This window comes from Heterodontus francisci, chromosome 4 (assembly GCF_036365525.1).
Source record: "Heterodontus francisci isolate sHetFra1 chromosome 4, sHetFra1.hap1, whole genome shotgun sequence".
NCBI classification, from domain to species: domain Eukaryota; kingdom Metazoa; phylum Chordata; class Chondrichthyes; order Heterodontiformes; family Heterodontidae; genus Heterodontus; species Heterodontus francisci.
In genome coordinates this window covers 57,193,655-57,265,743 of record NC_090374.1, presented here as the reverse complement: position 1 = coordinate 57,265,743, position 72,089 = coordinate 57,193,655, and the positions used below count along the sequence as shown (strand labels likewise).

Here is a 72,089-nt window from a genome sequence, read left to right as displayed (position 1 = left end):
TATGTTGTCTGATGCAACTTAAATGAGATGCGTGGATTTCAGTTGGTTGAAGATCTCAAACCTAGTTTATTTGCAGCTAAATTATTATACACAGTACAGAGCTAACTATTTACAGAACCTGCCCCTAGGTGTTACAGTAGCAGAGTGAATCTGGCTTGTCATCACATGCCTACATCCTGGTATTTGGTGCATTAGCATATTAAGATCTTAAAGGGACACCACTCTTAAAGACAATCATACAACAATCGGTAGCACTCTTACTTCTGAGTCAGAGCTTTGTGGGTTCAAGTCCCACTCTAGGACTTGGGCCCAAAGTTTGGACTGACTCTCAATGCAGTACTGAAGGAGTGCTTGGCTGTCTTTTAGGTGAGACACTGAACTGAGCCTCATCTGGTCTTTCAGGTGAATGTAAAAGATCCCATGGTGCTATTCTGAAGAAGAGCAGGGGAGCTATCCCTGATGTCCTGGCCAATATTTATCTGTCAATAAACATCACAGAAACAGATTATCTGGCTATTATCATATTGCTGTTCATGAGAGCTTGCTGTGCACAAATTGGCTGCTGCTTTTCATACAACAGTTCAACAAGTGCTTAATTTGCTGTAAAGTGCTTTGAGACATCCGGTAGTTGTGAAAGGTGCTATATAAATGCAAGTCTTTTTCTTTTATCAGCTTTCCCTTCTTGTGCATGGACAGCCCTACATAGTCATTACTGTCTTCTGAACTCTGTCCAATTGCAGACAATCATAGAATGATACAGCATTGTAGACAACCATTTGGCATATCATGCCTGTTGAAAGAGCTATCCAATTATCCCGCTCTTTGCTCTTTCCTATAGCCCAGCAAATTTTTTTCCTTTTCAAGTATTTATCCAATTCCCTTTTGGAAGTTATTATTGAATCTGCTTCCACCACCCTTTCAAGCAGTGCATTCCAGATCATAACAACACGCTGTGCAAAAAGACATTTCCTCAAGTAGTCTGGTTCTTTTGCCAATTTCTTTACATCTGCCACTGGAAACAATTTCTCCTTATTTACTTTGTCAGAACCATTCATGATTTTGAAGACCTCTATCAAATATCCCCTTCCCTGCTCTATGGAGAACAACCCCAGTTTTCTACTCTCTTCATGTAACAGAAGTCCCTGTTACCATTCAAGTAAATCTTCTTTGTGAACTCTCTAAGGCCTTGAGCTCCTTGCTAAAGTGTGGTTTCCAGAATTGGACACAATACTCCAGCTAGAGACAAATCAGTGTTTTATAAAGGTTTAGCAGAACTCCCTTGCTTTTGTACGCTATGCCTTTATTTATATAGCCAAGGATCCCATCTGTCTTTTTAACAGTCTTCTCAACTTCTCCTGCCATCTTCAAAGACTTATGTACACCCCCAGGTCTCTCTGTTCCTTTCAAATTGTAGCATTTAGTTTACATTGCCTCTGCTTATTCTTCTGAACGAAATGAATCACTTCACACTTTTCTGCGTTAAATCTGCTCTGTGTTTGCCCATTTCACCAGTCTGTCTGGTGACACCCAGCTGGGTGAGACTGCACTCACTTGGTTCCATTCTTATCTATCTAATTGTAGCCAGAGAAACACCTGCAATGGCTTCTCTTCCTGCTCTCACACATTACCTTTGCAAGGATCCATCCTTGGCCCTCTCCTATTTCTCATCTACATGCTGTCCCTTAATGGCATCATCTGAAAACACAGTGTCAGTTTTCACATGACAGCCAGCTCTACTAAACCACCATCTCTCTTGACTCCTCCACTCTCTAAATTGTCAGACTGCTTGTCCGACATCCAGTACTGGATGAGCAGAAATTTCCTCCACCTAATACTGTGAAGACCAAAACCTTTGTCTTTGGTCCCTGCTACAAACTCCATTCCCAAGCCACTGACTGCAGCCTTCACCCTGGCAACTGTCTGAGGCTGAACCAGACTGTTCTTAACTTTGGTGCCATATTTGACCCCAAGATGAGCTTCAGACCTCATATCCATGCCATCACTAAGACCGCCTATTTCCACCTCAGTAACATCATCAGACTCCACCCCTGCCTCAGTTCATCTGCTTCTGAAACCCTCATCCATGTCTTTGTTACCTCCAGACTTGACTATTGCAATGCACTCCTGTTTGACCTTCCACATTCTACCCTCTGTAAACTTGAGTTCCTCTGCTGCCCATGTCCTATCTTGCACCAAATCCCGTTCACCCATCACCCCTGTGCTTGCTGACCTACAGTGGCTCCTGGTTAAGTAACGTCCTGATTTCAAAATTCTCAGCCTCACCACTCCCTATCTCTGTAATCTTCTCCAGCCTCGTACCCCTCCAAGGATATCTGTGCATCTCTAATTCCGGCCTCTTGAGCATCTCCGCTTTTAATCTCTCCACTCTTGGTGGTCATGGCTTCAGCTGTCAGGGCCTCAAGCTCTGGAATTTTCTCCCTACACCTCTTCACTTCTCAAGCTCGCTTTCCTCCTTTAAGACAATCCTTAAAACCTGCCTCTTTGACCAAGCTTTTGGTTCTCTTCCCTAATATCTCCTTATGTGACTTGGTGCCAAGTTTTACTTTATAACATTCCTGTGAAGCACCGTGGGACATTTTATTGTGTTAAAGGCGCTATATAAATACAACTTGTTGTTGTTGTCTTTGTCCTCCTGAAGTTAGTTACTATCCTCTTCACTGTTTACTACATTTCCAGGTTTTGTCTCATCTGCAAACTTTGAAATGAAACCCAGTATACTCAGGTCCAAGTCATTAATGTATATCAAAAAGAACAATGGTCCAATACCTATGCCCGAGAGACACCATGAAATGCTTCTCTCTTGTCTGACTGTCATGCAGGCCCCCACCTGCCAAGAATGAGGCACAGTGGTTTTGTCATATGAACATTGATTTTTAGTTGTTAAACAGATCAGCCATGGCTGGAAAAAAACATTTACATACAAACAGACATCGAAGGTAAGGAAGCGCATTCCAGGCGCCTGCTAAGGAGGATACAATCCACAAGGGCCCGGACTAGTTAGACCAGCTGGTCACATGACTAACTGGCTGTTCCAGGGTTTTGTTTTGAACTGGCCACAGAGAGGAAGAATGTGCAGGGTTATGGGGAGAATGCGGGGGAATGGCACTCAGTGAATTGCTCATTCAGAGAACTGGTGCAGACACGATGGGCTGTCTGCACTGTAACAATTCTGTGATCCTGTGAACACGCCTTTATATTCATCTTGGCGATTTAGCAGATCTTTTGATAAATAATGTATCGAAAAAACAAATGAAAAGTGGAGTCTATTCATCTCACTTTAGATGGAGCACAGATCCACTTCACACATAACATTATAGGCTCTGCAAGGACTCAGAGAACAACTCACTTTTATGCATGAAATAAGATATATTTTGTTTTCTTTATTCTTGGCATAATTCTCTTTAAATTGTATACCATACTTATACAGTTACAGGTAAATGATGAGATATGGAAGATAATTGTGAAATGGGTAATGGTCGACGGGTGTTTTTGTGACTGGAAGTCTGTTACCAGTGGGGTTCCACAGGGCTCAATATTCAGCCCCTTGCTTCTTGTAGTTTATGTTAATGATTTCGGCTCAAATGTAGGGGGCATGATAAAGAGGTTTGCAGATGTTACAAAAATTGGCCATGTGGTTGACAATGAGGAGGAAAGCTTTAGACTGCAGGAAAATATAGATGGTTTGCTCAGTTAGGCAGAAAAGTGGAAAATGGAATTCAATGTGGAGAAGTGTGATGTAATGCATTTTGGGAGGTGCAACAAGGCAAGGGAATACACAATAAATGGGAGGATACTGAGTAGTGTGGAGGAACAGAGGGACCTTGGAGTGCATGTTCACAGATCCTTGAAGGTAGCAGGTCAGGACGATAAGACGGTTAAGAAGGCATATGCCGTGCTTTCCTTTCTTAGCTGAGGCATAGAATATAATAGCAGGGAGTAATGCTAGAACTGTACACAACACTAGTTTGACCATAGCTTGGGTACAGCCTACAGTTCTGGTCATCACATTACAGGAAAGATCTGATTGCACTGGAGAGGGTGCAGAGGAGATTTACAAGGAAAGTTTTAGCTATGAGGTAAGAACAGATAGGCTGGATTTGTTTTCCTCGGAACAGAGAAGGTGGAGGGGTGACTTAATTGAGCTGTACAAAATTATGAGGGGCCGAGAAAGAGTTATTACGGATGACCTATTTACCTTAGCAAAGGGGTCAAAAAGCAGGATGAATAGATTTAGAGTAATTGTTGGAAGGATTAGAGAGGAGAAGGTGAAACATTTTTTTGTTGGTAGGAACGTGGAACTCACTGCCTGAAGGGCGGTAGAGGCAGAAACTCTCACCATATCTAATAAGCACTTGCATGTCTACTTGAAGAGCCATAACCTGGAGGGCTATGGAGCTACTGAAGAAAGGTGTGATTAGGTTCAGTAGCTCTTCATCAACTGGCACAACGTGATGGGCCGAATGGCCTCCTTCAATGTTGTAAATTTTCTATGATTTCTAAATTCTGCCTATGAGAGCTTTAAGTGTAGAAGTATAAAACTGGATTTTCACTACTATTGACAGGAGGAACTTCATCCCAAATTAATTTTAGGAAGATGTGGCAGGTGGGCTACGTGCTTCCTGCAACAAGAACTGTTATTTTCTACTAAAGAGCTGGCATAACAGGCTGAAAATGGCTAAGCCATTTTCCTAGAGGTTCCACCAGTACATCAGGGCCTATTGGATACTATTTTTGTCAGCACTACTTTGACGCCATTCATACTGAAGGGCTACTAACTATAGTGCTGCATGAATATTTTCAACAAAAAGTCTCCGATGGCTCACTTAGCTAGTGTGCTACCTGTGCTGAGCTATAAAGACTGGAAAATCTCAGGTTTGATACCTAGACTGTACTGAGTTTGCTGGTCTTAGCTGGGCTGGAATATGACCTACCCTTAATGCATGGCTGACCATAATGTGACCTTACATAATTTGGCTCTGTAAGACCTCCTTGAAGAATGCAGCGAGGGTGCTGAAAGGAAACATAGCTGCAGTTGCCCTCACAGGTTAGTGGGGAAGCTAGAAGCTTCACTGAGTTAAAGATGATTGTACAGGTTATAATTAGATCATCAATGTGTACATGTTCAAAAATACATTTCAAAAATAAGAAATCCAGCAAAGTTATTTAATGTCATAAGTAAATAGCATTTCCCTGGAGTGTAACATCATCTTTCATAACCACTCTTCCACATTTATTTATAGCTCATAAAAAATATAAGTGCCATTATATTGCAACTGGAGAATGACAAGAAGTGGGATAGAGATGGTAACTCTTTCCATTACGCACAGATTTAAGTATCATTTCTTAATCAGGGTTGGTGAAGCATGCATGAGATCACAGGAAATCTTTCCTTGCCTGCTGACACCCAGTATAATTTCTCTAATGATGTGTGAATTTATATAATGCAATATTAATAACAAATACATTAAAAACATTCAATGCAATTTTAATTTTCAAATTCCATTTACAAAAGCTTTAACATGTTTGTTACTGATGTCAGATACCATAGTTTTACCCTTCAAGTCTTTTTATGCACCCAGCCACAACCATCTTGTGATATATCTGTGCAAGATATTTCTGATGACACCTAGTTATTATGGAACATAGGAGCAGGAATAGGCCATTCGGCCCGTCGGGCCTGCCTCGCTATTCAATACGATCATGGCTGTTCATCCACTTCAATGCCTTTTTCCCACACTATCCTCATATCCCCTTATGTCATTGGTATTTAGAAATCGGCCAGTCTCTGCTTTAAACATACTCAATGACTAAGCTTCCACAGCCCTCTGGGATAGAGAATTCCAAAGATTCACAACCCTCTGAGTAAAGAAATTTCTCCTCATCTCTGTCCTAAGTGGCTTCCCCCTTATTTTGCAATTGTGTCCCCTGGTTCTAGACTCCCCAACCAGGGGAAACATCTTAGCTGCATCTACCCTGTCTATTCCTTTAAGTATTTTGTAGGTTTCAATGAGATTACCTCTCATTTTTCGAAACTCTAGAGAATACAGGCCCAGTTTCCCCAATCTCTCTTCATAGGACAGTCCTGCCATCCCGGGAACAAGTCTGGTGAACCTTTGTTGCACTCCCTCTATAGCAATAATATCCTTTCTAAGGTAAAGGAACCAAAACTGCACACAGTACTCCAGGTGCAGTCTAACCAAGGTTCTATACAATTGAAGCAAGATTTCACTACTCCTGTACTCAAATCCTCTTGCGATAAAGGCTAACGTACCATTAGCCTTCCTAATTGTTTGTTGCACCAGCATGTTAGCTTTCAGTGACTTATTGACAAGGACACCCAGGACCCTTTGTACATCTACACTTTGTACAGAAACAGAGAATATGTCATCAATTAATAGCAAATAGCAGATTTTGCATAATGTTGCTCATGGTGAGTTGGAGGATATGCTGTTTTATGAAAATAGCTATAATCAATAAAGTGTGATGGAAAAGTGTTACAGGGAGTAAGTGTAACACAGGAAATATGTGCTGTATTCAAGACTTTTATGATATATAGATTTTGCTGCACAAAACACGGATCATTACATTTGACAACAAATAATCATTTTGGCTTTTTAGATAAGACATTTGCAACAGAAATCGGTGAAGTAAACTAAGTAAAGAAATCTCAAAGCAGAAAGAAACAGTAAAACCAAACAACTTAGGGTCTAATCATTGCTAGCAGAGCTGATTTTTTGGACTCTTCTGGCAATGCCAGCTTCAGATCATGTGACTTTAATACTTTACTTTATTAACATATGATAACCCTCTGTTCACCTCATCCACTGACATGTGACGGGTAAGCAATTTCACCACATTCAGACTACTAATTATCAAGTTTCCATCCTGACTGGTGTATGATTGAGATGTCTTTTTATGCAAAAATGTTGAGTTGTAATTTTCTGCCTGTGTGATCAACATCAAAAGTACACTCGTTTTATTTTCCGTAGCGACAGCTAATGAAAGTAAAAGATTTATGACAAAGTAGCTTAATAATTACTGAGACATTTGCTTGATAAATGGATGGTGATTAAACACTCTGATTGCTTTCTTTGTGGTCTTTGAACATAGAAAGATGCTAGCTTTTTAAATATCAATAAGACTGTGCTGATTACTAACAACTAACAATTAGCAGAACATTTTTAATTATATGACTATCAAGAATAGACAGTTAGCAACTGGATACCATTAACTTCAATTACAGCACCTTCAACAGTTGTTAATTCCTATTCAAAACATTATTATTTAGTCCTACATTTTCTGATTATTAACAAAAAGACTACAAGAGAATATGGTGCACAAATATAGACAAAAATTTTCGCTCCAGTTAGACACCAAGCAAGAGAGCAAGATATGGCAGGTGACCCAGGGTGTGCACACTAGACCAGAGATGGAAGAGAATAGGGTGCATTGGGACACAGGGTTGGAGGAGGTGGCAGAGGTAGTATGGAGCTAAGGTAGGGATGGATTTGCAGAAGACTAGGACTTTGAAACCAATACATGGATACTGATGAGTCAGAGGAGTTAGTAAAGGTAGGGGCTGATAGGTGAATATACATATATAAAGAGCAAGAGGGTAACCAGGGAAAGGGTTGGCCCACTCAAGGACAGAGATGGGAATCTATGCATGGAGCCAGAGGAAATGGGCGAGGTGCTAAATGAGTACACTGCATCAGTATTCACCAAGGAGAAGGACTTGGTGGTTGATGAGCCTAGGGAAGGGAGTGCAGATAGTCTCAGTCATCTCATTATCAAAAAGAAGGAGGTGTTGCTAGATAAGTCCCCAGGGCCTGATGGGATCTACCCCAGAATACTGAGGGAGACAAGGGAAGAAATTGCTGGGGCCTTGACAGAAATCTTTGCATCCTCATTGGCTACAGGTGAGGTCCCAGAGGGCTGGAGAATAGCCAATGTTCCTTTGTTAAGAAGGGTGGCAAGGATAATCCAGGAAATTATAGGCCGGTGAGCCTTACGTCAGTGGTAGGGAAACTATTAGAGAAGATTCTTCGGGACAGGATTTACTCCCATTTGGCAACATGGTTTTGTGAAGGGGAGGTCGTGTCTTACTAATTTGATTGAGTTTTTTGAGGAAGTGACGAAGATGATTGATGAGGGAAGGGCGGTGGATGTTGTCTATATGGACTTGAGTAAAGCCTTTGACAAGGTCCCGCATGGCAGACTGGTACAAAAGGTGAAGTCACCCAGGATCAGAGGTGAGCTGGCAAGATGGATACAGAACTGGCTCAGTCATAGAAGACAGAGGGTCGCAGCGGATGGGTGTTTTTCTGAATGGAGGGATGTGACCAGTGGTGTTCCACAGGGATCAGTGCTGGGACCTTTGCTCTTTGTAGTATATATAAATGATTTGGAGGAAAATGTAGCTGGTCTGATTAGTAAGTTTGCAGACGACACAAAGGTTGGTGGAGTTGCGGATAATGATGAGGATTGTCAGAGGATACAGCAGGATATAGATCGGTTGGAGACTTGGGCGGAGAAATGGCAGATGGAGTTTAATCCGGACAAATGTGAGGTAATGCATTTTGGAAGGTCTAATGCAGGTGGGAGGTATACAGTAAATGGCAGAACCCTTAGGAGTATTGACAGGCAGAGAGATCTGGGCGTACAGGTCCACAGGTCACTGAAAGTGGCATCGCAGGTGGATAAGGTAGTCAAGAAGGCATTTGGCATGCTTGCCTTCATCAGTCGGGGCATAGAGTATAAAAATTGGCAAGTCATGTTGCAGCTGTACAGAACCTTAGTTAGGCCACACTTAGAATATTGCGTGCAATTCTGGTCGCCACACTACCAGAAGGACGTGGAGGCTTTGGAGAGGGTACAGAGGAGGTTTACCAGGATGTTGCCTGGTCTGGAGTGCATTAGCTATGAGGAGAGGTTGGAAAAACTCGGATTGTTTTCACTGGAACGACGGAGGTGGAGGGGCGACATGATAGAGGTTTACAAAGTTATGAGCGGCATGGACAGAGTGGATAGTCAGAAGCTTTTTCCCAGGGTGGAAGAGTCAGTTACTAGGGGACATAGGTCTAAGGTGCGAGGGGCAAAGTTTAGAGGGGATGTGCGAGGCAAGTTTTTTACACAGAGGGTGGTGAGTGCCTGGAACTTGCCAGGGAGGTGGTGGAAGCAGATGCGATAGCGACGTTTAAGAGACATTTTGACAAATATATGAATAGGAAGGGAATACAAAGATACAAAGAACAAAGATAATTACAGCACAGGAACAGGCCCTTCGGCCCTCCAAGCCTGCGCCGATCCAGATCCTCTCTCTAAACATGTCGCCTATTTTCTAAGGTTCTGTATCTCTTTTCTTCCTGCCCATTCATGTATCTGTCTAGATACATCTTAAAAGACGCCATCGTGCCCGCATCTACCACCTCCGCTGGCAACGCGTTCCAGGCACCCACCACCCTCTGCGTAAAGAACTTTCCACGCATATCCCCCCTAAACTTTTCCCCTTTCACTTTGAACTCGTGTCCTCTAGTAATTGAATCCCCCACTCTGGGAAAAAGCCTCTTGCTATCCACCCTGTCTATACCTCTCATGATTTTGTACACCTCAATCAGGTCCCCCCTCAACCTCCGTCTTTCTAATGAAAATAATCCTAATCTACTCAACCTCTCTTCATAGCTAGCGCCCTCCATACCAGGCAACATCCTGGTGAACCTCCTCTGCACCCTCTCCAAAGCATCCACATCCTTTTGGTAATGTGGCGACCAGAACTGTACGCAGTATTCCAAATGTGGCCGAACCAAAGTCCTATACAACTGTAACATGACCTGCCAACTCTTGTACTCAATACCCCGTCCGATGAAGGAAAGCATGCCGTATGCCTTCTTGACCACTCTATTTACCTGCGTTGCCACCTTCAGGGAACAGTGGACCTGAACACCCAAATCTCTCTGGACATCAATTTTCCCCAGGACTTTTCCATTTACTGTATAGAGGGATATGGGCCCCGGAAGTGCAGAAGGTGTTAGTTTCGGCAGGCATCAAGATCGGCGCAGGCTTGGAGGGCCGAATGGCCTGTTTATGTGCTGTACTGTTCTTTGCTCTTTGTTTTGTTGTTCATATGAGATAGGATACAGCCAATGGTGCATTTAATTAAATAAAATTTGCGTAGCATGGAGCTTGGGAAACCAATTAGAAGGGTGTTGAAGAAGTCCAGCCTTGAGGTGTTGAAGGCATAGACAAGAGTTTCAGTGGCAATGAAGATGAAGGCAGGCAATATTACAAAGGTGAGTCTTGGTGATGGATCATTTGTGGGGCCGAATTTCTGGCAGAATTGAATATGATAGCTTTGGTCCCACCAATGTTGCAATGTTGAGCTCAAGGAATTTTTGGTTCACCCAACATTTAATTTTGGATAGATGGCTTAGCAGAGAGGTGAATGAGAGGAGGCATAGATTTAAAGTGATTGGTAGAATAATTAGAGGGGAGATGAGGAAAAGCTTTTTCACCCAGAGGGTGGTGATGGTCTGGAACACACTGCCTGAAAGGGAAGTTGAGGCAGAGACTCTCAATTCATTCAAAGGGAGTCTGGATATGCACCTCAAGTGCTGTAAGCTGCAGGGCTACGGACCAAATGCTGGAAGATGGGATTAGAATAGTTGGATTGTTTTTTGGCCGGCACAGACACGGTGGGCCAAGTGGCCTCTTTCTGTACCTTAAACTTTCTATGATTCTATGGCTAGATGTCACAGCAACATCTGTAATGTTGAGGTAAAGCCATTTACATATGTATGGAGGCTGACCTGTGCTTACTGATGTTGAGAAATAAGGTGGCTCAGCAGATAGTCTCACTTTTAGAGACAAAGAAATTCTCAGTCTTGACATCAGAAGTGAGGATGTATGGGTTAGGGAAGGAGGTCAAAGTTGAAGTTTGTGGTGGAGAAGAGAACTTGGGGTTGTCCTTACTCCCCAGGATGATCCCGAAGTAATAGGTGAAGTTGGCCACAATTAGGGAGAGGTGTCTTTGCTTCACGTGGTCAAATCCAGATCAAGGGTGTCACACACCCAGATATGCTAAAGCATATGTGCAATGTTTGTATTTTTTTGGTGCTGTTTGGAAACTGTTTGGCAATGTAATTTTTACAGATTTTTATGAATAAAGTATATTTTGGAAATAAAAAAAAAATGAGGTCACAAATGGACTCTTGTACTGAGGAACTGAGAGGCTGAGAGACGGTGGGAGATCTAGTGGGGATGAAGGCTATATCAGCTTTCCCACAGGAACCTTTATGAACACAGGCAGTCCTCATCTCAAGAAAACTGTGACAAATAAACAGGTCCAAGGTCCACATTCCTCTTATTCCCAATTTTCCTCAGGAATTCCCTTTGAACTCTTAAGAAAATTTGGGAGGAATTTATCTCTGGATAGAATACAGCAAATTTAGTGAAGCTTTTCACCCTGCAGGGTAAAGTCATAAGACCTTGCACACTCAATTTGGTCTGGTTTTATAAAGAGCAACTTTGGGTCAAATAGTGAGGAGGTACTACTAGATATCCCGGCAAAACTGAAATAACCCATAGCACAGGAGTAGACGGGATCAAACTTTGCAGTATAAATTGAGTAGGCTGCAGGTTTGGGAAAAAACTTGGCAACAGAGGTTAGTCTGTAGCAGACCTTGCTGGGGGGTATAAAATCCGGTAAGGCAGTAGCTCTTAATGGACTGCACCTCATTTTTAACTGGGCTGTCATGGTAATGTCAGAAGTGTGGACTAATTGTTTACAGTGACACAGAGAAGATATGTGGACAATATTGTTTCTTTTGATGCCTAAGGTTTGGAGGCCCTGTCAAAAGAAGTTCAACAAACACCATATTTCAGGCTGAAGGTCACCCTCCAGATTCAAGCTGTATGAAGAGAGGTTACCATTGTAATTAGTGCAGCTAGATTCCTCATGCATGGCTGTAAGTTACAATGCAGTTTGTTCATATTACATGGAAGGGAAAGGTAAGTGTGCTCCTCAGGTCTGCATACATTTCTTATGTACAAGCTTCTCTGGTGAGTACTATTTAAAGTATTGCACACAACCATTGTACTTTGCACATTGTGTTTCAGTTGTATGACACATTACTCTTGACATGAGAAGGAACAGCAAACGTATGCTGAGACAACCAGGGTGAGGTAAACCTCTGCTGTAAGGAGCTACTTTAGTGGATTGGTAGGACAGATGGGGAACTGGAAGTGTAGGATGGTGGAATCATCCCTTCTACCTGTATCAGTTCGAAACAAGATTCGCTCTTCCTCCCTTTGTACAGGATAAATATTGGTCATGTTGTTTCATTAACATGTCAAAATCAATACTGTGAAACCCCTATTTTTGTCCTCCATGAATTCAAGCCTTTTTTTTCTCCGTTCCAATTAATTCCATAGTTTCTTCTGTAACCTAATGTATGTTAATGATCTCCAACTAATACCAATGTTCTTGCCCAAACTTTGTGTGTATTTTTCATTGTCATTTACCTGCTATTTATCCATATTTTAAGGGATTCAGAAATATTTGAGTGGGAGTTTCCAAAGAAATCCTATTAATTCTGCCTGATGTCCAGGGATTGCTGTAGTTAATTGTTTTGGGGCTTGTGAAGAAAAAACAAAATGTAAAACTGGAAAGCAGTATCATACGGTGTAACACATATATAAAAATGCAAGCGATCTGAATTGAAGCAGCATTTGTATTTATACCTCCAGGGGAATCAGCTATTTGCTGTGTGTTAAACTTCGATCAAATGTTCACAGACCGTATATGATTAAAGGAGCAACACTCCTTATCTGCTTTAACTGGAAGCAACATCTCGAAGAGCAATTTAATACTGCAATCTATGTTTTTAAAAATTAAATTAACTAAGCAATCTGGTTCTGCTGATGTCTATCCAAGGCCTCCATTTCCAACAAACATCCCTCTCTCTCTGCTGGAAACTAGGGGCATTGCACAGGCTGCTTTGGGGTGGGGATTGGGGTGGTGGCATTGAGCGGCACAGTAGGAACCTGCAGGGTGAGAGGGAAGATAGAGCTACTAACAACAACAAAAAGAAAAGTCTATCACACAACGTTGTGCCAAATGAAATATTATAAAAGATACTGCGGAAGGGAAGAATGGCTTCATTTAAACCCCTTGAAAATCCCCACTAGGAATCAGCAGCAGACAACATTGCCCACTGACATTGTTACAAAGTTGTTCAGACTGTTCCTGAGTAAATCTGTATCATAGAACCCTTCTTATTTTCCCCTCCCTTTTATATTACTTCCTGGAAACCTGAAAGTGTTAATAAAGAGCTCTCCCCTTGCATCCAACATTGAAACATTCAAAAAAGGCAAAAATTCCGACTGGCCAAATTCAGAGTCAGGATTCTCCTCCAGTGCTGCTGCCATATACCGGAAACATGTATCCCATAACCCTGGGCCAATCCTTGAGATGAATAGTCGGAAAATCGGAACTACAGAATTTCCTGCCATGCGCCAGCAACGTTTAAGCGAAAAATACTGACCCTCAATAATCCTTAACACATTATTTTACACAGATGTTAACCAGTTTAAGTGGGATAATTGAGATAACAGGAATGTGGGATCAGCACAGCTCCCCATCTTCACTGTGAGCCTGCTGGTGCTTCCCACCAAGCCAGTGGAGCGACAAATGCAACAGCGTCCTTACTAATGGTGCCTCCTTGTGAATAAGTGCGCAGACCAAAGCCGCAATGATATAGCTTAGTTCAATGTTAAACTACTCTCTGCGGTCTTCAAGTTAAGTTAATCAAATTCGTGATACTACAGCTGTATTTATGTGTGATATGCACACTTAACTCGAGAGCAATGGAGTATTTTCCAATCACTCATGATTTTTTTTTACAATTTATATACTGAAGTGCACAGAATATCTAATGTCCCACACACTCAGCTGCTGCCCCCATTGTATTTCCTGCTGCAGTCCCATCGGCGCTCTGTAGTGAAGATGCTGTTGCCTGCTCAGTAACGCCCCTCTGCTAGCCAGATGCCTCCGTGTAACTGGCTGCTGAATCTGTCAATCAAAACATCACCAGCACAGACATTTATCAGATGAAGGGAGGCACAAAGTCCAGATTTGAGCTTCTCATGTACAATGATAATCCTGGAAGTGATTTCTACTTTACTAATATTCGCACTGCTCTACCAGTGAGTTAAAAAAATAATTATTTGGCATTCAAGAATGGGGGCAATATAAACTCTAAAGAACAGATCAATCATCTGAATACTTGTTGGGAATTTTGAAGAGAGATTAATGAAGATTTTCTTTTAGAAAGTACAAGACTCCTAATGTGTTATTATTGGCACATTCAATACATGCACTGCAGTAGAGTGCATCAACGTTGACATATTGTTGAAGATTATTTCCTACTAATTTGGCATCTGGATCATATGAAAAAAATTATAGTGGGTAAGACTTCTTATGTTTTCTTTAATATAAAGACTGGGCACTTGCCTTTCATTGGATGCATTCACCTAAAAATTGTAATTTCTACAGAAATGTCTGTATTACTGTCAGTTGTTTTTGTCTTTCTTCCTGCAGTTTTTATTTGGTTCCAGCTTTGTTTGCTGTTTGCTGTCTATTCTCCCACTCATGCCCTTTTCTGGTTCTTGTGTTCTTAAGATCTGTTTACAACTAAATAAGACAAGATCTCCTGGGTTTGAAATGTTGGATGCAGAAAACTGTTTTATAGACCTTGATCTCTACCTGATTTTCATATTCCTGGAATGGATTAGAGGTGTCAGCTTTGTAACAGTAATTTTATTCTCCTAAACTGTATATATTTTATGGCAACTGTGAACTAATTATTGTTTGTCACATTCGACTAAGTTAATTTCCATAAGTATGTTATTTTTGTGCATTATGAGTTATCCCTTTTTATAGACTAACCCTTTACCTTTACTGGCAAACACTGCAAAAACAACAAATGACAGGTTTATTTTGTTTCTGGCAATTGCCAAAAGTCTAATTAAGAGAATTTAGATTTTGTAGAAGTTTGTGGAGTGGTTATTGGTGTGGGTTTGTAATTTTCCCTCTGAAGCCTGAATTGGAATCCAGCTCACACTGGATGAGCTGAATGTTTTACTGTTGGCTCAAAGTGTTGTATCTGAAGTGCGTTTGGACAATCACAACCCTGATTGTAGTGAGCATGAAGAACTGTACAAAACTGCTTACTAATTGGCCCTGAATTAACGGTGCCAATAAGGGCGGTGGTGTCGTGATCAAAAAACTCACACTAATGCAATGAGGGGTGATTTTCCAAGGTTGAGGCCACCATGGGGGTAATAAATAAAGGTGGCCCTATGTCAAAGATACAGCTAAATTCTTTGCCTAAATTTCCATTATATACTCTTGTCACATGAAGCTCTGCAATGAGATCACCAGTTTTATAAAATCTAACACATTGTGACCTATTGAAATACTGTGCCAAAGCAGATGTGACTTCAACAGTGTTGAATGAAGAATTTAATGTTCTTTTTGGTGGTAACAGAAACAGAATCATCCTTATATCCACGGTGCCTGTACCAGTGCTTACTCATATCAGAGCTATCTATATGACTCTTTTTTAACTTACATCTTTTAACATTTTTCCAATGCAAGAGATTATCTAATTCCTTCGTAAATACCAATAGCTTCAATAGTCACTTATGGTAATAAATGTCACATTCCAGAAACTATTTGTATGAACTAAAGTATTTTTTAACCTCCGCCTTTAAACTTTTATTGCCAATTCTAAATTTATGCTAAGTTTATGTCAACAAGTAGCAGGATAGCAGGTGAATTTATCAGGACTAGAACAGATTTTTCACCATGTCCTCTGTAGCAATGCGCTGTGCCATATACATAGCATTTACATTTCTTCTTGACAAATATATGGTACATATTAAAGGAAAATTATAAATAAATGAAAGATTAAAATGAGGGTTGATAGGCCTGATAACTGTGTGTAACTGAGTGGGTTTTGAATGAGTAAGATTTTGCCCAATATCTTGGGGTTTGAGCTAAATTGGTTAAAGATGAATCCAGGACAAAATTCTTCACATTAAGAATTGTAATACTGTGGAATTCACCACCCCCCCCCCCCCCCCCCACCCCGACCCTGCAAAAGCTATTGATGCAAAGTTAATTAAAATGTTTCAAAAGGGAGGTAATGGCATTAAGGCATAATAGTGCGATTAAAAAGTTTAAAATGCCATTGTTAACAAGAATGATGGGGAAATTAAATGGTCTATTCCTGTTCCTATGTACCTAAAGCATAAGAAACATGAAAAAACTCAAAGAAGCTAAGGAAGAGATGGCAGGAGCACTACTATATATAGAAAGGGGATAGTGCCAGAGGACTGGCAGACGAGTAATGTTAATCCTGTATTCAAAAAGGTATTCTGACAAATCCAGAGAAGTATAGACATTGGTGGTAGGAAATAGATTGGAATCTTTACTCAAAAATGTAATAGAAAACCATGCAGCAACTGAAAATACAATAAAGAACAGTCAGCATGGATTTCAAATGGTAAGTCATGCTCTGACAACCTTATTGAATTCTTTGAAAAAGTTACAGGAAGAATAGATAAGGGTAACAATGAATGTAATATACTTGGATTTTCAAAAGCCCTTCGATAAGATACTGAATGTAATATACTTGGATTTTCAAAAGCCCTTCGATAAGATACTGTATAACAGAGTCATGACTAAGATTAGATCATTTGCAGTCAGGGGCCATGCAAATGACTAAAGGATTTCAATATAGATATTTGTGAAGTGTTACATTTTGGTAGGAGGCTACCTACCTCTTGGAAAGTAAGAGTGTAATGGGATGAAAGCCCAAAGAAATCTTGGGGTACAGATTTACGAATCATTAAAAATGACAATACAGGTAAATAAAGCCTTAAAAAGTGAAATAAAGTCCTGAGGTTCATTTCTAGAGGAATAGTAATAAAATACAGAGAAGTTAGTTTAAACTTATATAGAACCTTGGTTAAACCACACTTAGAGTACTATGCACAGTTTAGGACTCCATAAAACAAAAATGATATTGAAGCATTGGTGAAAGTGCAAGAAGGATGATACCAGATCTGAAAGGGTACAACTATCAGGAAGACTCAACAGGCTGTGATGCTTTTCTCTAGAACAGAGAAGACTAAGAGATGGCTTGATAGATATCTTGAAAATTATGGAGGGGTTCAATAGGGTAGTTGTAGAGAAGATGTTTTCAATTGTGGGGGAATCCAAAGCCAGGGACCATAAATATAAGATAATCACTAATAAATTCAATAAAGAATTCAGGAAAAACTTTCAGAGAATGGCGAGAATGTGGAATTCACTACCATATGGAGTGGCTGAGGTGAGTAGCCTAGATACATTTAAGCGGATGTTAAATAAATATGAGGGAGAAAGGAATAGAAGGATATATTGATAGCATGAGATGAAGTGGGAGGAGGCTTGTGTGGAGCATAAACACCAGCATATACATGTTGGGTCAAAGGCCTGTTTCTGTGCTGCAAATTCTATGCAAGAAAGGATGATAAAATGATAAAAGTGTAAGAAATTACTGTTAGTTCAGCTCATTCTAATTTCTTGATGTGTTCTTACAAGCCCTCTCTCGCTCCCACTGGAATTTACTCTGTGACTTTCAAATTGCATAATGAAATCCCAATTCAATTATTTTCAATGGCTGTCAACACTGAACCCGAATGAACAAGATTTCCTACTACACAAACAAATCAAATAAATGCAATTAATCATTAAAATTGCAGTAGCTAAATTATTTTCATTTATTCGGCAACTTTCCAGTATTAAGCTTCATACAGAAAATGTTGGCATGTGCTGAGCATAGGTTTCTGTCTATGCTCATCCCAATTTCCGACATGAACAAGTCTTACAGTTGGCAGAGCAAGGTCAGAAAATTATCCCATTTGAGTCAGTGCTGTTTTAAGCATCGAAATATGACAAGATGTTTTTCTGATGCATTTTGCTCGGATGGTAGCACGTTACTGTAATGGAACTACCTGCCTAGAAGGCTCTCTGTACTAAGATTTTGCCATGCCCCACATTTTGCCATGCTCAAGTATAGGAACATAGGAACAGGAGTAGGCCATTTAGTCCCTCGATCCTGTTCTGCCATTCAATGAGATCATGACTGATCAGCAATGTAACTTCTAATACCTGCCTTTTCCCCATATCTCTTAATACATTTAGCTAACAAAAATCTATCAATTTCAGTTTTAAAATTAGCAATAGATCCAGCATCAATTGCTGTTTCAGGAAGAGAGTTCTACCACTCTTTGGGTGAAGAGATGCTTCCTAATTTCACTCCTGAAAGGGCTGTCTCAATTTTTTGACTATGCTCCCAGTCCTAGACTCCTCAATTAGTGGAAATAATTTCTCCCAAACAACCCTATCTGCTTCCTTAATATCTTGAAATATGGGGGAAGAAAGTAAGACAATGCTGTAACTGTGTGTGTGCATTATTAAAATTAGGTACCATGTTGCATCTTACATAATAGGTGATGTTCCATTTACTGCATGCACCTTGCACATTAAAATGGGAATACTGGGAGCTTATCTGCTAAGTAGTGTTGGTAAACGTACATGACAATTTCAATTGCTAGTAAAAGTTTTTTTTAATGTATTTTCAATTCCATTTCTGTGCATTTTACTCTATGCATTAATTATCTTTGCTGGATAGTCTGACATTTTTGTATGCTTTTTTCCCCTGCCAATTCTTTCTTTCATTAGTCTTGATTGCTGCTCTGACTTTGATCTGGTGAGGATAGGTATCCCTTTGGGAATTGGGAATATGCAGTATGATTTAGTTGAAGAAGAGGAGTTCATGAGGGGATAAAAAGTAGAGTTGCAACAATACTTTAGGCATATTAGTACCACAGGATCTACACTAGGGCACCCTTTCACATTTGCCTGGATACTTGCTCCACAAGATAGGCTGTCACAGATTTGTACCATCTGCTGCAGAATGACCTGCAAACAACATCTGGAGCAGCGATGCCTTTTCCCATATAAATGAAGGTTTCCACAGCATGAAGCTTTCATGCTTTTGGATCCTTCCAAATCTTCAGTGCACACATATATCAAGTAAGAGACAAATGCTACAATTGCAATTGGCTCCGCTTTCATCATTTTCTCTGTGGAAAGGAAAAAAAACATTTGCAAAGGGTTACAGGTTTCCCTCAAATGCAAGTATCAAAGGCAGCTCTCATTTGAGCATCAGACCTCCTCCCATCAACCCCATGATCTACATGAACAGAAAGGTTGCACTGATTTGATATTTAGGTGTCATCTTATAGTCATAATCAAACAACTGGCCACAATGCCATCATTTTGTTTTATTCATGCTGACCACATTTTTAAAGGAGAAGAAACACTAAGAAAACCCATCAGAGAAGCATCTTGGTCTGGAACTCAGAGCATCTGTTTGTTGTTCCTCAGCCACTACCTCCACCTGCAAGAAAAGTGTGCAGTCAAGATTTGGCACAATGAAAGAGTGTGTTCAAAAGAGCAATGGTGGTGTAAAGTGTTTTAAATGGTACTCCCAGAAAGTGTAGAGATTCAACAACATCAGTTTTTGCCATGTTTGATGTGCCCCACAAAAAGTGTGTGCACAAATGAGTAGCACACTCACCTTCACTTTCCTCCTGATAAAAGCAAACTTCTTTCTCAATTGCAGCCAGGACCAAAGAATCAGAGTAACCACATTGACTCCATCAGCAATATCCCTCCATGCTTCCACTTATGTTTTCATTGGAAATTGGCCTTAAGCTCCAAATAGGCCCTTTGGTGCCACTCTTGTGGCAGGGCCTCTAATTCTTCAATATTAAAGGGACCAGTGTTGCCCACACATCTCCCCTGTGCCAATGTAAACATTTTGTCCTCTTTACTGCCACCTATTTTACAACAAGCTATAGTCAACTGTGCTATTGGCTAAGTACCTTACGCACGTTTGGCATGTGCCAGCAGCCTATTCACACTAGAGGAAAGGACAAATTTCAGTGCAATTAGTTCTTGTAGTAAACTAGTGTTTATGCAAATGAGCCCATGGGGTAACTCAACCTTGAGTTTGCTATTTGTGCAAAATCAGTAGCTTGTTCTCAATGCTACAGACAACTTCCTTATGTCCTTTTCCTGATGACATAGGACCACAGATTTGCCACATGGAGGATTATTTGACTGATCACCTATCTCCTGCCACTTTGTACAATGATCCATAGCAACACATATTTGCTGCACCACACTTTTCATTTCTTTTAATAGATATCATTTCCTCTATAACTCCCCTGACTGTGCAACAAATATGGTTTACAGGGCATATGGGTGAGCTGCTTTGAGCCCTATATCATGCTGCCCATCTATAAGGGGAGATTTGACTGTATCAATGCCTAGGATACGATCGCTGAATCCCCCACTGTCATCATCCTGGGGGTTACCATTGACCAGAACAGAACTGGAGTAGCCATATAAATACAGTGGCTACAAGAGCAGGTCAGAGGCTAGGAATCCTGCAGCGAGTAACTCACCTCCTGACTCTCCAAAGCCTGTCCATCATCGACAAGACACAAGTCAGGAATGTGATGGAATACTCTCCACTTGCCTGGATGGGTGCAGCTCCAACACTCAAGAAGCTCAACACCATCCAGGACAAAGCAGCCCACTTGATTGGCACCCCATCTATGAACATTCACTCCCTCCACCACCGACGAACAGTGGCAGCAGTATGTACCATCTACAAGATGCACTGCAGCAACACATGAAGTCTCCTTATACAGCACCTTCCAAACCCACGATCTCTACCACCTGAAAGGACAAGGGCAGCAGTTGCATGGGAGCATCACTACCTGCAAGTTTCCCTCCAAGCCACACGCCATCCTGACTTGGAACTATATCATCATTGCTTCACTTTTGCTGGGTCAAAATCCTGGAACTTCCTTCCTAACAGTACTGTGGGTGTACCTACCTCACATGGTCTGCAGTGGTTTAAGAAGTCGACTCACCACCACATTCTTAAAGGCAATTAGGGATAAGCAATAAATGCTGGCCTAGCCAGTGATGCTCACACCCCATGAATGAATAATAATAAAAAAAGGTATGCTGGATCACCTGGGCACAATAATTATCAGAAAATTGGCAGGGAAGAGCATATACCTGTAAGGCAATCTGCCCAATTTTGCTCTACTAATTTAAATGCAAGGAAAGTTGGGCAGGTTGCTTTACATCTGTATTTGCCTGATTTTCTGATAGTCACATTACTCAGGTGATCTCGGGCACAGGGCACAGATCCAGGAAAACTTCCCTTTAATGAGTTTTCTACTGATTTATGCACCTTTGTTAGGCGGTGCTTGGCCTCTGCTCAGTTCACTCCCACAATAAGTCTCAGAACATAAGTGGGTCATGAGTGCAATTGTTGCTTCACCCAGTCATGGCACCATGCACTAATGTTTCAGAAGGCTTCTTACTACACTATTGTAGGTGTTTTCATCCTTTTAATGCTTCAGTGGATACTGTACCACTGATCTGTTTGTTCAATCATACCGTCATGTACATCCTAATAAGATACAAAGGCTGAAAATTCTGCCTACACACTCAAATACAGGATGGTAGATATCCTAAATCAACCAATGGTCTGCTGGTGAGGGAAATGGAGATGCAGCAGTACTGCAGTAGGGTGTGATATTTTTCAAAGTCTTCACAAATAATGTCAAGCAGAGACATTGAACGGGTCAGTCAATAGCACACTGATTGGCTTGGAGTATGCTAATCTATCAACATTATTGTCTTTTTGCTCCATGATGAATAAAAGCTTAAAATTTAGCTATTATGTATTTTGACCATATTGGCTAATAAATCAGAATATTAATTTACTAAAAAGGTTAATTACAACCTCTTATTGATGATACAGTATAAACAAAGCAGCCTTGGCCATTGGATGAATGGAAATCATCTGCAACATTGCAGTTGCACTGTTGACCTTGAGGATGATGATCTGCTTGTGAGGACACATCATTGTTAGGTCCACAGGCAGCTCAGGGCCTGTGTGTGCTTTTGGTGATTTCTCAGGACCAGAGTATAGAGATTATACCAACCCTACCTTTGCAACAGTGGCTGTCACAAAGTTGTATCATCTGTTGCAAGATAACCTGCAGAAAACACTTAGAAGACGAATGGCTCTTTCCACAGTAGGAAAGGTTACAATAGCAAGAAGCTTTTATGCCATTATATGCTTCCAATTCACCAAACACAGTAAGTGCGCATCATGTGTATCAGGGAAGTGACGAGTGCTATTTGAAGGGGTACTTTGGCATTATTGCCTGAGGAGAGGAGCTGTCAACTGGACAGGGCACACAACTTTAATTGGATAACAAATTTCCCTCTAGATAGCATCTATGTGGGCATCAGGAGACATCATATCAACGCCATGGCTTATGTGAACAGAAAGGGTTTACACTCAGTTATCACTCAGGTGATATCTGACCACAGAAGCATCATTATGTATAGCAGTGACAATCATCCAACAAGCAGTCATCATGCAGAAACAGAGTATCAGTAGATTGTTCAAATTAGATCAAACAAGGTGCTGGCATAGATAAACCTGTGCCATGAACCAGCTGAACCTCATTTTAGCCAATACTGGGGGAGAAATTGATATGCATTGCAGCCATTTGTTGGCCATAAAACGGACATAACATATACTAATCTGTGAGCAAGGTCTTCTGCCTGATCTGCACCAACTGGCATGGCCATCGCCATATTGGTCCTTGTTATTTGCAAGCATCCCTGCCAGCCGTCTGAAAGCAGTTTTGGCCTAACTTAAAATGCAAAGAAGGGTCCTGCACCATATGTACTCCAACTAGTTTTTCCGTTTCTACAACAACTTAAAGAGGCACCATGGAAGGCCATAGACAAACGTCAGTAAATACATTTTTTACTTACATTTATGTGGAGCCAGGGCAGGCAAGAGTGTTCCTCCCAGCTCAATGCTACTCTGCTAACCCCAGAGAACGTTGAGGAACTCAAAAGGGATTACAAAGGTTGGAGAACCGTGAAACCCCTCTTTGAGTCTCCAGTTCACTGGTGGGAGGCGATCAAGGAGAACGTCAAGAGGTTCTTCATCTTCAAAGGTGTTCAGAGGGCGAGAGAGAGACAGAAGGAAATGTCCCGACTCCAGAAAAGAATGCAAAATCTGCTCCGGCTGCAGTCGATGGGGGTCGAGATCAAGGAGGACCTCCATGAGGTGGAGAGCCAGCAGGCCTCGCTCTTTGCCACGGAGGCCTCCAAGATCATCTTCCGATCCAGAGTCCACTCCATTGAGCAGGATGAGATGTGAAAAAGGTACACAGAGAGAGCTCTGTGATCAGCAGCCTGAAGGAAGAGGATGACTCGGTAATGTCTTCGCAGTCCGACATACTAAGGATCAGCAAATCCTTTTATGCTGGGCTGTACAACGTGAAGCCCACAGACAGCAGAGCCTCCCAGTCCTTCCTGTCATCTATCACAGAGGTCTTAGATGACAGCATGAGGGAGAGACTGGACAAGCCACTAACTCTGGACGAGCTGACAAAGGCCGTCAAGTCCACTGAGACGAGTAAAACTCCCGGACGTGATGGCTTACCGGTTGAGTTGTATTCGGTCCTGTGAGACTGGGTCGGCCCAGACCTGCTGGAAGCATACGAGAATATGCTTCTGGCCGGCAGCATGTCAGAGTCCATGAGGAAAGGCATCATCACCCTCATCTACAAGCGGAAGGGGGAGAGGGCAGAAATCAGAAATTGGTGGCCCATCTCAGTGCTTAATGTTGACTACAAGATTCTGTCCAAAGTCATCGCCAGTCGAGTCAAGTCTGCTCTGGAGTTGGTGATTCACCCTGACCAGACCTGCACTGTACCAGGCAGGAAGATCTCTGATAGTCTCGCGCTACTCAGGGATACGATCGCCTATGTACGGGACAGGAGGGTGGACACCTGCCTCATCAGCCTGGACCAGGAGAAGGCTTTTGACAGGATATCGCACACCTACATGATGGATGTGCTTTCCAAAATGGGGTTTGGGAAGGGGATCTGCAGTTGGATCAAACTGCTCTACACAAACATCAGTAGCGCAGTCTCAATCAATGGGTGGGAATCAAAGTTTCCCGATCCAATCCGGAGTCAGACAGGGCTGTCCTCTCTCCCCGGTCTTGTTTGTTTGCTGTATTGAACCCTTTGCTGAGTCTATTAGGAAGGATGCGAGCATAAGAGGGGTGACAATCCCAGGCAGTGGAGGCACTCAGGTTAACACCTCCCTGTACATGGACGACGTCGCCGTCTTCTGCTCGGATCCGCTGTCTGTTCGCAGACTGATGAGCATCTGCAACCAGTTCGAACTGGCCTCAGGAGCCAAAGTTAACCAGGGCAAGAGCGAGGCCATGTTCTTTGGGAACTGGGCTGACCGATCCTTTGTCCCCTTCACCATCAGGTCAGACTACCTGAAGGTGTTGGGGATGTGGTTCGGAGGGGCTGGGGCATGCACCAAAACATGGAAGGAGGGAGGAGCCAGGATACACCATAAGCTGAGCATGTGGGAGCAGCGATCTCTCTCCATTGTGGGTAAGAACCTGGTCATCAGGTGCGAGGCGCTCATGTTGTTGCTGTACGTGGCGCAGGTCTGGCCCATACCCCACTCCTGCACTGTGGCGGTCACCCGAGCCATTTTCCGCTTCAACTGGGGATCCAAAATGGACCGAGTCCGGAGGGACACGATGTTCAAACCTCTGGATAAGGGTGGGAAAAATGTACCCAACGTCGCCTCATCCTGATGACTAGCTTCGTGTGCAGCTGCATCAAGCTGTGCGTAGATCCCCAGTATGCAAACACTCAGTGTCACTACGTACTGAGGTTCTATCTGTCCCCGGTGTTGCAAAGGATGAGTCTGGTCACATCGCCACAGAACACTCCATCCAGTTGGACCGTGCCGTCCCACCTATCCTTCGTGGTAAAGCTTCTGCTGAAAAACACATTTGACCACCAATCCATCAGGCAGTGGTTTGTATGGAATGTCCTCAAGGCCCTACGGGGAAAGGAGATGGTGGATCCTGTCAGATGGTTCCCCGAGCAGACTGTCAAAGTCATTTGGCAGAATGCATCATCACCAGAACTTTCAAACAAGCACCAAGATGTAGCTTGGTTGGTGGTGAGAAGAACCCTCCCCATCAGATCCTTCCTGCACGCCCGGAATCTCACCGCCTCCGCACACTGCCCTTGAGGTGGCTGTGGTGGGAAGAGACTGTTGCCCACCTCCTTCTGGAATGTGTCATTGCAAAGCAGGTGTGGAAAGAGATGCAGTGGTTTTTGTCGAGGTTCATCCCAAGCAGCTCCGTAACACAGGAGTCTGTGCTCTACGGGCTGTTCCCAGGGACACACACCGAGATAAACATCAACTGCTGCTGGAGGACTATCAATTCGGTGAAAGACGCTCTTTGGTCTGCTGAAACTTGCTGGTCTTCCAGCGCAAAGAGTTGTCCACGACCGAGTGTTGCAGACTGGCACATTCCAAGGTCCAGGACTACGTGCTGAGGGTCGCACTCAAGCTTGGGGCAGCCGCAGCAAAGGCTCAATGGGGAAAGACCACTGTGTAAGGTCCCCCCACCAAGCTGAACTGAGGGGCTGGATCCATGGAAAACCCCTTGGGCTGTATCCGGAAAATATGGGTTTGCTGCAAAATGTACATGGCATGTAAAATGAAATGGAAGGGTTGTGAGGCAACACACTCCTGTATTGAAGGAAACTGATCTCCTTTACACTCTTTGTATTGTCGACTTGGTGCTGTTTTGAACTGTTTTGTAGTGTATTTTTTACAGATTTTTATGAATAAAGTATATTTTGGAAAAGAAAATGTTCCTCCCAGCTCCACAGCACTACTGCAGGCTGCTTACGGCCACTGCCAGCAAAGCAGGTGGCCTAAGTTGGTCCCACGGGGAGCTGTGAGCTGTCCCTTGAGCTCCTCACAATTATTAAGGTGAGCTCCTCGGGTTAGTGTCTTCAGGTGGGCAGTACAGTTGAACTACCTGTTTTGCACCCTTAGACGCGAACCAATTTCTACCCTATTCACTACTAGCTAATCTTCCATGGAATTGCAGATTAGCCTGAGGTTTAGTGAATGCTTCTGATATTTAGCTGTTAAATTGGAATTGTGTTTGAGCTGACCTGTTGCTTTAAGGTAATTTGGAAGTTGCTTATAAATCCCTGGTCCTCACCCTTGGGCAGTGGACACATTATCAAGGTCAGAAAACTCAGCAGATTTCTTTCTGTATTTTGCACTGAGAACACCTTGAAGTGTGATGTTGAGCTGTCGCGTCTGAATTGTGAGGAACACAATAGCCCCAAAATCCTGTGACTGGAAGGACAATTTTCTAGCATGCTGGCAATGGGGGACATGAAAATGGTGGAACCCTAGTGGAATCATACCCTGTCCCTTTTGGTTCTTTAGCAAACCCCAGTACTTTTGGAGCAGGCCCATAATACATCCAGTCACAAATCAGCATATGAAAATACAATATAAATGAGGAAAATAAGCTATTAAAAGAGATTACACCCTCAGCAATGCTGGAAGCCAGGGATGCCAAATATCAAATCAAAAAGGTTAATTTTAAAGTAAGTACATGCAAATCTGCAGTAATGTTTCAATAGCAGCCAGTTTACTACAATACTTTGTCTCGTTGGGAACAGATTTAATACTTATCTGTATTTACATAGTAAAGGACCAGTGAAACAAAAACAGGAAAACCAAACATACATTAGCAAAGCTCAGATAAACTGCTGAAAGCAAATGCCTTGGATTATTCACCATTTCATTCAGCATCATTTTATTCAGGTTACTCAACATCTATTTCAGTTTCTGCATTATTTTTATCTTTTATTTCCCCCCTCCCCCATTTTATGCTGTTAGTCCTTTACCTTAGATCAGTGTCCACACAGTCAAAAAAATCATTGATCTGCAATAGATAACTGTCAAACGAAAGATCTTTAGAAATCAAAAAGCTCCCACAGCGATCATTTCAAAGCTTCTGCCTCTGTGTGTGTTTCAAACAGAAAACTAGCTTTTGCTTTGAGAGAGTAGATTTTACAGCATAGCCACTGAAAAGGATGTCATCAACTCAATGGGGAATAGGTTCCTGGAACAGGCTGGAACAGCAGTAGCACCAGGCTTTGCCCAGATTGGAGATAATCCTAATGACTGTTCTCATGCAGCCTTCTGGCCATTCAACTGAGGTGTCAACCCCAGGGGAGTGGCAGAAGAATGATCAGATCAAGCAACTTTTTCACATAACAGTTGCACATCTTTCCACTCAGTCAGGCCCTTCAAAGTATTGAACAAACTCCTAAGGTGGACGAGAACTGGCAGCTGTGGTTGGGCATGCTTCCAGCTGTTGCAAGATATCGTATGACCCTGCACTCAGAGGTTCAAGGCCACGACCATGTCAACAGCGGAGCAGCAACCAACCTCAACCTGACATTGCAATTGCTCCTTCCACTCAGAGAGCTAGGTTAAGATGAAGTCATAGAATCATTATGGCACAGAAGGAGGCCATTCGGCCCATCAAGTCCATGTTGGCTCTCTGTAGAGCAATCCAGTCAGTCCCATTCCCCTGCTGTATCTCTGTAGCCCTGCAAGTTTATTTCCCTCAAGCATTTATCCAATTTCCTTTTGAAATCATTAATCATCTTTGTTTCCACCACCCTCGTAGGCAGTGAGTTCCAGGTCATTGCCATTCACTGCATAAAAAAGTTCTTCCTCACATCCCCCCTGCATCTCTTGCCCAAAACCTTTAACCGTAGAATTATAGAAAGGTTAAGGCACAGAAAGAGGCCACTTGGCCCAACATGTCTGTGCCGGCCAAAAAACAATCCACCTATTTTAATCCCACGTTCCAGCATTTGGTCCGTAGCCCTGCAGATTACGGCACTTGAGGTGCATATCCAGACTCCTTTTGAATAAGTTGAGGGTTTCTACCTCAACTACACTTTCAGGCAGTGAGTTCCAGACCCCCACCACCCTCAGGCTGAAATAATTTTTTCTCATTTCCCCTCTAATTTTTCTACCAATCACTTTAAATCTATGCCCCCTCATCACTGGCCTCTCTGCGAAGGTGAATGGACCCCTCATCTCCACTCTATCCAGGCCCCTCAAAATTTTGTACATTTCAATCAGAACTCCCCTCCGCCTTCTCTGTTCCAAGGAGAACAACCTCAGCTTATCCAATCTTTCCTCATAGCTGCATTTTTCCAGTCCTGGCAACATCCTCGTAAATCTCCTCTGTACCCTCTCTAGTGCAATTACATCCTTTCTGTAATGAGGTGACCAGAACTGCACGCAGTACTCAAGTTGTGGCCTAACCAATGAGTTATACAGTTCCAGCATAACCTCCCTGCTCTTATATTCTATACCTCGGCTAATAAAGGAAAGGATTCCATATATCTTCTTAACCATCTTATCGACCTGTCCTGCTACCTTCAGGGATCTGTGGACATTCACTCCAAGGTCCTTCTCTTCCTCTACACTTTTCAGTATTTTCCCATTAATCGTGTATTCCTTTGCCTTGTTTAACCTCCCCAAATGCATCACCTCACACTTCTCCAGGTTGAATTCCATTTGCCACTTTTCTGCCCATCTGACCAGACCATCAATATCTTCCTACAGCCTACAGCTATCCTCCTCGCTATCTACCACACGGCCAATCCTTGCGTCGTCTGCAAACTTCTTGATCATGCACCCTACATTTACGTCCAAATTGTTAATATATACCACAAAAAGCAGGGGACCCAGTACTGAGCCCTGTGGAACACCACTGGAAACAGTCCTCCAGTCGTGAAAACACCCGTCAACAATTACCCTTTGTTTCCTGCCACTGAGCCAATTTTGTACCAACTTGCTGCATTTTCCTGGATCCCATGGGATTTTATTTTTTTAACCAGTCTGCCATGTGGGACCTTGTCAAAAGCCTTGCTAAAATCCATGTAGACCATATCAACTGCACTACCCTCATCGATCTTCCTTGTTACTTCTTCAAAAAATTCGATCAAGTTAGTCAAACAAGGTCTTCCCTTAACAAATCCATGCTGACTGTCCTTGATTAATCTGTGCCTTTGTAAGTGACAGTTTATCCTGTCTCTCAGAATAGAATCCAATAATTTGCCCACTACTGAGGTTAGACTGACGGGCCTGTAATTATTCGGTCTATCCCTCGCTCCCTATTTAAAGAGAGGTACAACGTTAGCAGTTCTCCAATCCTCCGTCACCACACCTGTATCCAGACCTTCTGCTATTTCCTCGCTTGCTTCTTTTAATAGCCTAGGGTACATTTCATCTGGCCCTGGTGATTTATCCACTTTCAAGGATGCTAATCCCATTAATACTTACTCTCTCCCTATGTTTATCACAGCCAATACTTCACACTCCTCCTCCTTAACTACAGTATCTGCATCATCCTCCTCTTTTGTGAAGACATATGCAAAGTATTCATTAAGAACTATACCAACAGCTTCTGTCCCTACACATAGGTTACCTTTTTGGTCTTTTATGGGCCCTACTCTTTCCTTAATTATCCTCTTACTCTTAATGTATTGATAAAACATCTTTGGGTTCACCGTGATTTTGCCTGCCAATATTCTTTCATGCCCTCTTTTAGCTTTCCTAATTTGCTTTTTGATTTCACCCCTCCACTTTCTGTACTCCCCTTGACTTTCTGTAGTATTGAGTTCTCGCTGTCGGACATAAGCTTTCCTTTTATGCCTTATCTTACCATGTAAGCTCCTTGACATCCATGGGGCTCTAGATATGGCCGTCTCACCCTTTTTCTTTGTGGGAACATGTTTACTCTGAACCCCTTGAATCTCCCCTTTGAATGCCTCCCACTGCTCTGACACTGATTTACCTTCAAGTGGCTGTTTCCAGTCCACTTTCGCTAAATCACTCCTCAGTTTAGTAAAATTGGCCTTGCCCCAATTGAGAACTCTAACTCCTGTACATCTTTGTTCTTTTCCAATAATTATGTTAGAATTGACTGAATTATGATCACTACCACCAAAATGCTCTCCCACTGCCATTCCTTCCACCTGCCTCCTTGTATTTCCTAAAAGTAAGTCTTAAACTGCGTCCTCTCTTGTTGGACTTGCTACATACTGGGCAAAAAAGTTCTCCTGAATGCACCTCAGGAATTCTGCTCCCTCAATTCCTTTCACACTAAAACTATCCCAGTTAATATTGGGGTAATTAAAATCCCCTACTATTACTGCTCTATTGTTTTTGCACTTCTCAGAGATTTGTCTACGTATCTGCTCTTCTATCTCTCTCTAACAGTTTGGGGGGCTATAGTACACTCCCAGCAGTGTGATTGCCCCCTTTTTGTTCCTTGGCTCAATCCATGTAGCCTTCTCAAACTGCCTGTTGATTTTTTCCCTGATTACTGTTTCTAAAATTTTACCCACCACTGATGTTAAACTAACTGTAGTTACAAGGAATGTCATTGCACCCTTTCTTGAACAAGGATGTCGCATTTGCCACTCAATTCTCTGGCACCTCTCCCATATCTGGGGAAAATTGGAAGATTATGGCAAGCCCTTCCACTATTTCCACCCCACTTCCTTAAGCAACCTGGGATGCAAGTCATCCGGACCAGGCGACCTATCCACTCTAAGCATAGCCATCTAGACCAGTACATCCTTCCAATCAATTTTCAGCCTATCCATTACCTCTACTCTATTTTGTCAGCATCCTCTTCCTTATTAAACACCAATACAAAGTACCCATTAAGTCTTGCTCTCTGCCTCTAAACATATAGTGGGATGGTGGGGAAAATTGCATAGAGGTAGATGATCAGCCATGATCTGTTTGAATGGCGGAGCAGGCCCGACAGGGCAAATGGCCTACTCCTGCTCCTATTTCCTATGTTTCAATGTTCACCCTCTTTGTCCCTAATAGGACCTACCCTGCCTCTTACTATCCACTTAATATTTCCATGCTGGTAGAGGATTTTTGGGTTCCCTTTTATTTTAAATGCCATTCTATTCTGATATTCTCTCTTTGCCAGTCTTATTTTCCTTTTCACTTTCCCTCTCAACTTATTGTATTTGGCTTGGTTCTCGTTTGAAGAATTCACCTGACATGCATCATACTCACTTTTATTTTGTTTCATCATATTTTCTAACCCCATCGTCATCCAAGGCTTTGGTTCCCCTGCCTTTCACCCTTGTTGAACTGTACCTAGCCTGTATCCAAAACATCTCCTCCTCCTAAAAAAATCACCCATTGTTCCAAGATATTAATCAGGAAATAATGGAGGTGTGTAAGAAGGGCACTGCAATTATCATGGGTGTTTTTAATCTGCATATAGACTGGACAAATCAAATTGGCAAGGGTAGCATGGAAGACAAATTTGTAAAGTGCCTCAGGGATTGTTACTTAGAGCAGTACTTTGCTGAACCTACCAGGGAACAGGCTATTTTAGATTTGGTATTGTGTAATGAGGTAGGATTAATAAGAGTTAAGGATCCTTTAGGGGGAAGCGATCATAACAGGGTAGAATTTCAAATTCAGTTTGAGGATGAGCAACTCGGGTCTCAAACCAGTGTCTTCAACTTAAACAAGGTCAATTACAGAGGTATGAAGAAAGAGTTGTCTAAAGTGGGCTGGGAAGATAGACTACAGGGGAAGTCAGTAGATGAACAGTGGCAAACTTTTAAGCCGATATTTCATAACACTCAGCAAACATTTATTCCAGTCAGAAGGAAGGACTTGAAGAGAACGATGAACCACCCGTGGATAACAAAGGAAGTTAAGGAGAGTATCAAATAAAAAACAAAGGCTTACAATGCGGCGAAAACGAGCGGTAGGCCAGAGGATTGGGAATTTTTTAGAAACTAGCTGCGGATGACTAAAAAACTAATAGAGGGAGAATCTGTAGAAAGAGAAGCAGAGTTAACGTTTCGGGTCAGCGACCCTTCTTCGGAACTGACAAATATTAGAAAAGTCACAGATTATAAACAAGTGAGGTGGGGGTTGGGCAAGAGATAACAAAGGAGAAGGTGCAGATTGGACCAGGCCACATAGCTGACCAAAAGGTCACAGAGCAAAGGCAAACAATATGTTAATGGTGTTTTGAAAGACAAAGCATTAGTACAGATTAGGTGTGAATATACTGAATATAGAACATCAGCAAGTGCAAACCTGAAGAAAAACAACCTGAAAAAAACAGTGGGTAAGCAAACTGAACAAACTAAGATGAAATGAAATAAATGCAAAAAATGTAAAAAGGAATGCAAAAAAAAGGAAGAAAAAATAACTAAAAATGACTAAAAATGAAAGTAAAGTGGGGGGCTGTCATGCTCTGAAATTATTGAACTCAATGTTCAGTCCGGCAGGCTGTAGTGTGCCTAATCGGTAGATGAGATGCTGTTCCTCGAGCTTGCGTTGATGTTCACTGGAACACTGCAGCAATCTCAGGACAGAGATGTGAGCATGAGAGCAGGGGGGAGTGTTGAAATGGCAAGCAACCGGAAGCTCAGGGTCCTGCTTGCGGACTGAGCGGAGATGTTCCGCAAAGCGGTCACCCAGTCTGCGCTTGGTCTCCCCAATGTAGAGGAGACCACACTGTGAGCAGCGAATACAGTATACTACATTGAAAGAAGTACAAGTAAATCGCTGCTTCACCTGAAAGGAGTGTTTGGGGCCTGGGATAGTGAGGAGAGAGGAGGTAAATGGGCAGGTATTACACCTCCTGCGATTGCAAGGGAAGGTGCCCTGGGACGGGGACGAGGTGGTGGGGGTAATGGAGGAGTGGACCAGGGTGTCGCGGAGGGAACGATCCCTTCGGAATGCTGACAGGGGAAGGGAGGGGAAGATGCGACTGGTAGTGGCATCACGCTGGAGGTGGCGAAAATGGCGGAGGATGATCCTTTGGATATGGAGGCTGGTGGGATGAAAAGTGAGGACAAGGGGAACCCTGTCACGGTTCTGGGAGGGAGGGGAAGGGGTGAGGGTAGAGGTGCGGGGAATGGGTCGGACACGGTTGAGGGCCCTGTCAACCACAGTGGGGGGAAATCCTCGGTTGAGGAAAAAGGAGGTCATATCAGAAGCACCGTCATGGAAGGTAGCATCATCAGAGCAGATGCGTCTGATGATGCTACCTTCCATGACGGTGCTTCTGATATGACCTCCTTTTTCCTCAACCGAGGATTTCCCCCCACTGTGGTTGACAGGGCCCTCAACCGTGTCCGACCCATTCCCCGCACCTCTACCCTCACCCCTTCCCCTCCCTCCCAGAACCGTGACAGGGTTCCCCTTGTCCTCACTTTTCATCCCACCAGCCTCCATATCCAAAGGATCATCCTCCGCCATTTTCGCCACCTCCAGCGTGATGCCACTACCAGTCGCATCTTCCCCTCCCTTCCCCTGTCAGCATTCCGAAGGGATCGTTCCCTCCGCGACACCCTGGTCCACTCCTCCATTACCCCCACCACCTCGTCCCCGTCCCAGGGCACCTTCCCTTGCAATCGCAGGAGGTGTAATACCTGCCCATTTACCTCCTCTCTCCTCACTATCCCAGGCCCCAAACACTCCTTTCAGGTGAAGCAGCGATTTACTTGTACTTCTTTCAATGTAGTATACTGTATTCGCTGCTCACAGTGTGGTCTCCTCTACATTGGGGAGACCAAGCGCAGACTGGGTGAACACTTTGCGGAACATCTCCGCTCAGTCCGCAAGCAGGACCCTGAGCTTCCGGTTGCTTGCCATTTCAACACTCCCCCCTGCTCTCATGCTCACATCTCTGTCCTGGGATTGCTGCAGTGTTCCAGTGAACATCAACGCAAGCTCGAAGAACAGCATCTCATCTACCGATTAGGCACACTACAGCCTGCCGGACTGAACATTGAGTTCAATAATTTCAGAGCATGACAGCCCCCCACTTTACTTTCATTTTTAGTCATTTTTAGTTATTTTTTCTTCCTTTTTTTTGCATTCCTTTTTACATTTTTTGCATTTATTTCATTTCATCTTAGTTTGTTCAGTTTGCTTACCCACTGTTTTTTTCAGGTTGTTTTTCTTCAGGTTTGCACTTGCTGATGTTCTATATTCAGTATATTCACACCTAATCTGTACTAATGCTTTGTCTTTCAAAACACCATTAACATATTGTTTGCCTTTGCTCTGTGACCTTTTGGTCAGCTATGTGGCCTGGTCCAATCTGCACCTTCTCCTTTGTTATCTCTTGCCCAACCCCCACCTCACTTGTTTATAATCTGTGACTTTTCTAATATTTGTCAGTTCCGAAGAAGGGTCGCTGACCCGAAACGTTAACTCTGCTTCTCTTTCTACAGATGCTGCCAGACCTGCTGAGTGAATCCAGCATTTCTTGTTTTTGTTTCAGATTTCCAGCATCCGCAGTATTTTGCTTTTATTATAATAGAGGGAGAAAATTGATTATGAGAGTAAATTGGCAAGAAATATAAAAACAAACAGTAAGAGCTTCTACGGGTATATTAAAAATAAGAGAGTACCTAAAGTAAGTGTGGAACCCTTAGAGGATGAGACTGGGGAATTAATAACAGGAAACAGGGAAATGGCAGATAATTTAAACCAATATTTTAGATCGGTCTTCACAGTGGAGGACACTATAAACATCCCAACAATAATAGATGAACAAGGTGTAAATAGGAGGGAGGAACTTGTAACAATCTCTATCACGAGGGAAAGGTGCTGGACAAACTGATGGGACTAAAGGCAGACAAGTCGCCAGGACCTGATGGCCTGCACCCAAGGGTTTTAAAAGAAGTGGCTGCAGAGATAGTGGAGGCATTGGTCATAATATAGCAAAACTCACTGGATTCTGGTCGGGTACCAGCGGATTGGAAAACTGCTAATGTGACACCCCTATTCAAGAAAGGAGGGAGACAGAAAGCAGGAAACTATAGACCAGTTAGTTTAAGATCAGTCATTGGGAAAATGCTAGAGTCCATTATTAAGGAAGAAATAGCAGGACATTTAGAAAAACATAATGCAATCAAACAGAGTCAACATGGTTTTATGAAAGGGAAATCATGTTTGACTAATTTGTTAGAGTTCTTTGAGGATATAACAAGCAGAGTGGATAAAGGGGAACCAATAGATGTAGTGTATTTGGATTTTCAGAAGGCGTTTGATAAGGTGCCACATAAAAGGTTATTGCACAAAATAAGAGCTCAGGGTATTGGGGGTAATGTGTTGGTATGGATTGAGGACTGGCTAACACACAGAAGGCAGAGAGTCAGGATCAATGGGTCTTTTTCAGGTTGGAAAGCCGTAACTAGTGGGGTGCCACAAGGATATGTCCTAGGCCTCAACTAGTTACTATCTATATTAATGGCCTAGTGGAAGGGACAACGTGTAGTGTATCCAAATTTGCTGATGATACAAAATAGGTGGGAAGGCCTGTTGTGATGAGGACACAAAGAATCTGCAAAGGGATATAGATAGGTTAAGTGAGTGGACAAAAACCTGGCAGGTGGTGTTCAATGTGGGAAAGTGTGAGGTCATCCACTTTGGTAGGAAGAATAAAAAGGCAGATTATTATTTAGATGGAGAAAGACTACAAAATACTGCAGTACAGAGGGATCTGGGTGTTCTTGTGCATGAAATACAAAAGGTTAGCAGGTGCAGCAAGTAATTAGGAAGGCAAATGGAATTTTGGCCTTTATTGCTAGGGGGTTACAGTTTAAAAATAGGGAAGTCTTGTTACAACTGTACAGGGTGTTGGTGAGGCCACACCTGGAGTATTGCATACAATTTTGGTCCCAGTATTTAAAGAAGGATATACTAGCCTTGGAGGCAGTTCAGAAAAGGTTCACTAGGCTGATTCCTGGGATGAAGGGGTTGTCTTGTCAAGAACAGCTAAACAGGTTAGGCCTTTATTCATTGGCGTTTAGAAGAATGAGTGGTGATCTTATAGAAACATGTAAGATTTTAAGGGGGCTTGACAGGGTAGATGTTGAGAAGATGTTTCCACTAGTGGGGTAATCTTGAACTAGGGGACGTAGTTACAGAATAAGGGGGCACACATTTAAAACTGAGATGCGAAGGAATTTCTTCTCTCAGAGGGTGGTGAATCTCTGGAATTCTCTGCCTCGGAGAGTTGTGGAGGCTTGGTCACTAAATGTATTTAAGGAGGAGGTAGATTTTTGAAATCTCAGGGAGTCGAGGGTTAGGCGGAGCAGGCCCAAAAGAGGAGTTGAGGCCTGGGACAGATCAGCCATGATCTTATTGAATGGCGGGGCAGGCTTGAGGGGCTGAATGGCCTACTCCTGCTCATATTTCTTATGTTCTTATTACAAATTTTCCTGTCAGACTTTGGTTCCATTTTGCCTTGGCTAGATCCCCTCTCACCCCATTTAAGTTAGCCTTCCTCCAATTTAGAAGTTCTACTTTAGATTGTTCCTTGCTCTTCTCCATTGTTAATCTAAACCTTATGATATAATGATCATCCTTACCCAAGTGTTCTCCCACAGACACTTGGTCCACTTAGCCCACCTCATTCCCAGCACCAGTTCCAGTAATGCCTCTTTCCTAATTGGACTGAGAACATACTGGTCAAGGAAGTTCTCTTGAACACTTCTCATAGATTCTCCCCCTCCTTTCCCTTTACTCTAACATTATCCCAATCGATATTTGGGTAATTAAAGTTCCCCAATATCACCACTCTATAGTTCTTGCACATCTCTGTGATTTCTCTGCAGATTTGCTCCTCTATCTCTCTCTATTTGGAGACCAATAGAATATTCCTAGTAGTGTGATCATACCCTATTTGCTTCTCAACTGTAAGCAAATGGGTTCTGTCCTTGCCCCCTTCAAGGACATCCCCTCTTTCCAACACTACAATGTCTTCCCTAATCAGTACTGCCACCTCACCTCCCTTATTTCCTTCCCTATCTTTTCTGAACACTTTGTATCCTTGAAAATTAAATGCCCAGTCCTCACCATTTTTAAGCCATATATCTGTTATTGCCACTACACCATATTCCCCACGGCTATTTGTGCTTTTTTCTCACCAACCTTAATCACCACATTTTGTCTGTTTACATGCATGCATTCTGAACCTGTCTTTGTATTCCTTGTACTGCTTCTTAGCCCGTTCCTATCTAAGATGGTATGACTTCCTTCTCTAGTACTATCACTCCTTAATGCACATTATTCCTCTTTTCTAATTCTATATGCTGGTGCCCATCCCCTGCCAATTTAGCTTAAATCCTCCCAATCACATTAACGAGGACATTGATCCCAGTCCTGTTGAGGTGCAACCCGTCTCTTTTGAATAGATGCCTCCTGCCCCAAAACTGGTCCCAATGCTCCAAGAATCTGAAGCCCTCCCTCCTGCCTTGAATATATCCTCCCTATTTTCCTATTTCCACTTTCATTGGCACGTAGCACTGGGAGTAATCCAGAGATTACTACCTTCGAGATCCTACATTTTAACTTCCTGCCTAGCTCCTGATAGTCTGACTGTAGGACCTCAATACCTGCCCTCTCTATGTCATTGGTACCAATGTGTACCACAGCTTCTGGCTCACTCCCTTCCCCTCCAGAATATTCTACTCCCTCTCTGTGATGTCTTATACCCTGGCACCAGAGAGGCAACACACCACGAGAGACTCACGATAATGGTTACAGAAATGCCGGTCTGTCCCCCTAACTGTGGAATCTCCTATAATGACTGCATTTTTATGCTTTGCTGTTGCCCCGTGTGCAGTCCCTTGCCCTTTGGTACCATTGTCTGGACTGCACTCCTGCAAGATGTCGTCATTCCCATTAGTCTCCTATGCTAGTACCGGTTTGAGCGTTGTACACACCCCAAGGACTCCTGCACTTCCTGCCTTTTCCTATTCTTCTTGTTGGCCATCTGTCTACTATCCTGAACTGTCTGTGGGGTGGCCACCTCCTGGAACCAATGATCCAGGAAACTCTCATCCTTCCTGATGCTCCGCAGTGACTCCAGCTGCCCCACTAGCTCAGAGACCCTGAGCTCCAGTTCAAGCAGCTGGAGACACTTCCTACACACATGATTTCCCAAGACACATGAAGCGTGCTGAAGTTCCCATGTGCCACAGGAATTGCAACAACAGGTCTCTGATGCCCATCCAAGATCTAAAAAAAATCTCTATTCCTTCTTTTTGAATTGTTAGTACCTTGTTTAAACTATTAATTTTAATTAATGCCTCTGGACCTCCGCTCTTAGGTTTCACTGTCTCCTCCTCCCTCTCTCAGACAGCTTTGTTTTTTTGAAAAAATACCAGAACAGCGCCTCTTCCCTCACTGCATCAAATTCCGCAAGGTTAGTAATTTGTAGAAGAAGTACTCTGTAGACAAAGTACGCTGTAGAACTATAACAAGTACGGGCGTGGAGCTTTGATCGTATCACAAAATAAAAATATATCTTTAGATACGGACAGTATTTGTTGGCTATGGCTATGAAAAGTCCCTCAGCATTCTCTTTTTTAGAGAAAAGAGCCTCAGGCTAATAGTTAGAACCTCTCAGTCTGCTATCATCCTTGTAAATCTTTTTTGCACTTTCTCCACTGCCCCTATGGGCCAGAAATTGATGTGCCCTCATTTTTTGGGTGCGGAGGTTGCGATTTGCAGCTTACCCATGTTGCTTCCGACCGAGGTGTGCATCACATAAAATTAGTGCAACAACCTCATTTCCATGATTGTAGCGTGGCCACAAGCAAATCCCGCATTGCACTCTTCTCTGAAGCACTGCTGGCGGCCTCTGTGAACCGCTAGGGGCCAAGTGGCCTTGTGAGTAAACCACGTGCTGCTGACAGCCTTCCCTTTTTAGAAGCGTAGTCCCCATGAAAAGGAAGCTGTACTAATGAACTGCAGGCTGCTGGATAATCACCTTTGAACACTCAGGATCATGAAATATGTCACAGCACAGCAGGGAAAGGACTCTCTGCATCGGAGACACTGCCCTGGAGGCACTGGTGAGACAGGTGGAGGCCAGGAGAGACACCATGGCCGAATTTTAAAAACAATAATTTCTGGGTCCTGACCCTGCGCCTCAATTATACTACATTGAAATGTAAATGCCCTAATTGGGCAACAGATGAGCTCGGTGGCCAATTAATGGCGCTGAGCGTCTCCAGGAGGCAGGAGCTGCCCGCAGAGCGTGTGCGGCAAAGGCAGACGGCAGCCATGGTGGGGCCTGCTGCTGCCTTGCTGAAGAAAGCAGGCAGCTCCTTGGAGGACCAGCAGCATAAAAGAATAAGACCATGTCCAAACATCCAAAACTGAGGTCAAGCATATGATTCAGCACAAGATACCCGAGGGCCCCATAATTTTCAACCACAAAAAAAAAGTTTCCTTCCGCCCCGCTGTGAACAAGACTGTTCGGATTTGCTGGAATCCCATTTGAAAATGGCAGCCCTGACCTTGTCAGCCCCTAACAAGCTCCTCTAGGAGTTTAATGGGCCATTAATTGGAGGCGAGCGGGTTCCCTGTCTCTCCCACTGGCCCTCATCTAGAAACACCCTCTGGGACTACGATATTTAAACCGCTTCCACACCCAGTCCCCACCCCGCCAGCATTTGAAAATCCGGCCCCATGTTTCCACTGGTAGGCAGGAAGCCTTCGAGGCTGACCCTCAGGTGGCAAGGGCGTTTAATGCACATAGTGTCACCCCAAGGACAAAGTAGCAGTGCAGAAAAAAGTTTAATGATCTCACTCAGGTGGTCAAGGTGAGTGAATGCATCTGCATATCACATCTCAGACCCACCACACCACCCACTCACACTGCTCAATGCACCACACCACAATCACGCACACTCTGACACTCAGGATTACCCCCTAACATCCTCATTCTATACCTTAACCACATGCACCCCTTCCAATCGTGCCAGCCGCACACACAACTCTACATGCCTCTGCAAGCTTACAGCTATTCAGCTATGGCAGGCACATCACCCAACCATACTGACAAACAGTCATGGGCATTATGCCCACTCGCAGGAGAAGGTGGCACACAACTGGCAGGAAAGCTAGAGGACCAGTGGAGGACCAACTCACATCCAGCCCTTCAGCACCCTAGAGGAAAAGGTCCATAGAATCATTGGGACTGATGCTACAGAGCCAGTGCGCCCAGCACTGTCGAGGTCATTGAGAATGATGGCAAGTTGCTGCCTTATGCACCTCCTCCACTCACTCCTTACCCTCATCCTGAAAGGTGCCGTGAAATGGAAACTGCAGATGGTGGGATTGGGAACTCCTGCTTTCCTCCTCACAAGAACACAAGAATACAAGAATTAGGAGCAGGAGTAGGCCATTCGGCCCCTCGAGCCTGCTCCGCCATCCGTAAGATCATTACTGATCTGATTGTGGCCTCAACTCCACTTTCCTGCCTGCACCACCACCAACCCCCCCTCAATCCTTGACTTCCTTGTTGATCAAAAAATCTATCTAACTCAGCCTTGAATATATTCAAAGACCCAGCCTCCACTGCTCGCTGGGGAAGAGAATTCCACAGACTAACTGTAGTGTTTGACTGATCAGTTTGATTACTTAATCTCTGGATGGAGCTAGAGAGCAGAAGTGGAATTGTGGGAGATTTCTGGAAGCTTCCGGGAGACATTTTGGATCTGTCTCACAGATACAGGCTGCTGTTAAGACATGTGCTCCAATCTATAAGGCCTTTACAGTTAATGTGCTTTAAATAAACCAGTTGTTTATTTAATAGTGTGATATCTGCATTGCTCAGAATTAAATTAGATATTACAAACTAAACCCAGTAACCCAGCGCAAACATAACAAAACTTGGCGATTGAAGATGAGTGAACAGATTCTAATGTTACCAGTTCCAGAACCTTTCGTGCCGATGCCAGGAAATCCTTCTTTAAGTTGGGAGAGATGGATTTCAGGGTTCAAGACCTACTTGCTTACTATAGGGAAGGACAGCCCAAATATAGCAGCAAAACCTAAGAAAGCAACACTCATACATTGCTTAGGGGCAGAGGGACAGCGAGTCTTGGAGCAGCTCACAAAAGATATGTCTACGTTCGATGTGGCAGTGAATGCTCTCAAAAAATACATTGGACCAAAGAAATGCGTGATCATAGAGTAATACGCATTCCGCCAGAGATCTCAGGGACATGGTGAGTCCATTAAACAATATGTGACTGCATTGCAGCAATTGGCATCTACATGTAAATTTGGCACACTAACCAACGAACTGATTCATGACCAATTAACTGAAAAGACTTCAATTCCACAAATTAGGGAACGTCTTTTCATGGAGGATAATGATATAACCTTGGAAAAAGCCATAACCTTGGCAGTCCAGATCGAATCTGCCATGTTACATTTGAAGAGGTTACACACACCTTCACCCTTAGACTTAGGGTTGCAGGCACAGCTTGCCCAATCAACTTCAGTGCAAGGTTAAGGCCAAGAAAACCTCACCAACCTCATCAAAAGGTGCCCCATTGTGGTCAGTTCCCTGCAAAACTGTGCCCAAATTGTGGAACTGCTCATCAAGTTACAATGCCATGTCCAGCTTGAGGGCAAAAGTGTAACTCACGTTCAAAATGGAACCACTTTGCAAAGATATGCAGGTCGTCAAAAGAAAAGACTTCATCGGTTCAACACGTAGGGGAATCTCTTCCTGAGAGTGAGGTACAACATGTATATTCCATCACCAAAAATAAAGCACCGGGTCACTTTAAGGAGTGGTCTGTCGAGATCGCAGGCATCTTAGTGTCATTTCTTATCGATGTTGATGCGGAAGTATCTATTTTGAGTGATAAACTCTACCATCGGTATTTCTCCCAAATCTCTCTCACTCCTGCGACAGATACTCTTCACGCTTATGATGACACTATCATTCCAATTTTGGGGATGATCACAGTTCCAGTACGCTACAAAAACGTCACCCTAGACAGCTTCACATTCCATATAGCTAAAGGCCGAAGCCTTATGGGGGTAAACCTTTTTGATAGGCTTGGATTCAAACCTGAAGACCCCACCGGAGTACACATTAATGGGATTGATAATGCAGATTATACACGCCAGTATCCTTCCTTATATAGTGGATTTGGGGAGATCAAAGGTTACTGTCATGCTCCTCGTGTTGACACATCAATTCGACCAGTTTCACAGAGTTTGAGACGGCTGCCTTTTGCAATTCGTGCTGAAGTGTCACAGGAGCTGAAATGACTAGAGGCAGACAGTATCATTGAACAAATCGACTCATCGCCGTGGATATCAAATCTAGTCATTGCACGATGGAGAAATGGTGAACTCTGAGTACGCATTGACCTAAAGGCAGTCAATAAAGCTATCATACCGGACAAGTATCACTTCCTACAACTCAAGAACTGTCAGCATCATTTCATGACGCCACAGTCTTCACAAAGCTTGAGTTGCGATGGAGTGATCTGCAGATACCTCTAGCAGAACAAAGCCGTTATCTTACAGCTTTTGTTACTCATGAAGATGTGTTTCAGTACCGAAGAATGCCATATGGACTAAGTTCAGCACCCTAGCGCATTCCATAAGATAGTTTCTTCAGTCTTGTCCTCGCGCATTTCAACCCATAGGCAGAAACGTATGTCACAACAGATGCATCGGGAACTGCAATTGGCACTGTACTCTCGCAGTCCATTAACGGATGTGAACGACCAATAGCTTATGCGTTATGCCTGTTGTCAGACACTGAACGTAAATATTCTACTGGAGAGTGGGAAGCACTGGCCTGCATCTATGCATGTGAACATTGGCACATGTATCTTTTTGGTAGAAAGTTTACTCTTCGCACCGATCACCAAGCGTTGACTACATTATTAGCTACATCAGGATCTGCTCATCGACCTCTACACATCTACAGATGGTCAGATCGTCTACATCAGTATAACTTTGAGGTACAGTACCTTGCGGGTTCACACAACCGAGTAGCTTAGCCGTAATACTGTCGCAGAGAGTGTTAGCGATGGCAAAGCAACTCGCGATGTTGAAGACTACGTGATCGCAGTGATTTCGCGCGTGACTGTTAATCTGGTTACACGAGAAGAGTTGGAGACAGAGTCAGCAGTAGACGACGTACTGCACCAAGTAAGTTAATACCTCAAATCTGAGTGGCCTCGTGATATAGTGGAAGAACTGATCCCATTTTACAGAGTACAGAATGAATTCGCATTGTTTGGCGGTAACTGTATTGCATGTGGCACTCGGACAGTTATCCCAAAGGCACTGCAGCAATGTGTATTGCATTTTGCCCATGAAGGACATCGGAGTGTTGTTAAGATGAAACAACGATCCAGTGAAGCAGTCTGGTGGCCAGGAATAGATCACTGTATAGAAGAGTTCATTAGGGACTGCATAGCTTGTACACTCAGTGAAAAATCTGTTAAATCTTGTCCTGCACGTCTAAAGCTGACCCCATGGCCAATGAAACCATGGCAACAACTTCAAGTTGATATTTTTGGAGAAGTGTGAGCAGCCCCTAAGAATCAACAGTTTCTGCTTGTTCTCCACAATCTCCATAGCAAATAGCCGGAAATTGCTACGACAAGTTCCATTACAACCACTTCAGTCAATGGCATCCTGGACATATTATTTACAAAATGGGGTTTGCCGGAGACCATCATGACAGACAATGGACCACAGATTGTCTCAAGTCAATTCACGGAATTCCTAGCCAGTTACAGAATCCATCACCAGCTGACGTCACACTCCAACCCACAATCGAATGGTAGCATTGAAGGGTTCAACAGGGTGATAAAGGAAAGCCTGAAAGCTAGTATGGCAGAGGGGAGAACATTCAAACAGTCCGTTCACATCCTACTCCGCACATACTGGTCCACCCCACACTCTCTAACTGGCAAGACTCCAGCCAAACTTATGATAGGTTGTAACTTTTGCATGCCACTGGCCATTCTCAAGCCACCGCTACCAGTTAACGAGGAGGTCACAGCAAAAGCAGATGAAATCGCATGGTGATAAGAGAAAACAAATACATGCTTTGACAAACGTACAGGCACGAGGGAACCACAGTTTAAAGTTGGAGATTGGGTTTGGATCAAACGGCCAAATTGCGAACACAAATTTGTGTCGTCAGTATCAGGTCCAAAGCATATTAAACGTTTGCTTGGTACAAATGCTTATCTGTTGGCTGACAACAGCAGGTGGAATGCAAGACGTTTGATAGGGAGAAGACCAGGATATTCTGAGGATAGTGGTTATGAGGATACATTTCCTTTTCCTCTGAATGATATTGATAATCCGCCTCATCAAGCCAACCAAACAGATCCACAACCTCAAATTCGTAGATCTAATCGAAGACCTAAGAGACCTTCCTATCTCAAAGACTATCTCTGTACTTAGAGAAAACAGACAAGTTGAATGCTAAGAAATAACCTGATGTATATATGTTTGTTGTTTAGAATACATTAATGTAAAAATAATGTCTTCAGTTAAAGGAGGAAAAATGTAATGTTTGACTGATCAGTTTGATTGCTTAAAGCTCTGGGTGGAGCTAGAGAGCAGAAGTGGAATCGTGGGAGATTTCTGGAATTTCCAGGAGACGTTTTGGATCTGTCTTACAGACACAGGCTGCTGTTAAGACGTGTTCCAACCTGTAAGGCTTTTATAGTTAATGTTAATGTGCTTTAAATAAACCAGTTGGTTATTTAACACAGTGTGATATCTGTATTGCTCAGAATTAAATCAGATATTACAAACTAAACCCAGTATCCCAGCACAAACATAACACTAACCACCCTCTGAGAGAGAAATATTCTCCTTATCTCAGTCTTAAATGGGAGACCCCTAATTTTTAAACTGTGTCCCCTAGTTCTAGTCTCCTCCACAAGGGGAAACATTTCTCTGCATCTACCCTGTCAAGTGCCCTCAGGATCTTATATGCTTCAATAAGATCACCTTTCATTCTTCCAAACTCCAATAGGTATAGGCCCAACCTGCACAACCTTTCCTCATAAAATAACCCGTTCAACCCAGGAATCAGTCAAGTGAACTTTCTCTGAACTGCTTCTAATGCAATTATATCCTTTCTTAAGTAAGGAGACCAAAATTGTACACAGTACTCCAGATGCTATCTAACTAAGGCCCTGTACAGCTGTACCATTTTCAGCTGCTTCATCAATGACCTTCCCTCCATCATAAGGTCAGAAGTGGGGACGCTCCTGATGATTGCACAATGTTCAGCACCATTCGCAACTCCTCAGATACTGAAGCAGCCCGTGTCCAGATGCAGCAAGACCTGAACAACATCCGGCTTGGGCTGATAAGTGGCAAGTAACATACACGCCACACAAGTGCCAGGCAATGACCATCTCCAACAAGAGAGAACATAACAATCTCCCCTTGATGTTCAATGGCATTACCGTCGCTGAATCCCCTAATATCAACATCCTGAGGGATTACCATTGACCGGAAACTGAACTGTGGCTACAAGAGCAGGTCAGAGGCTGGGAATGCTGCAGCGAGTAACTCACCTCCTAACTCCCCAAAGCCTGTCAACCATCTATAAGGCACAAGTCAGGAGCGTGATGGAATATGCTCCAATTGCCCGGATAGGTGCCACTCCAGCAACATTCAAAAGGCTTGACACCATCCAGGACAAAGCAGCCAGCAAGATTGGCACCCCATCCACCACCTTCAACATTCACTCGCTTCACCATCGATGCACAGTGGCAGCAGTGTGTACCATCTACAACTCACCAAGGCTCCTTAGACAGCACCTTCCAAACCCGCAACCTCTACCACCTAAAAGGACAAGGGAAGCAGATGCATGGGAACACCAGCACCTGCAAGCTCCCCTCCAAGCCACACACCATCTTGACTTGGAACTATATCGCCGTTCCTTCGCCATTGCTGGATCAAAATCCTGAAACTCCCTTCGTAACAGCACTGTGGGTATACCTACCCCACATGGACTGCAGCAGTTCAAAAAGGCAGCTCACCACCAGCTTCTCAAGGGCAATTATGGATGGGCAATAATTCTGGCCTAGCCAGTGACGACCATATCCCACGAATTAATAAAATTTTTTAAAAAGCAACATTTCCCTAATTTTATACTTGATTCCCTGTGCAATAAATGCCAACATTCCATTTGCCTTCCTAATCACTTTCTGTACCTGCATACCAATTTTTTGTGATTCATGTACCAGGACACCCAGTTCTCTCTGTACCGTAGAGTTCTGCAGTCTCTCTCCATTTAAATAATTTGCTGCTTTTCTAATCTTCCTGTCAAAGAGGACAAGTTCATATTTTCCCACATTATACTCCATCTGCCAATTTTTTGTTCACTCACTTAACCTATCTAAATTCTTTTGTAGACTCTTTATGTCCTCTTGACAACTTACTTTCCTATATCTTGGTGTCATCAACAAATTTAGCTACCATACATTCAGACCTTCATCCAAGTCATTGATATAGAGTCATAGAGAGATACAGCACTGAAACAGGCCCTTCGGCCCAACGAGTCCACACTGACCATCAGCCACCCATTTATATTAGTCCCATTTTCCCTCTCACATCCCCACCTTCTCTCAATTCTCCTACCACCTACTTACACTGGGGGCAATTTTTACAATGGCCAATTTACCTATTAACCTGCAAGTCTTTAGCGCATGGGAGGAACCGGCGCACCCGGCAGAAACCCACGTGGTCACAGGGAGAATTTGCAAACTCTGCACAGGCAGTACCCAGAACTGAACCCGGGTTGCTGGAGCTGTGAGGCTGCAGTGCTAACCACTGCGCCACTGTGGGTTGTCAATAGTTGAGACGCCAGCACTGATCTCTGTGTTACTCCACTAGTTCCATTTATGCAAAATGACGCATTTATCCCTACTCTCTGCTTTCTGTTAGCTAACCAATCCTTTATCCATGATAATATGTTACCCCCTACACCATGAGCTCTTATCTTGTGTTGTAACCTTTGATGCGGCATCTTATCAAATGCCTTGGAAATCCAAATACACAACAGCTATGTGTTCCCTTTTTTTAATTCTTCCATGGGATGCAGGCGTACTGGCAAAGCCAGCATTTGTTGTCTATCCCTAATTGCTCTTGAGAAAGTGGTGGTCAGCTCCATTCTTGAACCACTGCAGTCCCATGTGCTGCGGGTACATCCACAGTGCTGTTAGGACGGGATTTTGATCCAGTGACAGTGAAGGAACCGCAATATATTTCCAAGTCAGGATGGTGTGTGGCTTGGAGGGGAACTTGCAGGTGGTGGTGTTCCCATGCATCTGCTGTCCTTGTTCTTCTAGGTGGAAGAGGTCATAGGTTTGGAAGGTGCTGTCGAAGGAGGTGTGGTGAGTTGCTATGGTGCATCTTGTAGACCTTGCTTGTTACTTTCTCAAAGAACTCTATTAAATAGTCAAACATGATTTCCCTTTCACAAAACCATATTGGCTCTGCCTGATTATATTATGATTTTCTGAGTGTCCTGCTATTAGCTCCTTAATAATGGATTCTAGCATTTTCCCTATGACAGATGTTAAGCTAACTGGCCTATAGTTTCCTGCTTTCTGTCTCCCTCCTTTCTTGAATAGAGGCGTTACATTTGTGATTTTCCAATCTGCTGTGACCTTTCCAGAATCTAGGGAATTTTATAAGATCACAACCAGTGCATCTACTATCTCAGCAGCCATCAGGTCCAGGGGACTTGTCAGCTTTTAGTTTTCCCAGTACCTTTTCCCTAGTGGTTGTTTAAAGTTCCTCCCTCCCTTTTACCTCTTGATTTTCAAGTATTCTTGGGATTTTTTTGTGTCTTCTACATTGAAGCCAGACACAAAATACCTTCTGCCATTTCCTTGTCCCCCATTATTACAGCCCCAGTCTCACCCTTTAAGGGACCAACGCTCACTTTAGTTACTCTTTTCTTTTTTAAATACTTGTAGAAACTCTTACTGTCTGTTTATATATTTCTAGCTAGCTTTCTCTCATATTTTAATTTCTCCCTCTTTATTTAGTCATTCTTTGCTGGTTTCTAAAATCTATCTGATCTTCTGACCTACCACTAATCTTCGCAGTATTGTACACTTGATACCATCCTTAACTTCTTTAGTTAACCACTGATGGTGCATCCTTCTCATAGAGTTTTTCTTTCTCAAAGGAATATATCTTTTTTGAGAGTTATGAAATATCTCCTTAAATGTCTGCCACTGCTTCTCTATTGTCCTACCTTTTAATCTATTTTTCCATTTCACTTTAGCCACTTATCACCCCCTTCCCTCACCCAACCCTCCCCTCTTGCTTTTGTGCATTCCGATAGTCAGGAACTGATAGCTGCTACGTCTCCAAAGGGCCATGAGGAAGAGGAAGAGCAACCCCATGAGAGTGAAGAGGAGAAACCATTACTTGACCTTACACTCGCAGCCACCAGCTCCGATAATTGCACTGCTCGAACGTTAGAGATTAGTTTGGAGTTGGGATCTGCACATGGTGAGACAAGTGGGCTGCAACCAGGCCAAGGGGATAGGTCAGCCATATGTGAATTCCCTGGAGGGCGAGGTCACAGACAAGTTCTGCTGCAGGGGACTCAGATGAGGACCTAGTTTGGAGTGGGCTATAGGAAAATGCTAATGACAATGCACGGTGAGATGCTTGGTGTGTTGGCAGGCCTGCCAGATAGCCTCCAGTTACTGGCAAGGAGCATGGAGGAGTCCCACTCCACTGAGGCACAGGACATCGTGCAGAGCTTGGAGCTCATCCATTCCACCATGGAAGTGGTTGGCACCTTCATGGCAGAACTGCTAGACCATGATGGAGCATTTGCTGGCCTCTGTCTCAGATTCCATAGCACAGGCAGAGGTCTCCTGATGTCTCACTGCTGCAGTGGAAGTTCCGATGGAGGTCATGAGATCCATAGCTGCTAACATGCAGGCTCAGACTCCTGTCATCCAGACACAGACAGCTACCATTGCGGGTGTGGATCTCCATGCTCAATGAGGCATGTGGGCTCTAACAGCAGTCCCACAATGTGTGCTGCAGCAGATTACTATGATTGCTGAGGTCCTGCCCTGTATGAGTGCAGTGGCACCATGGTGCACCAACCTGCTGTCCTCTCTCAGGATGACAGCAATCATACTCCCCCCCAATAATGCCACTCCACCAGTGTCCTTGCTGTTGCCATCCAGACTGCTGAGGTGGTGCAGTCTGAAGCCAGGCCTTCAAGGCCGAGAGCTAAAGGCTGGCTCGGGTCTGCAAATGAAACCCGACCCGAGCTCGACAGAACCACATCCGACCCAAGCCCGACCCGGCCCGAGTCCTTTCATTTTCCCCCTAACCTAGCTTCCATTTTTCACTTTGTTGCTTATCTGCACAAGCTTAAAAAAACTGTAACTAAACAACCTTTCAAGTCCAAAAAGTATATTAACATTGGAGCCACTTATCAGAGGTGGTGATAGAGTATGTCTGACCCGGCCGGATCCGACCCGAGCCCGAATGCCGGACCTGGAAGAGCGACCCGACCTGAACCCAACACATGTCGTCGGGTCCCGTCGGGTTTGGGGTGGGTAGCCATGCTCTACCCAAAGCTGCTCAAGGGCATCCTGCAAGGCTGACTCTGGTCTCCCCCAGTGAAAGTCAGCAAGCTTACCAGCAGCCATGCTGTAACCACTGGGGTAGCATAGTGTAGGAGCACTAGGACAGGCAAGGACACCCACAAGACAGGCACCAAGTGGATACACAAGAGTGAATAGTTTGTTTTTGCATTATTAATGCATTGCTGGATAAAGATGTTGAATGAAGGTTTTTGCTGTTGGCCTTTTTTGGTTGGTGTAGGCCAAGGGGACTTTTGATGGGGAGTCTAATAGTGATGAACGGTTGGGGAATGGAGGTCCATGTTGATCTGGGGAGGTTCCCTATAACTGAAGCGAAGACTCAAAATACTGTCCCATTGGCTGTGTCTAGTTGCAAGTGGTAGATGTGCTTTCCTTCCTGCCTCCTCCTCCTCTTCCTCTACTTCCTCCACCCTGCCCCCTGAGGTGGCTTCTGGATCCTAGGAGGTAGTGGCTGAGCCCTCAGAATGGCTGGGTTGTGGAGGTCACGGCACAATACCACAAACATGGACACCCCCTTGGACATGTACTGTAGAGATCCCCTGAGCGATCTAGGCAGCAAAAGCATTGCTTTAGGAGGGCGGTGGCTTGCTCCATAGCATTGGGGGTGGCTCCATGGCTCTCATTGAAGGCCCTCTCAGCTTGCATGGTGGGATGCGGGAAGAGGATCATCAGCCACATGTGGAGTAAGTAGCCCTAGTTGCTGAGCAGACATCCTTCTTGGAGGTCCAAAGACGGGCAATATGTTGGACTGGTGCAGGATAAATGCATTGTGGGTGCTGCCAGGATAGCGGGCATTTGCTGAGATGAATTTCTTGGTTGCACACCATCTGTATATTGATTGAATGATAGCCCTTGCAGTTCCTGTATCGCTCCCCGTTGATGTGGGAGATCCGCAAAGCCACTTGCGTGCAGTCAATGGTGTCCTGCACCATCAGGAGGCCCACTAACTTGGTGAATTCATGTGTACTTTCAACCTGCTATTCCTTCCTCAGGAAGAGGAGGACAAAGTCCCCTCTCCACATGTACAGTGCTTCTGTCATAAAGGCCTGCTACCCGACCCGAACCCGACGGGACCCGACGACATGTGTCGGGTTCAGGTTGGGTCGGGTCGCACTTCCGGGTCAGACATTCGGGCTCAGGTCGGGTCGGGCCAGTTCGGACACGCTCTATCACCACCTCAGGTAAGTGACTCTAATGTTAATTTACTTTTTGGACTTTAAAGGTGGTTTTGCTACAGTTTTTTAAAGCTTGTGCAGGTAAGGAACAAAGTGAAAAATGGAAGGTAAGTTAACTGATGGTTGGGTTGGGTCGGGGGCGGGTAAAAATGGAAGGATTCGGGCCGGGTCAGGCACGGGGTTGGATGGGGTTCTGTCGGGCTCGGGTCGGGTCTCATTTGCCTTTACTCTGTCACCTCCCTGATGCATTTATGAAGAGTGAACTGCAAGATGTTAATGATGTTGTCTGCTCTTGCCTGAAAGGGTCCATGGTGTAGAATGTAAGGGTAATGGTGACCTTCACAGTCACTGGGAGAGCCATCCTCGCTCTACTTCAAGTCAGCAGGTCAGTGTGAAGAGGTGGCACAACTTCCTTGTTGAAATGTAGCCTCTTCGGGCACTGCTCCTGACTCATGGCTAAGTAGGAGTGGTGCTCCTGAACCACTCTTTCTGGGTAGGGAGAGCCCTCCTTCTCCTCCCTCCTTTCAGAGCTTCCCTTCTCTGCCTCTTGTCTCCATGCCCTGGTCATGTTACAGACCAAGAGTTACTGCAACAAATGCTCCCATACCTGTGTAAGGCACTAGTCTTTCCTCCCTTACTGGGCTGAATTTTATGGGCACCCCTGAGATGTGTTCGGAGGTGGGGGGGGGCCCATAGAATTGCAACGGAAGGTGGAGGGCCCATCGCCACCTTGGCACAACGCTATTTTGTCAGGGGCGGGATAGGCTGAAGACGGCCTTCCAACCCAGAGGCCAATTGGGGCCCTTAAGTGACCTATTAATGGTCACTTAAGGGCCTCTTCCTGCCGCTGCTGCAATTTAACTAGTGGCAGGGGTGGGGAGGGGTCCTCCGTGACACGAGGAGGCCACTCAGTAAAATAAGGCAACCTTCCTGCGGGCTTATGGCGGGAGCCCTCCTCTGTGGGCAATCTGTGGCCCATGGGGGGCCCCTGCCAGGAAAACCTACACTTCCCTGAAGCATCCTCCCCTGCACTAAACTCCCACCCTCCCACTATCGCTTACTGGGGCCTTCTATTCTGGCCCCGGCGACGCCATCTCACTTACCTTGGATTCAGGCTTCAGTGCTGGGCCTGGGTCCAAGGTTTCTTACAATACCGGCAGTGGCCATTGCACCCAGTGGCGCTGTTGATACTGCTTAGCTGCCAGCCCTATGATTGGCCGTCCGCTCTTGGAGGCGGGATCCCCATCTTTAAAAGGATGGGGATCCCGGTGCTGGGCTGTTCATTGGCCTGTGCCATAGAATTGCTCCCACGAGACTCCAGCTGGTCAAGGCGGGATTCCCCCTGCCTTTTCAGCCCACTGCTGGGGCCCTGCCATGGGTACAAAATCCAGCCCACTGTGTGCAACAAATATCTCCAGTTTGTTCCAGCAACTCAAACTTTGCCTCAGCATAAGTAAGTCAAAAACACCTCACTTGCAACTTGATGAGTGACCCTTTAAATAGCCTCAGCACAGGGCGCATTTTGTTTCATAAAACTTGTTGTTTCAGGATTGATTAATGAAGATGCTGCCTGCACATATAGGTCCTAAATGCAAGTTACTTGCATACTTACTGCATTTAAAGCAAGGCACGTGCCAAAATGCAAGCAACAGCAAAATGTCCACGAATCTTTGTCTTCCTATCTTTTTTTTCTTTCATTTTAACATACCTGATCATTACTGCCTGTTATTGCCCCTGCCTATCTCATTGTCTTTGGTCAAGTTGTATGTTATTACTTTATGGTATTAATTTGCCTTTAATGAAGTTAAAAGTAACAATTTGGGGAAATAAATTATGCAAGTTTTAAAACATCTCCTAAGTTAACAGTTTTTTTTCCAGGACTAAGTATATCGAAGATCTCCATGGACATATTAAATTCATTTTCTGATTGGTCACATTCAACTAATGCTCTATAGTTTGGCACACAATAAGCTTTCATTCCAAACTTGCAAGTTTGGTAGATGTGACCTGGGTGATAAAAGAACTATTAAAATTAGCAACATGTAGATTTGTCGTTTGTGATCTGAGAAGTTCACCTTGTTGAAATACTTTTCTTTTATCATTGCAGTGCGACTGAGTGTCAGACATAGAAACTTTTAATCAGTTGCCAATCCCTGGGAGATGGACAAAGCCATGGAAGTGCGCACAGATGGTAACTCTCTGTTAAAAGCTGTCTATCTGAGCAGACTGCGCCTCACCAGACTATTGCTAGAAGGTGGGGCTTACATCAACGAAAGTAATGAGCGAGGTGAAACTCCTCTAATGATTGCTTGCAAAACAAAACATGTGGACCAGCAAAGCATCAGCAAAGTGAAAATGGTGAAATATCTTCTGGAAAATCATGCTGATCCTAATATTCAGGACAAATCAGGGAAGACTGCTTTAATGTATGCATGCATAGAGAGGGCTGGTGCTGAGGTCATTGCATTGCTGCTGAAAAGTGGTGCCGATCCAAGTCTGGAAGATCATTCAGGTGGTTCTGCTTTGGTTTATGCTGTAACCTCTGATGACAAGGAAACCCTTAAAGTTCTGCTAGATGCCTGCAAAGCAAGAGGAAAAGAAGTAATTATCATCACAACAGACAAATCGCCCTCTGGTAGACAGACAACTAAGCAGTATCTAAATGTTCCCCCTTCTCCAGATATTGAAGATCGACATTCACCAATCCCTTGCACCTCACCCTCAGATATTGAGCTTAAAACATCATCACCTCCGCTCACAAACAATACAGTGAAAGATAAGCATGTTTTTAGCTTCAGAGACCCAGCTCTCCTCTTCAGTGATAAAGGTTCCTCTGAACCAGCTTCTCCATCTAGGAAGTCCACTGAGCCACAGCCTGGGGCCAAGTTTCCCCAGCTGCAAAGGTTGCACTCTGAACCTTGGTTGACCATTCCTCCTTCACTCTTATCTCAGCACAAAACATCTTCATTTCACGAAGATGTGCAGAACCTGACTACAGAAGAAGACCTATCCCTTAAAATCAATGGCTTAATGCTACCCAAGCGACTCTTCACCAGGCATCAAAGTATTGATGTAAAAGACACTGCAGCTTTATTAAATACCTTAGATCAAGCTTCAGCTTTAACTGCACCAAGGAAATTTTCCTGTGATGAAATACACTCCCAGTCGCTTCACTCTGGACTATGTCGTAATAACACAATTCCTGTGGATCAGGATCCAGATTCAATACAATCAATTTCTGTTTCAAGTTTACGGAGCATTGTCCAGAAAAGAAACTTGGGTGTTGATCACTATAATTCTGACTCACAACTCACAATTTGCTCAAAGCAAACAGCAATGGATGAAAGCAAAATATTACTGGAGCGGAAAAAAATGATTTCTTCCCCGTTGTCTGTGCTAACCAGCTCCAGAGAGTCTCTGGACAATTTACCAACTAGTTCTCTGGGCGCTGCTTGCATGAAACATACTGGAATTCTTGAGAGGCGAGGTTCAGGAACGCTGCTCTTAGACCACATTTCACAAACAAGACCAGGCTACCTCCCGCCTTTAAATATAAATCCGCATCGTCCAATTCCTGATATTGGAGCCAACAGCAAAGGACCTGCGTCACATGCTGCTGCAAAGCCTCTAATACCAGCAGCCCCAAACAGTCAAAAGCGAACAGACATAAAAAGCAAAAAGATGTTGTTCAGGAGACATTCAGTCCAGGTAGAGCAAATGAAACAGCTGGCAAATTTTGAGGAAATTTTTGGACAGTAAAGGCGATCCCACTAGAATAACTGGTAGAAGACTGAGGGATATGCTCAGTTTTTGGAAAGGAAGGCATTAGTCTTCACAGTTTTAAATACTAAAATTTGTTTTCCACTCGTTGATTTTGTGAAGCAAACTTTGCTTAAGGTTAGCACCGCAAACTTGGTCAATCACACATCACTTCGAATAATGTTCATTTTTGAGGTTGATTTGACAGACATGAAATAACAGTAACGACCATTCTGCAGGTTATGGAGTGCACAAAACAGTAGTAATTAAATCTCAGCACTAGGTCACAAAGCTCAGTTTACTGATCAGGCTGATTTCATATTTATGACGAGAGTCATCAGGAACTAAAACTAAGTTGGAATCAGATAAGAGATCCTGATACACACAATGGATCTGGCTGCTTGTTAAGTGCTATTCCTCTGCATGATTGTGACCAATCCCTATGGTTATAGAGAATTGTTTAGCATACAGTAGTTTACCCATAGCTACTTGTATAACCTCACAAGGAAACTACTTGTACAGGTTCATATTCTTTCAATATTATGTCTTATTCATTATATCAACTTATGGGTTCAATAGACTTTATGAAAAATTGATAAAGGAAGAGAAAAAGACTAATATGTGGTAGTGAAGAAATGTCAAACAGCAAACTAAATTTTCAAAATGTGTAACAACGTTCTAATTGTTAAAACTTTTGAAAAGTATTTCCATCTTATTGGATATATTTTAGCTTTTGGATGGCTGACCAAACTTACCTTTCCAGGACCTCTTTGGCTCTATTGCCAGTGAAACTGTGATGTGAACGATGGACATTCTGACTAGCTCTATCCTAAAATAGTCATCACAGTCCAATGTGCACCATAGAACCCTGATTCGCTGTTAAAATGGGACTAATGCCTGAGACAGGCAGATACTTTGGACATCTATTGGTAGGGCCCTGTGAAATTGGCAATGGGTTAATTGCTGGGGTTAATGGGGTGAGAAAACTACCAACCCCATCGGCACCTTTCTGTTTAGTCGCTCTGAGATTTGAAACCAGAAACAAAGATTATTATCAAATTATGATTACATTTTGAAAGACTGCATACTTTGCTTCTGTATCTTTTTGCATTTTTTTGTATTTAGGGTAACCTTGAGATTCTCAATTTCTCATGAAGGAGAATGACTTGTAAACACATAAATTTGTTGGCATTCACTTCCAAAGGGTACACACAGTCTTGTCCCTTGCATATTTGGATGGGAATAATAAATAAACATACCTTCATAAACAGCATCCCTCTCAAAGCAATACTATGGAACTGTTCTGTTTATTTAACCACTGACTGTGACAGTTGTAAGTCAAATTATATCTCATGAATATATGTTTACTTAAGTGAATCATATTTTCTGTGCAGTATAACAGAATGTTAATCCAGTGTTTAGTAATCCAGTGTTATTGCAGGGATTGGTTGGCTCGAACATTTGCTTTTCATACTGATAAATCACTGGGCTTAATTTTAACCTAGTCCTCCCAGCCAGAAACTGACAGGATCTGATCAGCTGTAATTTTTACACCTCACCCAATTTTACTTCCAATGACTTAAGTGGAAAGTGAAGCTGGGCAGGGAATAAAACAGACAGCCAATCTAATCCCATCCATTTCCCATTGGGTAGATTAGATTAAGTTTACTCCATTCCTTGATGAGAAAATAAGAGATTGAAGGGAGCAAAAGAATCAAATGGGTTAGTTTACAAATTGTTTCTTTCATCCTAACAGAATGATAAAGCACAAACAAAATTATTGGTTCTGAATTTCCTCATTGTCTTTAACATTTGCATCGTTGTTATGCCATTATTGCACTCTTTGCCAGCTGCTGCAGTTGGCATTATGTCATTAAAGATATGAGTGGAGTGTCACAAAACTATGCAAATGGAATTGGTCTCATCTACAATGTATAAGATGACTATTTTAGGCTATTTCTAGGTTCTTTACTCCCCCAGCTGCCACTCAGATTTTGTGACTTTTGTTCCCTGATTGATCACGATGGGCCGAAGGGCCTGTTTCTGTGCTGTATAACTCTATGACTCTATGACTACTATCACCAATTGGTTTCCGAATGGGAACACTCCAATCTAATGGCAGAGGAGGACCAAGGGAAAGATACCTTATACAACAAGAAAAAGTATGAAAGAAATTAAAGTATTTAACTTTACTTCAATGGCCGAGGTATGGAATACAAAAGTAGGGATGTAATGCTGGAACTGTATAAAACACTGGTTCGGCCACAGTTGGAGTATTGCTTACAGTAATGGTTACCACATTACAGAAAGGATATAATTGCTCTGGAGCGAGTACAGAGGAGATTTACAAGAATGTTGCCAGTGCTGAAAGGTTGCAGCTATGAGGAAAGATTGGATAGGCTGGGGTTGTTTTCCTTAGAACAGAGGAGGCTGAGGGGTGACTTAATCGAGGTGTATAAAATTTTGAGGGGCCTAGATAGAGTAGACAGGAAGGACCTGTTTCTCCTAGCAGAGAGGTCAGTTACCAGGGGCACAGATTTAAGGTAGAAAGATTAGAGGGGACATAAGGAAAAACTTTTTCACCCAGAGGGTGGTGGGTGTCTGGAATTCACTGCCAGGAATGGTCGTGGAGGCAGAAACCCTCAATTCTTTGAAAAGGTACCAGGACATTCACCTGAAGTGCTGTAACCTGCAAGGCTATGGACCAGGTGCTGGAAGGTGGGATTAGATTGGGCGGCTAGTTTTTACAGACAGGCTGAATGGCCTCCTTCTGTACCATAATTTTTCTATGGTTTTCTCTGTGCTATGCACTATGATGGACTGAGAGGATGAACAAGCCACTGCCAGCCACCAGCAGGTATGAGCGAGTCAGCTTGGGCTAAGTAATAGTTTTCTCTCTCTCACTGGAGAAGCATCTGGTCTATGTTCAGTGTGAACCCATGGGCGAGAAGTTTGCGCCCTGTAATTTCATTGTCAGCAGACACAACATTAATTGCTCTGGTTCAATTCCATTGTCTTTTACGCAGAGAAAAAAATAAATGACAATCATACACAAGAGGTTCATTATATCAGAGAATTATAGAATGATACAGTACAATAAGAGGCCATTTGACTCACTATGCTCCTTAAAAGAGCTATGTAATTAGTCTCACACCCCTGTTCTTTCCCCACAGCCCTGTAAATTTTTTCCTTCAAGTATTTATCCAATTCTCTTTTGAAAGTTACTATTGAACCTGCTACCATCATCCTTTCAGGCAGTGTGCTCAAGATCAAAACAACTCACTGAGTAAATGACAAGTGAAATTCATGGTCTATACCAGCCTGCACTAACTTGTACCAGTGAGTGCCCTGGGATGGGGTTGGTCGGTGTCATGTCTGTCATGCCACTTTGCCAAGGCACATCACGTGAAAATCTTGGAATAAGCATTTCATAAGGAGCATAACTTGTACATTGGACATTGACATCTCGAACATCACAATGTTGCATAGGATGAGGCAGCAGTGAGAGAGTAAGTTTTATATAAGAACCTGGAGCAGGAGTAGATCATATGGCTCCTCGAGTGTGCTGCACCATTCAATAAGATCATAGCTGATCTTCTACCTCAAATCCACTTCCCCGCCCACTCCCCATTTGAGGAAACACTTTGTGGCATTCATAGTTGGGACAGCCTTTGGTTCTCTTCGCTAACCTTCAGCTTAAGGAGGAACAGGAATGGCAGCTCAATGTTCCTGGTTACAGGGTTTTCAGACACGATAGGGAGGGGGATCAGAAAGGAGGACGAGTGGCAATTTTGGTCAAGGAAACTATTACAGCTGTGCGGAGGAATGATATGTTGGAAGGTTCATCAAATGAGGCCATATGGATGGAGCTAAGGAACAAAAAAGGGGCAATCACACTGCTGGGAGTGTACTATAGACCCCCAAACAGTCAGAGGGAGATAGAAAAGCAGATATGTAGGCAAATCTCTGAGAAGTGCAAGAACAATAGGGCAGTAATAGTAGGGGATTTTAACTACCCCAATATTAACTGGGATAGTTTTAGTGTGAAAGGAATTGAGGGAGCAGAATTCTTGAGGTGCATTCAGGAAAACTTTTTTGCCCAGTATGTAGCAAGTCCAACAAGAGAGGATGCAGTTTTATACTTAGTTTTAGGAAATGAAGATGGGCATGTCGAAGGGGTGGCAGTGGGGTAGCATTTTGGTGGTAGTGATCAAAATTCAGTCAGTTTTAACATAATTATGGAAAAGGACAGAGATAGAACAGGAGTTAGAGTTCTCAATTGGGGCAAGGCCAATTTTACTAAACTGAGGAGTGATTTAGTGAAAGTAGACTGGAAACAGCTACTTGAAGGCAAATCAGTGTCAGAGCAGTGGGAGGCATTCAAAGAGGAGATTCAAGGGTTTCAGAGTAAACACGTTTCCACAAAGAAAAAGGGTGAGACAGCCAAATCTAGAGCCCCATGGATGTCAAGGAGATTACATGGTAAGATAAGACAGAAAAGGAAAGCTTATGTCTGACAGCGAGAACTCAATACTACAGAAAGTCAAGAGGAGTATAGCAAGTGGAGAGGTGAAATCAGAAAGGAAATTAGGAAAGCAAAGAGAGTTCATGAAAGAACATTGGCAAGCAAAATCAAGGTGAACCCAAAGATGTTTTATCAATACATTAAGAGTAAGAGGGTAAGTAAGGAGAGAGTAGGGCTCATAAAGGATCAAAAAGGTAATTATGTCTTGTGGGGGGGCGGGGGGCGGGGGAGGAGGGAAGATAAAGCCAAAAATGTGCTGGAAATACTCAGCAGGTCTGGCAGCATCTGTGGAGAGAGAAGCAAGTTAACGTTTCAGGTCAGTGACCGTTCAACAGAACTGGCAAAGGTTAGAAATGTAATAGGGTTTAAGTAAATAAAGTGGGGGTGGGATGAAAGGGAACAAATGGGAAGATGTTGATAGGACAGAGGGACACAGTGAATAACTGACAAAGAGGTCATGGGGAAAGGCAAAGACAAAGAGTATGTTAATGGTGTGGTGAAATGAAAAGCTTTAGTGCAGAGAGGGTGTTAAATGACAAAATAATGAAAACCCTAGCCACAAGCAAAAACATGAAAAAAAAAGAAAAAAAAACAGTGTAGGGGCGGAAAATGTTGGAATGGTTCCTAATGAATATTTTGCGTCTATCTTCACAAAAGAGGGTGCGATGCAGATATTGTAGTTAAGGAAGAGGAGTGGGAAGTATTGGATGTGATAAACATAGGGACAAAGGAAGTATTAATGGGACCCTCAAAAGATGATAAATCACCAGGGCCAGATGAAATGTACCCTAGGCTATTAAAAGAAGCAAGAGAAGAAATAGCAGAAGGACTGGATACAGGTGTGGTGACGGAGGATTGGAGAACTCCTAACATTGTACCTCTCTTTAAAAAGGGAGCGAGGGAAAGATCGAATAATTACAGGCCAGTCAGTCTAACCTCTATAGTGGGAAAATTATTGTAATCTGTTCTGAGAGACAGGATAAACTGTCACTTAGAAAGGCACAGGTAAATCAAGGACAGTCAGCATGGATTTGTTAAGGGAAGATCTTGTTTGACTAACTTGATTGAATTTTTTGAAGAAGTAACAAGGAAGATAGATGAAGGTAGTGCAGTTGATGTGGTCTACATGGATTTTAGCAAGGCTTTTGACAAGGTCTCACATGGCAGACTGGTTAAAAAAATAAAATCCTATGGGATCCAGAGAAATGTTGCAAAGTGGATACAAAATTGGCTCAGTGGCAGGAAACAAAGGGTAATTGTTAATGGGTGTTTTGTGACTGGAGGGCTGTTTCCAATGGCGTTCCACAAGGCTCAGTACTGGGTCCCCTGCTTTTTGTGGTATAAACAATTTGTATGTAAATGATAATGAAGTTTGCAGATGACACAAAGATTGGCCGTGTGGTAGATAGCGAGGAGGATAGCTATAGGCTGCAGGAAGATATTGATGGTTTGGTCAGATGGGCAGAAAAGTGGCAAATGGAACTCAACCTGGAGAAGTGTGAGGTGATGCATTTGGGGAGGTCAAACAAGGCAAAGGAATACACATAGAAACATAGAAAATAGGAGCAGGAGTAGGCCATTCTGCCCTTCGAGCCTGCTCCGCCATTCATTATGATCGTGGCTGATCATTCAACTCAGTAATCTGTTCCCACTTTCGCCCCATATCCTTTGATCCCTTTAAACCCAAGAGCTATATCTAACTCCTTCTTGAAAACATACAATGTTTTGACCTCAACTGCTTTCTGTGGTAGTGCATTCCACAGGTTCACCACTCTCTGGGTGAAGAAATTTCTCCTCATCTCAGTCCCGAATGGTTTACCCCGTATTCTTAGACTATGACCCCTGGTTCTGGACTCCCCCACCATCGGGGACATCCTTCCTGCATCTACCCTGTCAAGTCCTGTTAGAATTTTATAGATAGTGCTGTTAGAATTTTATAGGTTTTACACGATTAATGGGAAAATACTGAGAAGTGTAGAGGAAGTGAGGGACCTTGGCATGAATGTCCATAGATCCCTGAAGGTAGCAGGCCAGGTTGATAAGGTGGTTAAGAAGGCACATGGAATCCTTTCCTTTATTAGCCGATGTATAGAATATAAGAGCAGGGAGGTTATGCTGGAACTGTATAACTCATTGGTTAGGCCATAACTTGAGTACTGTGTGCAGTTCTGGTCACCTCATTACAGAAAGGATGTAATTGCACTAGAGAGGGTACAGAGGAGATTTATGAGGATGTTGCCAACACTGGAAAAATGCAGCAATGAGGAAAGATTGGATAGGCTGGGGTTGATCTCCTTGGAGCAGAGAAGGCTTAGGGGAGATCTGATTGAAATGTACAAAATTTTGAGGGGCCTGGATATAGTGGAGGTGAAGGGCCTATTCACCTTAGCAGAGAGGTCAGTGACTAGGGGGCATTGATTTAAAGTGATTGGTAGAAAAATTAGAGGGGATATGAGGAAAAACTTTTTCACGCTGAGGGTCTGGAACTCACTGCCTGAAAGTGTAGTCAAGGCAGAAATCCTCAACTCATTCAACAGGAGTCAGGATATACACCTCAAGTGCCATTATCTGCTGGGCTATGGACCAAATGCTGGAAGGTGGGATTAGAATAGGTGGATTGTTTTTCAGCCAGCACAGACATGATGGGCCAAGTGGCCTCTTTCTGTGCCTTAAACATTCTATGATTCTCTGATTCTATGATTCTAACATTTATCCTTCAACCACTCTAATAGATTAACTGGCCATTTATCTCATTGTGCTTTGTTGAAACTTGCTCTGCACAAATTTGATTGCAGTGTTTTTTTGATATTACAACATTGATTACACTTCAAAATAATTTAATTGTCTGTGAAGCGCCATGTGATGTCCTGAGGTTGTTAAAAGCATTATATAAATGCAAGTTTCTCTTTCTTATTTCCTGTTTGGTGTTCACCATTACTTAGAGTATAGGAACATCATGGTTGCATTACTGGTTGAGCAATCCAGAGGCCTAGACTAATCATTCGGAGACATATTAAATTCAGTTGATTAAATAAAACTGGAATAGAAAAACCTAGTATTAATAATGGTGTCTGTGAAACTACTGGATCGTTGTAAAACCCAATCTGGTTGACGAATGACCTTCAAGAGAGGAAATCTGCCTGCCATCTTTACGTGGTTTGGCCTGCACGTGACATTAGACTCACAGCAACGTGGTTGACTCTTAATGCCCTCTGAAATTGCATAGCAGGCCACTCAGTTGTATCAAACTGCTACAGAAAAGTCGAATAAGAATAAAGCTGGGCAGACCACCTGGCATCGACCTAGGCACTGGAAATGACAAAGTCACACCCTGCCCTGTGGACCCTGCAAAGTCCTCCTCACCAACATTTGGGGATTCGTATCAAGATTAGGAAAGCCATCCCACGGAATAGTCAAGCCTGACACAGTCATACTCACAGAATCATACCTTACAGCCAATGTCCAAGACTCCTACATCACAACTCCATCACCAGAGGTGACGGCACAGTGGTATACAGGTGGGAGGGAGTGGCCCTGGGAGTCCTCAACGATGACTCTGGACCCCACGAAGTCTCATGGCATCAGGTCAAACATGGACAAGAAAACCTACTGCTGATTACCACCGAGTGCCCTCCCTCAGTTGATGAATCATTGGTCCTCAATGTTGTAGCCAGTCCTTCAGCAAGAACGCATTCAACTTAAAAGAAGCCAACATTTTAAAGCCCAAAAGAAGGTACTGCAAAAAGGCCGTTTGTGATGGACAATTTTCAGAAATTGGCCAAACTTTGGCCCCCAGCATTCCACAGGATCTTGGAACTGGACCTAAAAAAACCTTGCAAACCAAACATAGACACAATGAATGACTTCTTCAATATGCTAGTCAACAGATAGCAGAGACAATTAAGCTACACAATAAAATGCATCTATCCAAGATCTGAATGATTTGTCTCAACCATTGGATTGCTGTGAATTGCTACAGAACTGTAAATACTGCTTACAGGCTAACAAACTATGGAACCACTGTGTCCGGGTGTGCCCCCACATTCCTTGGAATGCTAATCCCAAAAAACTGTTTTATTAGAGTGAAGTCTGATGATATTGATAAACCAGAATCTTTCCCATTGAAACACCTTCATATGTTAATGGACTATCATGAACCCAGGATGTATGAGATTATTACAATATCTAAGAAGGCACAGACTTGGGGAGGGGTTTGCATCAAACATTGTCACAGGCGTGATTTTCTGTCTTTTAGTTTAAGAAAAAAAGTGTGTTTTTAGCAGTAGTATTAGCAGCAGACAGCAGTACAGAAGCAGCAGCTTTTCAGAAGCAGCAAGTCGAGGGTTAACAGTGTGAGTGCAGTTCAGAAGGGAATGGTATTTGTGAGTATGATATTGATCTTTGTAAGTTTATCGATGTTACAATAAACTATTAAAAGAACAGTTGTGCACCTTGACCATTTTCTCCACCAAATCATGTTCAGGTTGAACCTTAAAGTTAGGAGTATAAGAGGGAGGTGTGGGTTCACCTACCTACAGTGTTGAACACCACTTGGAAGAAGCAATGACGGTAACAAGGGCACAGAATGTACTCTGAGTGGGGACTTCAATATCCATCACCAAGAGTAACTAGGTAGCACCACCACTGACCGAGACTGGGCCTGCAGTAGATAGTGAGAGTACCAAAAAGAGGAAAGAACATACTTGACCTTGTCCTCATCAATCTACCTGTCGCAGAGCACCTGTCCATGACAGTATTGGTAGGAGTGACCACCACACAGTCCTTATGGAGCCAAAGTCCCCCCTTCACACTGAGGACTCCATCCACTGTGTTGTGTGGCACTAACACCATGCTAAATGGGATAGATTTTGAACAGATCTGGCAGCTCAAAACTGGGCAGCTATGAGGTGCTGTGGACCATCAGCAGCAGCAGAACTGTATTCAACCACAATCTGTAACCTCATAGCCTGGTATATCTCTCACTATACCATTGCCATCAAGCCAGGGGACCAGCCCTGGTTCAGTGAGAAGTGTAGGAGAGCATGCCAGGAACAGCACCAGGCATACCTGAAAATGAGGTGCCAATCTGCTGGAGTGACAACACAGGTCTCCTGTGGAAGCAGCATGCTATAGGTAGAGCTGAGTGCTCCCACAATAAACAGATCAGATCAAAGCTCTGCAGTTCTACCACGAGTGGTGGTAAACAATTAAACAACTAACCAGAAGAGGAGACTACACAAACATCCCCATGTTCAACAATGGGGGAGCCCACCAAGTCAGCACAAAAGACAAGGCTGAAATCTTTGCAATCATCTTCAGCCAGAAGTGCTGAGTGGATGATCCACCTTGGCCTCCTCCTGAGGTCCACAGCATCACAGATGCCAGTCTTCAGCCAATTTGATTCATTCCACATAATATCAAGACTGAAGGCACTGGATACAGCAAAGGCTATGGGCCCTGACAATATCCCAGCTGTAGTACTCAAGACTTATGCGCCAGAACTAGCCCCAACCTTAGCCAAACTGTTCTGGTACAGCACAACAGAGGCATCTACCTAACAACGTGGAAAATTGGCCAATATGTCCAGTCCAAAAAAAGCAGGACAAATCCAATCCGGCCAATTATCACCCCATCACTCTATACTCAATTATCAGAAAAGTGATGGAAGGCGTCATTGACAGTGCTATCAAGCAGCACTTGCCAATAACCTGTTCACTGATGCTTAGTTTGGGCTTTGCTGGGGTTACTTGGCTCCAGACCTCATTATAGCCTTGGGCCAAACATGGATGAAAGAACTGAATTACAGAGTTGTGGTGAGAGTGACTGCCCTTAACATCAAGGTATCATTTGACTGTTTGACTGAGTGTGGCATCAAGAAGCCCTAGAAAAACTGGAGTCAAATGGAATCAGGGGGAAAACTCTCCACTGGTTGGAGTCAAACCTAGCACAAAGGAAGCTTGTTGAAGTCCAAACATCTCAGCCCCAGGACATTGCTGCAGGAGTTCTTCAGGGTAGTGTCCTAGGCACAACCACCTTCAGCTATTTCATCAATGATCTTCCCTCCATCATAAGGACAGAAGTGGGGATGTTTGCTGATGACTGCACAATGTTCAGTACCATTTGCTACTCCTCAAATACTAAAGCAGTCCGTGTCCACATGCAGCAAGACCTGGACAATATTCAGGCTTGGTCTGATAAGTGGAAAATAACATTCATGCCACACAAGTGCCAGGCAATGACCATCTCCAACAAGAGAGAATTTAGCCATCTCCCCTTGACATGCTTGATTGGCAGCCCATCCACCACCTTAAACATTCAGTCCCTCCACCATCGTGCACAGTGGCAGCAGTGTGTACCATCTACAAGATGCACTGCAGCATCTCACCAAGGCTCCTTATACAGCACCTTCCAAACCTGCGACCTCTACCACCTAGAAGAACAAGGGCAGCAAACACATAGGAACACCACCAACTGCAAGTTCCTCTCCAAGCCACACACCATCCTGACTTGGAAATATATCGATGTACCATCACTGTCGCTGGATCAAAATCTTGGAACTCCCTCCCTAACAGCACTGTGGGTGTACCTGCACTAGATGGACTGCAGCGGTTCAAGAAGGCAGCTCATCACCACCTTCTCAGGGGCAATTAGGGGTGGACAAAAAATGCTGGTCTTGCCAAAAACACCCACATCCCATGAAAGAATAAAAAACATTTGATGGCATCCTGCTGAATCCACCACCATCAACATCCAGGGGGTTACCATTGACCAGAAACTGAACTGGAGCAGTCGCATAAATACTGTGGCTGAAAGAACGTAAGAACATAACAGGAGCAGGAATAGACCATATGGCTCATCGAGCCTGCTCCGCCATTCAATATGATCATAGAATCATTGAAAGTTTACAGCACAGAAAGAGGCCACTTGGCCCATCATGTCTGCGCCAGCTGAAAAACGAGACATCCAGCCTAATCCCACCTTCCAGCATTTGGTCTGTAGCCCTGCAGGTTATGGCACTTCAGATGCACATCCAGACACCTTTTAAATGAGTTGAGAGTTTCTTCCTCTACTATCCTCTCAGGCAATGAGTTCCAGACCCTCACCGCCCTCTGGATGAAAAATATTTTCCTCATCTCCCCTCTCATATTTCTACCAATCACTTTAGCCATGCCCCCTAGTCACTGACCTCTCTGCTAAGGTAAATAGGTCTTTCCCATCCACTCTATCCAGGTCCCTCACAATTTTGTACATTTCAATCAAATCTCCCCTCAGCCTTCTCTGTTTCAAGGAGAACAACCCCAGCCTATCCAATCTTTCCTCATTGTTGCATTTTTCCAGTGCCAGCTGCATCCTTGTAAATCTCCTCTATACCCTCTTTAGTGCAATTACATCTTTTCTGTAATGAGGTGACCAGAACTGCACACAGTACTTAAGTTGTGGCTTAACCAATGATTTATAAAGTTCCAGCATAACCTCCCTGCTCTTATATTCTATACATAGGCTAATAAAGGAAAGGATTCCATATGCCTTCTTAATCACCTTAGCAACCTGTCCTGCTACCTTCAAGGATCTGTGGACATTCACTCCAAGGTCCCTCACTTCCTCGACACCTCTCAATATTCTCCCAGTAACCATGTATTCCTTTGCCTTTTTTGACTTCCCCAAATGTGTCACCTCACACTTCTCCAGGTTGAATTCCATTTGCCACTCTTCTGCCTGCCTGACCACTCCATCAATATCTTCCTGCAGCCTACAGCTATCCTTTTAGAATTAGAATTAGAACATTACAGCGCAGTACAGGCCCTTCGGCCCTCGATGTTGCGCCGACCTGTGAAACCATCTGACCTACACTATTCCATTTTCATCCATATGTCTGTCCAATGACCACTTAAATGCCCTTAAAGTTGGCGAGTCTACTACTGTTGCAGGCAGGGCGTTCCACGCCCCTACTACTCTCTGAGTAAAGAAACTACCTCTGACATCTGTCCTATATCTATCACCCCTCAACTTAAAGCTATGTCCCCTCGTGTTTGCCATCACCATCCGAGGAAAAAGACTCTCACTATCCACCCTATCTAACCCTCTGATTATCTGATATGTCTCTATTAAGTCACCTCTCCTCCTCCTTCTCTCCAATGAAAACAACCTCAAGTCCCTCAGCCTTTCCTCGTAAGACCTTCCCTCCATACCAGGCAACATCCTAGTAAATCTCCTCTGCACCCTTTCCATAGCTTCCACATCCTTCCTATAATGCGGTGACAAGAACTGCACGCAATACTCCAGGTGCGGTCTCACCAGAGTTTTGTACAGCTGCAGCATGACATCATGGCTCCGAAACTCGATCCCCCTACTAATAAAAGCTAACACACCATATGCCTTCTTAACAGCCCTATTAACCTGGGTAGCAACCTTCAGGGATTTATGCACCTGGACACCAAGATCTCTCTGTTCATCCACTTTACCAAGAATCTTCCCATTAGCCCAGTACTCTGCATTCCTGTTAGTCCTTCCAAAGTGAATCACCTCGCACTTTTCCGCATTAAACTCCATTTGCCATCTCTCAGCCCAGCTCTGCAGCCTATCTATGTCCCTCTGTACCCTACAACATCCTTCGGCACTATCCACAACTCCACCGACCTTAGTGTCATCCGCAAATTTACTAACCCACCCTTCTACACCCTCTTCCAGGTCATTTATAAAAATGACAAACAGCAGTGGCCCCAAAACAGATCCTTGCGGTACACCACTACTAACTAAACTCCAGGATGAACATTTGCCATCAACCACCACCCTCTGTCTTCTTTCAGCTAGCCAATTTCTGATCCAAAGCTCTAGATCACCTTCAACCCCATACTTCCGTATTTTCTGCAATAGCCTACCATGGGGAACCTTATCAAACGCCTTACTGAAATCCATATACACCACATCCACTGCTTTACCCTCATCTACCTGTTTGGTCACCTTCTCGAAAAACTCAATAAGGTTTGTGAGGCACGACCTACCCGTCACAAAACCGTGCTGACTATCGCTAATGAACTTATTCTTTTCAAGATGATTATACATCCTGTCTCTTATAACGTTTTCCAACATTTTACCCACAACCGAAGTAAGGCTCACAGGTCTATAATTACCAGGGCTGTCCCTACTCCCCTTCTTGAACAAGGGGACAACATTTGCTATCCTCCAGTCTTCCGGCACTATTCCTGTCGACAATGACGACATAAAGATCAAGGACAAAGGCTCTGCAATCTCCTCCCTGGCTTCCCAGAGAATCCTAGGATAAATCCCATCTGGCCCAGGGGACTTATCTATTTTCACACTTTCCAAAATTGATAACACCTCCTCCTTGTGAACCTCAATCCCATCTAGCCTAGTAGCCTGAATCTCAGTATTCTCCTCGACAACATTTTCTTTCTCTACTGTAAATACTGACGCAAATTATTCATTTAACACTTCCCCTATCTCCTCTGATTCCACACACAACTTCCCACTACTGTCCTTGATTGGCCCTAATCTAACTCTAGTCATTCTTTTATTCCTGATATACCTATAGAAAGCCTTAGGGTTTTCCCTGATCCTATCCGCCAATGACTTCTCGTGTCCTCTCCTTGCTCTTCTTAGCTCTCCCTTCAGATCCTTCCTGGCTAGCTTGTAACTCTCAAGCGCCCTAACTGAGCCTTCACGTCTCATCCTAACATAAGCCTTCTTCTTCCTCTTGACAAGCGCTTCAACTTCTTTAGTAAACCACGGCTCCCTCGCTCGACAACTTCCTCCCTGCCTCACAGGTACATACTTATCAAGGACACGCAGTAGCTGCTCTTTGAATAAGCTCCACATTTCGATTGTTCCCATCCCCTGCAGTTTCCTTCCCCATCCTACGCATCCTAAATCTTGCCTAATCACATCATAATTTCCTTTCCCCCAGCTATAATTCTTGCCCTGCGGTATATACCTGTCCCTGCTCATCGCTAAGGTAAACCTAACCGAATTGTGATCACTATCACCAAAGTGCTCACCTACATCTAAATCTAATACCTGGCCGGGTTCATTACCCAGTACCAAATCCAATGTGGCATCGCCCCTGGTTGGCCTGTCTACATACTGTGTCAGAAAACCCTCCTGCACACACTGGACAAAAACTGACCCATCTAAAGTACTCGAACTATAGTTCTCACTATCTACCACAGGGCCATTCTTTGTGTTGTCTGCAAACTTCTTGATCCTGCTCCCAACATTTACGCCCAAGTCATTAATATTGATCACAAAAAGCAGGGGATCCAGTACTGAGCCCTGTGGAATGCCATTGGAAACAGCCCTCCAGTCACAAAACATCCATTAACAATTACACTTTGTTTCCTGCCATTGAGCCAATTTTGTATCCACTTTGTAGCATTTCTCTGGGTCCCATGGGTTTTTATTTTTTTAACCAGTCTGCCATGTGAGACCTTGTCAAAAGCCTTGCTAAAATCCATGTAGATAGACCATATCAACTGCACTACCATCATCAATCATACTTGTTACTTCTTCAAAAAATTCAATCAAGTTAGTCAGACAAGATCTTCCCCTAACAAATCCATGCTGACTTTCCTTTGTTAATCTGTGCCCTTCTAAGTGACAGTTTATCTTATCTCAGAATAAATTCTAATAATTTGCTCACAACTGAGGTTAGACCGACTGACCTGTAACTATTCCGTCTCTCCCTCGCTCCCTTTTTAAAGAGAGGTACAACGTTAGCAGTCCTCCAATCCTCTGGCACAAAACAGGAATAGACTGAGGACTGGAAAATGATGTTCAGACCTTCTGCTTTTTCCTCTCTGGCTTCTTCAAACAGCCTGGGGTACATTTCATCCAGCCCTGGTGATTTATCAATTTTCAAGGATGCTAATCCCATGAATACTTCTCTCCTTATGTTTATCACATTCTACACTTTACACTCCTCCTCCTTAACTACAATATTTGCATTGTCCCTCTCTTTGGTGAAGATAGATGCATTAAGAACAATCTTTCGCCCCTACACATAGGTTACCTTTTTGGTCTTTTATGGGCCCTACTCTTTTCTTTGTTATCCTCTTACTCTTAATGTATTGATAAAACATCTTTGGGTTCACCTTGATTTTGCTTGCCAATATTCTTTCATGCCCTCTCTTAGCGTTCCTAATTTCCTTTTTGATTTCACCTCTCTACTTTCTATACTCCTCTCGGCTTTCTGTCGTATTTGAGTTCTCGCTGTTGGACATAGGCTTTCCTTTTCTGCCTTATCTTATCCTGTAATTTCCTTGATATCCATGGGGCTCTAGATTTGGCCGTTCCACCCTTTTTCATTGTGGGAATGTGGGAACTCTGACCCCCTTGAATTTCCCCTTTGAATGCCTCCCACTGCTCTGACACTGATTTGCCTTCAAATAGCTGTTTCCAGTCCACTTTTGCGAAATCACTCCTCAGTAAAATTGGCCTTGCCCCAATTGAGAATTCTAACTCTTGTTCTATTCTTGTCCTTTTCCATAATTATGTTAAAACTGACTGAATTATGATCATTACCACCAAAATGCTCTCCCACTGCCACTCATGGCTGATCTTGGGCTTCAACTCCACTTTCCTGCCCACTCCCCTTGATTCCCTGAGACACCAAAAATCTGTCTATCTTAAATATATTCAATGATGGAGCATCCACTACTCTCTTGGGTAGAGAATTTGAAAGCTTCACAACCCTTTGAGTGAAGAAATTCCTCCTTATCTCAGTCCTACATGATCGTCCGCTTATCCTGAGACTGTGCCCCCATGTTTTAGATTCCCTAGCCTGTGGAAACAACCTCTCAGTGTCTACCCTGTCAAGCCCCTTCAGAAACTATTATGTTTCGATGAGATCACCTCTCATTCTTCTAAACTCCAGAGAATGTAGGCCCAATTTACTTAGCCTCTCATCATAGGACAACCCTCTCATCCCAGAGACTAATCCAGTGAATCTTCACTGTATTGCCTCCAATGCAAGTAGATCCTTCCTTAAATATGGAGATCAAAACTGCACACAATGGTGTGGTTTCACATAAGCCCTGTACAATTGTGGCAAGACTTCTTTGTTCTTGTACTCCAATCCGCTTGCAATAAAGGCCAACATGCCATTTGCCTTCCTAATTGCTTGCTGTACCTGCATGCTAACTTTCTGTGTTCCTTGTACGAGCACACCCAAATCTCTATGAGCATTAACATTTACAAGTTCATGCCATTAAAAAAATATTCTGCTCTTCTATTCTTACAACCAAAGTGAATAACTTCACACTTCCCCATTATACTCCATCTGCCACCTTATTGCCTATTCACTTAACCTGTCTACATTCTGTATATGTCCTATAATCTGTCCACCATTTACAAGGCCCTAATCGGGAGTGTGATGGCATAGTCTTCACTTGCCTGGATGAGTACAACTCCAATAACACTCAAGAAGCTCAACACCATCCAGGACAAAGCAGCCCACTTGATCAGGTACCCCATCCACCATCTTCAACATTCACTCCCTCCACCAGCACACAGTGGCTGCAGTATGTACCATATACAAGATTACAAAATGCAATGTAGCAACTTGCCAAGCCTCCTTTGACAGAACTTTCCAAACCCGCAACCTCTACCACCTAGAAGGACAAGGGCAGTGAATGCATGGATACACCTGCAAATTCCCCTCCAAATCACACTTCATCCTGACTTGGAACTATATTGCTGTTTCTTCAATGTCACTGGGTCAAAAACATGGAACTCCCTTCCTAACAGCACTGTGGGTGTACCTACACCAGAAGGACTGAAGTGGTTCAAGAAGGAGGCTTACCACGACCTTTCCAAGGGCAATTAGGGATGGGCAACCTCTTATGAAAATATTTTTAAAGATCTCAAGAATGAATATCGAAGAGGTCTTCATGCACTTTCATCAGCACCCACACCTTGCATCTGCAAATAGAGGTGAAATTTCTTTAGTTTTG

General features: G+C 43.5%; 1 protein-coding gene across 1 annotated transcript; it reads left to right on the top strand.

The window, feature by feature from the left end:
- The first annotated feature begins 14,427 nt into the window (after positions 1-14,427).
- Positions 14,428-54,596, top strand: ankrd34bb (ankyrin repeat domain 34Bb). The gene is made up of 2 exons (XM_068028823.1): positions 14,428-14,485; positions 52,945-54,596. The coding sequence occupies exon 2, from the start codon at positions 52,998-53,000 to the stop codon at positions 54,594-54,596; it is 1,599 nt and encodes a 532-aa protein (XP_067884924.1). The 5' UTR covers positions 14,428-14,485; positions 52,945-52,997.
- The last annotated feature ends 17,493 nt before the right edge of the window (positions 54,597-72,089 follow it).

What these genes read in the sequence shown, in the direction of transcription:
- ankrd34bb (XM_068028823.1), top strand. Translation starts at nt 52,998, where the DNA reads ATGGACAAAGCCATGGAAGTGCGCACAGATGGTAACTCTCTGTTAAAA.